The following is a 72,089-nucleotide window of genomic DNA, read 5'->3' as shown; positions in this document are numbered from 1 at the left end:
ATCAAGCATTTATTAGAATATTTATTACAAATTGTATTGGTTTTGCTTCTCATTGTACTATATTTAGTTTAACAGTTATTTTTCTAGATAGATAACAACGAATTTCTGTATTTATAAATGTTAAAACTCTTCTCTGACTCCGACATATAAAATGGTACAGCAAATACCTACAAAGAGACTGTAAGGCATGATAGAACCTCTCTCTAGGATGCTGAGTCACTGACGTCTGTTTAACCTAGAGTGTGCCACAGGTCATGTTCCTGTGCACAGAGGCCACATTCCTAGATATCTGCATCCTGAGCCCGGATTAGGCCCTTTGCCAGCATCTTTTTCTTCAGTTCCAGGCTGATGGTAGTGGCACGAGGACTTTCTCAGAGTTCACTGCAGAATGACTGAAGTATTGAAATGACTCATGACCCACATCACTACTTTCAATTTCAAGATGTTGATTTTACATAAAATCAGAAACATAATTCACATCAATTTAGTCACGAACCAAACTTTTATAGAAGCATGACTATGGGTAATCCATTTATGTGCCAATCACCAGGTATTCAGAAGAAAACAAAACAGGAAATAGGCCTTGTCCCTTGTTCTTAATGTTCAGGTTGTCATGACCACAGAGCTAGGTGATTTCTTGGAGAGACTGTGAGAGCTTTCATAGTATGCCCAAGGTTTTGAGGAGTTCCTTCTTGCCATGCCCCTGTCCATCTCAGATGTTCTAGAACATAGTTCTCTTACACACTTCTCTACCTGCATAAAGCAGGAGTTCTTGATTTCGTTGCACTGGTTACTAATGAGCGCACATGGGTTTCAGGAACCCAAGATTCCTCTTGAGAACACACCTAGGAAATGTGGTCTCTGTCTATCTGTTGAATAGGGTCTGTTGGATTCTAATTAGGGTCCTTGTTTCAGACTTGTTGCTCTACAGGCTTTACATTTGCAACACTCAAAATGAAAGACTTCTAGAATGGTGCTCACACTTTCTGAAACAGCTTTATCAGAGAAATTTGGGGGACAAGGATGGAGTGAGTCAAATTTCCTTTGGGTGACTTAGATCTTAGACTCTGGAATTGACTCTTAAAAATTGTTGAAAATCAAACATTAAATATTAAAAACATTACCCATTTTATCATTTTGAACCTAATGAGAAGAGAAAACTTGGGGAAAATATCATGAACATTGCAAGAGGCATAAAGGAAAAAGGATATGCTGACAATCATTCTAGACATTGTGGGAAAAATAAGAGGAGAAATCCTAAATGATGAATTATCAGTTTTCATTTGATAGAATTTCAAATAATATTGCCAAACATGAATCCCAGCTTCAAGTGAAGCAAATATTTGTAGAGTAATTGTGTATCCCTTCACTAAATTGAATACATAAATAAAATTTAAAAATAACCAACACATGTCCCTAACTTTCTGAAGCCTGGTTTGCAAATTTAAAAATCTTGTTTAGAAAAACAATTACAGGGCTTGCCATGCTGTGAGCACTAGTAGGTTTAAAGGTCAAGAGGCGAAGGGGCTGGGAGAGCTGTGTCCCATGTAGTAACATTGTGGCCGACAAGGAGCCACATACTCCACCATGGTCCCACAAGATGATAATAGGCCTCATTTGTTCTTAATAGTCAAAGGGAAAAAAAAAGAATAATGGAAATAATGGAAAAATTTTTGCCTTTTTTGTAATTTTGTATCCCTAAACTGATAGCCACAATGTACATTCCAACCTCATCTTAGCATTAATAATCTCCTCTCTTGGCTAATTTTTACCATTTTCTTGAGCAAAAGCAATACAGTGGGTTTAGCATATCCATCCTGGTCTAGAGAAGAAAGCACATTCACTGATTGGTTCAGACAGGACAGGTGCTTACCAAGTCCACCTGCTCTTTCTGGGCACAAGAAAAGCTAAATTTTGAAGACACTTTTATGGTTAAGTCAAAATTATGTGATTGCATCCTGTTCAATGATATACAACAAAATAAATAACAACAATTAAACAGACATCGCAAATGACAAGAATCAAAACCAAACAAAACATGATCCATATATTCAGGAAATTAATTTAGTGTTTGAAAAATACAATTTCAATGAAAAAATAATAAAATTTATTTTGTGGGTAAATGTAAAGGAAAAATGCATCTGTCAGAAGAAGGTATCTTCTGTTCTTTCAAATCAGTATTTCTTTAAATATAAATTTTCTCTAAAATGACTATACCATTTTTAAAAGAGGAGAGTTTGTAACCTAATGAGGTGACAACTGAATTTGAAGGGAGCTGGAAATGAAGGGAAGATTGAAGGAGGTTTCTATCATTATCCCCTGTATTGTTCAATGTTCTTTGTTTTGGTAATACTGATTTATTACTAACAGTGTTTTTCTTTTTTATTAGCAACAGGAATGAAATTATATACATTAGTGTAGTAAAATTAAAAAAGAATAAAATTGATTTAACCAATACTTACACATATATTAAATATAATCAGTCTCATTTTTTCTTAATAGCCAAAGGAAAAAAAGAATAATATATAAAAAACTTTTGCCTTTTTTTATAATTTTGTATCCCTAAACTGATAGCCACAATGTACATTTCAATCTCATCTTAGCATTAAAAAGTCTCCTCTCTTGGTTAATTTTTACCTTTTTCTTGAGCAAAAGCAATACAGTGGGTTTAGCCTATCCATCCTGGGCTAGAGAAGAAGCACATATGTAGTGTAATTATGGAGTCAATTATGGTGGAAAATGTGCATGCGTCTGTGTAAGTTTCCCTGTCTGGCCCTACGCCATCACCCTAATAAGGCCGAGTCAGTGTCTGTTCTATTTCCCAGTGTACATATCTCTGCTCTGGCAGGGGCTCCAGTATAGCACCTAGTAAAGGAACACTTGATAGATAAATTTGAGTTAGGTAATTAATTAATAATATCCAGATACATTATTATCACCAAAGTGCTTTTTAATTAGGAAAACAAAGCAGAGAGGAGAGTGTACAGTATCTTCCCATAGGCCTATATGTGCATATTACAGATATATTCATAGGTATTATTGCAAACAGATAAAAATGCTCTAGGAGGAAATGAAGGAACAGTTAATGATTGTTGCCGCTAGAGAGGAAAGGGGAGGGGTAGTTGGGGAGGATTGGTTGGTTCTCAATGTTCTCTCTTGCATGTCTTATTGGATCTCAGTGAGTGGACGCTACCAAACCTGAATGAAATAATTCAGCTCACTACTAAACAGTTTTAGATAAATTAATGTGGAAGGCAATTGTAAAAAGAGCCAATCAGTTGAATCCCTCCTGCACACACACACAAAAAAAAAAAAAGAAAGAAAGAAAGAAGGAAGGAAGGAAAGAAAAAGAAAAAAGACATTTTTTAAAGGAAGAAACAAAGAGGAGGGAAAAAACCCTATCCTTTTCACTCACATAATGGGAAAATCTCTGGACTCATATGCACCACAGGGTCTTCTCAGTTTCCAGGTGTTTCTGGGTCTGCTGGGCCACAAGGCAGAGTTGGAGTTGCAGCTCCTAATTCACCTCTACATACACAGATATCCCATAGTATGTTTCTCTGAAGAACCCAGACAAATACTACCATTTTTATTCTCATTCTTTAATATAACATTTAAGTCTCTGAGTTTTTTTTCATGCATAGAGGAGGTTTCCAGTAAACATTTGTATATTTTTAAATCTTTAATTTCATTATACATGGTATACATGCATCAAATTACCATGATGTACATCAAAAGTTGTGTAAGTATGTGTAATAAAAATTAAAAATATATTAAAAACTAGAAAGTTTAGTTCATGAAAACTCATTTCTAAAAGATACATCTTGGAAACCATGTGTATATTAATAATTAAACTTTATCTGTGACTTGAATAAATAAATGTTTATACTGTGGGCTGGAGATGTAGCTCAGTGGTGGAGCTCAGCCCTTTTGTTTGCAAGGTTCCATCCCAGCAACACACACACACATGCACACACACACACACACACACACACACACACACAATGTTTATAGTGCAATTTCAAATTAATGTGGATAATTCAAAGACAAAAATTGTGGATGAAGCAATTCACTACAGAGTGTGAGAGAACTTACTGCTAAGTACACACTTAATCAAACATAAAACATCTTTTAAAACATGAATGCCCCATGTATAACTACATTTTTATCATTATTTGCTTTTATATTTCCCTAGGATCATTATTAATCATACATTATCTGCTTTTTCTAGGGCTTGGGGGTATTTATCCATGACTCTAGAGTCAAGATAACTCTTTCATATAAAAAAATAAATAGAAAAAGCACTTAGCTTAGTCAAGGTTACAGTAATTGTGTATATACTGGTTCTTATTTGGTGACGGAAACTTCATTGTTTCTCCAAAGAGGATAGAATAGAGGCGTGGAGAGTGGTTGGAACCATCTCTTAGGCTAGGCATCACTGTTTAGGACACTGGGAAGTCTTGACAAAATAGTTGTCACATGGACTGTAATTTTAGTAGCGAGTGTTTCCTTCTGGAATGATTTATTTTATCATATTCACACATCAGACATAAAATAACTGATATTTTGCTACAGAAGTCAGTCAATTGGGCCTGTTAATATTCCTTAAGATAAACGTAAGTTACAGAAATTATATTATCCTTAATTGGAAAGAAAAAATATCTTTTAGAAAACCAGACACTGAGCAGGCATAGCTTTCCAAACAAAGCATCCTGGGATTGTACTGTTGGGCCCCGTTTCTAATGGTTACTGTAAATTACAGCAGCATTGATAGTCTCTCTAGGTCTCACATTCCATCTGAACACAGATGACCAGCATTGTAGATCAGTCCATTTGCTGTGTATGGAGCTTCTGTGTTTTCCAGGTCTATTTGACTAATGCTTCGCTCCTTAAAATTTCTCTTTTTATTTAAACCAATAAAATGATATATTTGTATTTTAAAAATAAAACTTACATTCATATGCACATACTATGAAAATTTACTCAAAATTAATCCACCTTTATCATGTTTACCCTTTTATTTGACCATTAACTGCATTCTTCCTGTAAAATTTTCTCTAATGAATGATGGGTGCTCAAGACTATTATTTCTCAAGTCATTTTACTTCATCGTAGTCATTTCTTGTTATAATAATTGTTTTGATGATTAGATTGTCAATAGTTAGATGCAAAAATCTTTATACATTTATCCATAGATAATAAAGTGGGGAGGAGAGAGTCCTACGGTGGGTCTCGGAAATCATCTATGGAACCTTTTCCTCAAAGAAAGAACTTATGTAAGATACATGTAGATGAGAATGATTACACTTGCTAGGAATAATGTTCACTAAACTATTGATTTGGGACCTCTGGATTTTTGTACTAAAGTTTCTCATGAAAAAAAGTACATCTACAAATGTTTAAAATAGTCTGTTAAAGGAAAGAACAGTGGCGAATGTCATCTACTTGCTATGAATATGTAAATAATTAATTCAATATTTGTGTTCCTATTTGTGTGAAATAATTATATAGCTGATACTCTGTAAGCATCTAACAAACATACTTCTGCTAGGACGAGTAGGGTCTCTGCCGCATCATGGAGTAAGAAGATAATATTGTTTTTGGCTTAAGATCGTTGTTTTTGAAATAGAGGAACATGAAATTCAATCCAAATACGTACATTTTTTTCAATTTTATCTTCTGTATTACTGTAAATTTATTATCTTAGATTCTTCACCTACCATACACCAAGGGTGGAAATCCCATAATTTGCATTGTATTATATCACAGGGGAGCACAAGGGCAGCTCTGCTTGATAGACAAATAACCTCATCAACAACTGAATCTGCTCCCTGCTCAGAAGGACAGTCATGATCATTTGAAGAGTTTGTTCAGAGCCCCTTTCACATCCTTATTCCTCAGGCTGTAGATCAAGGGGTTCAACATTGGGAACACCACAGTGTAAAAGGTAGAGACGATTTTGTCCGTGTCCAAAAAGTAGCTAGTTTGGGGACGAGAGTAGATGTAGAGGATGGAGCCATAGTACAAGGTGACAGAGACCAGGTGGGAGGAGCAGGTGGAGAAGGCCTTGAGGCGGCCCTGGGTGGAGCGGATCCTCAGGATGGTGGCGATGATGAAGAGGTAGGAGGCCAGGATGAGGGCGATGGGGGTGATGACGTTGGAGCTCAGGAGAAAGTACATCAGAGTCTGGTAGCCCTCTGTCCTGCCACAGGCCAGCTTCACCAGGGGAAGCAAGTCACAGAAAAAGTCATCAATGACATTGTCATTACAGAAATCAAAGGAGAAAGTTTTCTTGGTGAGGACAGCAGAGTTATTAAAGCCACCGAGATATGAGGCTGCTGCTAAAAATGCACCTAGTTTTATGGACATGGCCTGAGAATAAAGCAGTGGCTTTGAGATGGCCACATAGCGGTCATAAGCCATGGCAGCCAGCAGGTAACACTCAGTATAGTCCAGCCCAGCAGAAAAGAAGAACTGAGCCAGGCAGCCAGCAAAGGAGATGCTTTTATCATCGGAGATGCAGATTGCTAGGATCTTTGGAATGTAGACACAGGACAACCAGAGATCCAGAAAGGACAGGTTTCCAATGAAAAAATACATGGGCGTGTGGAGCCTGGCGTCATTACAGATCAGCACTATGAGGGTGGCGTTTCCTGCCACAGTCAAAACGTACATGATGAGGAAGGCTGCAAAGAGGACCAGCTGCATCACGGGGTCTGTTGTGAAGCCCAGCAGGATGAACTCGGTCACTGTGCGATTTCCCCTCGGCATGACTTAGAATATTTCACTTTAGAAGAGTGAAAAAGAGAGTTTAACTTGAAGCATTTTGAAGAAAAAAAGGAAAAAAATATGCTAAACGAGTATTTATATTTCTGGTAATTTAGTCTAGAAGGCAATAATCTATGTGATCCTTTAGAACATTTTTATTTTATAGTTAAACAAAAATTCCAGTGACTATAATGTTTGTTTGTACTATGTCCTTCCACTTGGCACCCAGGAAAATGCTTAGTTCATATTCAGTTCTTAATATTGGTGTTAATAAAGGTGAATTTTCATAAATTGACTTATTTCTTAGTAAAATCTGAGATCATTCCCCTTTGTAGCTATTCTTCATCCATGAGAGACGCAGTGACCTCACGTGGCTAAATCCAATAATTAGGTTTGATTCATATTTTGATCTGAACTCTCTGCAGCATTCACTGTATTCTTGCTGGAAAATGCTTTCTTACTTGATTTCCAGATCATGTACCTGTTTGGTTTTATTTTAGTTCCCTTGCTGCATTTCTCAGTATCATTATGCAAGTTTTTGAATTTTAGAATGCTTCCGGAATGAACTCTTGGAATTTCTTTTTTTACCACTGTAAACAGCCCTTTCTGATCTCATTCAGTCCGATAACTTCAAATATTCCTAAAACATGAATGAGTTTAAAAGTTTTAATTCTTCACCTTTTCTCTTCTCCATAGTCCCCAGACATTTCGATTCAATTCCGCACTGCTACAGGCTGTCCACTAGACATCACAAAAAAAAATGTTATTGAGAATTCTTCCTAACCTTCCTTCTCTTTCAGAGCTATAGCAGAAACAGGCTTTATTTCAACTCATAGAAAGTGATTTACTGTTATTCTTGACTGAACCTCACTTTCAATCTGATTGATTGACAATATCCTCTGGTCTCTACCTTCAAAATATGTCCAGAGGCTGGCCAGCTTTCCCCAGCTCCAATGATGGAGGAAGCCACCATCATCCCCACGGGCATTACTGCAGAAGCCTCCCGGCCACCTCCCTGCTCCTGTTCTTACCCCACTTGAGTCTCTCAACTTGGTGGCCACAGGTCCCATCATGATGTATCTTGTCACTCTTCCATTCCAAACACTCCAGGGACTTCTCTACTTAATCAGAGCAAAAACCTAAGTCCTTGCAAAGCCATCTAAGGTCCTGGGCTCTGGACCCCTTCTCCTCTCTGCTCCCAGTGCCCACTGTTCTCTCCTGCACTGCTCACTGCACCCCAGCCATGCTGTCCCCTCTCCTGTCCCCAGGACAGTCAGAACATGTCCAGTGCCTTCCTAGAAGCTCCTCCCCTGGTTGGGATGGTCTCCCCACTGCATCTTCACACCTGGAACTCTCACCTCCTCAGTCCTCACCTGTCTCTAACAGTACCTTCAAGAGGTTCCCAAGTCAATGCATTGCTGAGTGCAGTCCTCTCCCTCACATGTCTTTTATCTCTTTCCAACCTTAATCTCTCTGCTGCACTGCCCATTACACATATTCCGTATGTCTGTTAATGTAACTTCTTTCCTTCCCCTTCACTAGAAAATGCTTCCACCATTTGCATTTGAGACAAAGCATGTTACATTAATACTTGTCTCATGTTGACTTAACTTTATTATGAGATGATATGGGTTGTTTATTTTAATTCTATACTTAATACAAAAGAAGAACAATTTCATTGTGCCAATATATTTCAAACCATAGATCCATGAAAGTTTAAAGGGTTTGTGGTTGAAAAATTGAAGATTCCTGGATTCAACCTGACTCTTAACATCTTTTGAATTGAATACGCTCTAGTTTCATGATTCTGAAAAGCTGATGATTTATAAAAATAGTAGCTAAAGTTTTTCAACCCTTTATGCTGAATCAAGCTTTACACTTGGTCCTTTGCATGTAACATTTCATTCATTCCTTACAGCAAACTTCTCTATGTTCAAATTAAATAGATATATTTTTACAGATGATCAGAATGACTTTAGTTAGTGGCTAAAAATTGACAATTATTAAGTGGTGCTGCTTTCCCGGGAGACCAGATATTTCCCTAATAAGCCACCTTCTTTCCTCTTGATACCAGCTGAGCAGTTACAGGTGGGCTCCAATGTCACTTTCATTTAGGATTTAATACCTTTTCTCAAAACCAACAGCATAAGGCTGAGAGGTTCTGATTTTGTCACAGACAAGTTTCTCGCAAATGTGGTCAATGAAAGTTTCTAGGCTCTGCCCAAATCATCTGCTGCAATATGTGTGCCTTTGTCATAGAGCCAAGCCTGATTGTGTGTCCAGAAACATTCTTGCGTGCCCACCCAGGACCAGCACACTTACCTGACAGTCACGGTCACGACCAACATAGGACCACACCATGGATCCAGGTGACTTATTCCTGCAGAGGCTCCCCAGTGTATTTGATTTCTCAAGCACCTCAGGGGTTCATAGTTTAGAATGTCTCTGATTCAAAGCAATTAACTGAAGAGTGACTTGACATTATTAGCTTGTTTGGTGCACAAAATGAAATTTAGTTTTTAAATGAGGATTTTAATATATTTAAAGCCTACTCTACAAAATCTCTACCTAGGAAGTGATTTTTTTAAAATTTAGAATTAAACCTTTATTTTTTTTTTTATTTTTTTTTATATGGTGCTGAGGATCAAATTCAGTCTCTCACTTGTGCTATGCAAATGCTTTACCACTGAGCTACAACATAGCCCTATAGGATGTTTTAAATGAATAAAATGTCTATAAATATTGTCAAATAACTCTTCTAATATGTGTTGTAAAAATTATCATATTCTAACAAATATGTAGAGAACAATTAATTAGCCGGTACATGAACATTTAGAAGTATGTACAAATAAGATTTGAGTCTAGACAATTTGATCAAAAAATTCATGATTTTTATGCTATATTGAGGGAAGTTCATCGAAAGATAGTCTTTGAATATCTATCCATCTGTGACTCGATTGCTTCAGAGGTGAACTTCATTCATCTTAAGTGTCTATAAAGGTAGAATTTTCTAACATACATATTCATTCACGCTTCTAAAACCATTGCTTAATTTTAAGGTATAAAAGCTGTCACAGTAGTTCATGTTACAGTGGCAATGTGACCATTTTAACCAACGTATCATACTTCCTAAAAGTAACTTGTCTACTTTCTCCATTATTGATCATAATATTTTTTGAGCATATAATATGTGACAAGTAGTCTGCTGAGTCCTTTAGAAGAGTCATCTCATTTCAACAGTAAGAAACTTGTAAAGCAGAAGTCCTTACATTCCTATTTTGAAGAAGAGGTTTCTGAGATACAAGAATGGGTCTATGCACACTGCTCAAGGTCACACCGTGTGGACTCAGGTAGAGCCAGGATACAAAACCACTTCTCCCAGGGCTTCTCATCTGTCCAACGTCTGCATATCTGTCTGGCATTTACTGTGTTCTAGATTCTCTGCTGGGTACTGAGGTCAAGAGGCATTAGTGAGACCTGGGCCTGATGACGAGAAGGTTGTAGTTCAATGGAAGGAATAAAAATTTTTAAACAAATAGATGCATTAATATGACAAAATTTCATTCCTGATTGTTGGAGGATGGTCAGGGTATAGACTCTGCTGCTTCCCCTAAAGGACAATTCTAAACTCCAGAGGGAGAGATTTTCTGTGTGAGGGGACATGTTCCCCTAGAAGGAGGAAGTTTGCTGCTGTACTTGGAGGATAAGTTGACAGTTACCATGAGGTAGGAGGACATTCCTGTCAAAGGAAAATGAACTGCACCTGTGAAGACACTGAGGAAAAAACAGAATGGGGTGTAGGAAATGTCATCAGTCTGGCAGATCTGTCTGAAGATTACACATTTTATGGGAACACTAGGAACGACGTGAGAGGAGATCACAGAGGCTTTCTAATGCCCTAATCTGAGCATTCGTAGAGATCCTGGCTTAACCTGGACCAAAATTAAACACTTGAAACTCCAGGCTCCATGGCAGAAGGGCTGCTGGTGTTAGGGAAGCAACCAGCACTGTCCAGGTGAAGACTGCCTGCTGGCCTGTGTGGTCAGTGCCTCCTCTCAGTTCCCCTCCTGCTGCTGCACCAGAGGTGGAGGAAACCCAGGTGTCCAGAGAAGGAAGATGACTCCTGGGATCACAAAACACCCAGGGGCGGATCTGAGGCTAAAGCTCAGTGCTCCGAACTCTGCACTGGGTTCCCTTTGTCCACAGCCACTCCTTAAAAATTAAAAAGGATGTTTTTGGGGTCAGTGATATTTTTGGAACCTCAATTCTGTAAATTTTCTCAGTAGAAAATGCTCATAATCGTTACACAAATACAGAAAAATGTAATAGTGCAATCTTTCCATCATGTTTCTCTTAAGCCTTAAACATGAATCTAGGTCCCAGGTTGAAGTTGTGTTTTAAGAAAGGAGATCTCTTCTGGCTGACTTCGCCCAGCGGCGACCTGATGGCCATGGTAAACTGTCAACTAAGGTTCTTTGTAAATTACCTTGTGTTCTTTTGCCCTCTGAGGAAAAACTAAAATCGTTTCAACTTTTCACTTTATTTGGGCATGAATATAGAAACAGTCATGCTGTGGGATTCTTGTAACACAGTTCATAAAATTTTATCTCTTTAACAAACACCTCTCTTTGACTTCCTTATCAGCTGTGTCAGTTGTATGATTTCTTTTCCCATCTTTTTCTTTGACATAAATGGCTCCCTCTCAGCACAAACAATAGCATAAGCTCACTATCCCTTTTTACCTTTAGTAGTTTCAGGAACTTGCATTGAATGATGGTGGTGAATGAAAAAGAGGTTTATGGCTCCTGCCATATAATAGAATGTAAAAGAATGCTGGATTATTTTAAGACTAAAGCAGAGCTTCTATGCCATTAGTTATTCCTAAATCATGCAACCTAACAAACTTTCAGAATACCTTATTCTGACTTTCCAATATCCAAATCAGTTATTTCCAGAATTATTTATAGTAATTATTGGATGCAAGTGATTTGTACTCATGGAATTCCTCAAGGCTCTGTAGCTTGGTGGAATGGCAAAGAAGGCAATTTTAAAAAGTCTAATTAGATCAACCTCATTTAATAAGATTCAGAAAAGTTTGATTTAGAAAATGTGATCCTCAGTGGTGGGTATATTCAGATATAATTTTCCCTTGGCTTCTATACTCTGCTTCATTGAACCGAAACAAACATAGATAGAGGTGACAGATTTAGAGGGAGATTTAGATATAATGCACATGTCTATGCAGGCACATTTGGAGGTTTATAAGTGCATACTTTCTGTACTACAATAGGATGCTGGGTTTCTTCCCTTTTTACCTTTAGTTCAACTTCTGTTCTTTTTCATTTTGTTCTCAGATTCATAAATCAACATCCACAAACTCTACCAATGAATTTGACCAAAACTGAAAAGAGCAAAGAGACTACTGGGAGTGTCTTCATTCCCAGAGGGCTCTTTCCATCAGAGTCACAGACCCTCACACTCATCCTCGATTAGTGATCAATGCCGATGTCTCTGTGCAGTTGTCTTCACCATAGATTCAATTTCTTTCTTTGGGGATGTGTGTGTGTGTGTGTGTGTGTGTGTGTGTGTGTGTGTGCGTGTGCTGATAACTGCCATTCACCCATCTCCCCTCTCACCTTCCTGTAGTAAGAATCTATAGCCTACGTCCAGCCTGTGCTTTGGACCTGTGCTTATGCCACACTCCTGTCACATATTTCTGTAGCCTCTTTAAAAATTTTCCCTACATTGCTGGTTTGAGTGGGACATCTATTTTTGGACAAGTCTCTCAGGTACTAGTAAATGGTATTAGGAGTTGGCTATGGATCAGATACTCAGTTTTATGTGATTAGTTTGCTCATATATGTTTTGAGTAGGGATTTTTTTTAATTTTTCAATTTGTTTTAGTTTGTTGTACATTTGTTGCCAAGGAAATGGGACAGTGTTCAGTCAGGCCTTGTGGTGACATCATGAGCATTCACATGCCCACCAGTGATGGTATGGCATTATGTAAGTGTGGAAGCAAAGCACTAATAGATCAATTGATCATAGCAGTGATTACCATCATGACGATATTGTAAGATTATCTGTAATACTGTTAAGTTATCAGGCGTTTGATTTATATTTTACATAAATGATGTAAAACTTGGAAAAACCCAACTGCAGACTAAAAGTGGTTTCTTATGTATTTCTTTGGGGACGATTTGGGTGATGCACAAGTCAGGGTTTGATTATGATTATAGCAAAGCAATTTCAATTAAGTGCTAAACTTTACTAGGGTTCTCTGGTAAGTGAAAAGAATTGAGGGGGGAAGGATAGGGTGTACAGGTATTGGGTGGCCAAGGGCAGCCCTTGCCTACAGAAGTAACGCCTAATTCTCTGAAACACCCACCCCTCCAGAGGGACCAGCTTTCCTCTAAACAAAGTTTTCCAATGAGTACATTACACAGGGAGCTGCCTCACAGCCCGTGTGAATCTCCTCAGCTTCCCGCCGCCTCACTCGCCTTTGCCTCCATGGAGAATGTTAAATAGCATTAACCCAGATAAAGAAATTCAAGACTTGCTTCAGGAGGCAATGTGTGCTAAAAGAATTCTAGGATCTCACCAATATGTACTAGCAAGTGGGAGTCTTCAAAACATGTATGGTTCCGGTTTAGGGTTGTAAACAGAGAATGAAATGTGAGGATTCACAAACCAAATCTGTCAACTCTGATGCACAGACAGGAAGAGAAATCCGTTTTGCTTACTCTAGTACCAGAGAAGCCTCTAATGATCAAATCTGAGAGATTTCAATTTCAGTTCTATCAACAAAGGTAACAGAACCTTCTGGCCTTCATATAGCAGAGGCAAGAGTATACTCTGCTTTCTTTTATCAGGCTATGGTAATGGCCTATTCTGTCTCACAGTTTGGAGGGGCTTTGGTAGCCCTGACAGTTTACAAAACATTACGCTAAAAGGCCAACAGATGTGTCCATTGTGCATATGCTGAGTAAAACTCCATTGTGTGTAATGTCACATTTTTTTCATTCATTCATCTCTTGATGGACATCTGACCTGGTTCCAACTTCCTATTGTGATTCATGCTGTAAGAAACATTGATGTGCCTGTATTACTGTATGCTGATTTTAGTTCATTTGAATAAATACCAAGGAGTGAGATAGCTGAATGACATGGTGGTTCCATTCCCAGTCTTGTGAGGAATCTCCATACTGATTTACAAAATGATTCTACTAATTCACATACAATGTGTGAGTGTACCTTACTCCCCACATCCTCTCCTGCATTTATTATTATCTGTATCCTAGATAATCATCATTCTAACAAGAATGAGATGAAATGTCAAGGTAGTTTATTTATTTATTTTTTAATTTTGATTCATTGTACACAAATGGGGTACAACAGATGTTTCTCTGGTTGTACGGGAAGTACAGTCGCACCATTTGTGCAATCAAACATGTACATTGGGTAATGATATTTGTCCCATTGTTATTTTTCCTTCCCCTCCCTCCCCATCCCTCTTTTTCCTCTATACAATCCATCCTTTCTCCATTCTTACCTCCCTCCCACCCCCTGTTATGTATCATCATTCACTTATCTGAGAGATCATTCTGTGTTTTGATTTGTGTTTTTCTGATTGTCAGGGATGTTGAATATTCTTTTTCATATATTTGTTGAACTTTCATATTATTCTTTTGATAATGTCTATTTAGTTCTTTTGCCCATTAATTGAATGCTTTATCATTTTTGTGATCTGTTAAGATCTTTATATATTCTAGACAGTAATCCCCTATTTGAAGAAAAGATGGCAAAGATTTTTCACATTCTTGAGACTCTCCATGCTCTGAATTGTTTCCCTGGTCATACGAGAGCTTTTCATTTGATGCCATTCAACTTACTGAGTCTTGGTTTTATTTCTAGAATTTCAGGGGTCATGTTAAAAATGTTGGTGCTGGTTCCAATATTGTTTTTAATTTCAAATTCCACTTGCTTCTTGATGATCTAAGAGAAAGTCATTGCTTTTTCTATATTTTTATCTTGTTTTCTGTAGTTTTACTATAATTGCTTGTTATTTTAAGTAATTTTCTTTAGGGGTAATTTCAGATTTTCTCTGAAACTTGTCATCAGCAAACAGAGACACTTCCATTTCTTCCAAGATAATTAGCTCATGTTTTGATTCCCCTTTTGTCTTTTTGAATTATTAGGACTTTCAGTTCAGTGTTGGGAAGGGATGGTGACAGGGAACACCTCACCTTCGTCCCCATCTTAGCTTTTGTTTTTTAACATCTTCTCATTTTGATAACTGTTTATTTCCTTTCCCTCCCTCATTTTCCAACCCCACTGCAATTCTAAGGGCCTTTTTTTCTATTTTCTCTCTCTTTGAGTAGAGACCTCCTCCTCTGACATTTACTACTTAGCTGCTTCTCAATATTTGAGCATAAATTTATTTTAACCTCTCAGAGATTCCTTCTGACCACTCAGGACAAATATCTCCTTTTCCAGAGTGAGTCCTTCCTAACAAAGCCAGTTTGATTTGCATCAAAAAATCCAGTTTTATTCATTTAGAGTTAACTGGTTTACTTCACTTTGTTCAATGAGGATTTATGCATTTTCAGGTTTTCTTGACACTTTCTTCCTAGAAGAATGCCCAGCAGATAGTCGACCTTAAGTGAATAGTTTCTGACTGACTGACTGACTGACAGTCCTTACTCGGGGCAACTGATTACCACAGGCTGCATGGAGTGTATGGTCTCCAGATACTGAGCACAGCCTGCCATCATAGAAATGGTCCAGCTCTGCCAAAGCAGGATGTGTCACAAAACCTTAGGATTCCACACTGCTGCAAGGAACCTATAGAATTTCTAGTATGCCTTTGAGCTGACCATGCCCTGGGTAAGGGACTTTATAAAAGCTTTACTGTAATAACTGTATATCCCTATAGGATACAGTGTGGTATTTTGATACAGGAATTCATTGCCTGTTGTTCAACTCAGGATGCCTAAGTCATCTGCCCTCTCCAAAGTTTACCATTTCATTTTTAAGAAAACATTCGACAATACTTAGTATTTTAGTTTAAGACTTCATTTATATATAGGCATAGCTATAATACCAACACACATGACCTAGATAGATACTTATTAAGCGATTTTGCTGTTCATAAAAGAACATTTTCTAATAGTTCAGGAAATTGGAGACAGGGGGTTTCTTAGGAGTGGTATTTAACCTGGTCCATGAAAAAATAAAAGAGTTTGATCATCCTGAGTCAAGGAGCTGAGATAATCAAGGAATCATGATATGCAGAAAGAAGAGAATTCACAAGAACAGAGAGGCAGGAAGAGGTAACAGCCATTTCAGAAACAGTTTATAGGAGAGTCTGATGGATGATTGGGAGCAGGGAGAAGTATCAGAGACGGTTTTTAGGGAAGACAAACATGAAGGAGAAGCCAAGGACTTTGGCCATGTTAAGTTCCTGAGTTGGAAAATATGGGTAATGGTGAGATACATAAGGAATCTTAGATCCGAATGATTCCAAGAATTCTCTACAATGCATAAAGTCAGGAACTTTAGCCTAAATTCATCCCTTGGGAGAAGACCAGACCTGGAGCTAAGTGTAAGAGCTTTATGCAATTCCCCCTTAAGGAAAACACCTGATCTATACCATTAAACATGATTTGATAGCCAGAGGCTGCACAGATTTACCAGCTCAATGGCTATGTTGCTATGCTGGTTTCCCCCAAGATTGCTCTGCTGTTGGGTATGTGACAGCATTCCAGGTCTCAACGAGGGAGTTCTTCCCTGGAATCCAGAAGAGATAACACCCTTCTCTGCAAGGTAGGAATACCAGCACTTCACTCTGGTGCACGGTGTTTGAACTGCGTGCCAGCTTCACCACCAGACCCTCCCCCTGGCACCCAGCACAAATAGCCTGTGAATGTGCACCTGTTTTTGACCACTTCACCTCTGTCCACTTTATTTCCTTCCTCTGTTATGTAACCCTGCCTCATTGACTTCCCTGTTTGATTTTTTGTCCATGTTTCAAAGATAGTTCAGGTCCTCATCCTTCACAGTCCTTTCCTCACCTCCAAGAGGATGTGTTATCCTTCCAGTAGGCCACCATAACACTTTGCCTATGATTCTTTTGCCTATAAACTCTTCATATAACTATTGAAAATTATTTTAGAAAATATGATTGACAATTTGTCCTTGTTCTGTGCAAAGTTTTTAATTCATTTTAATTCACTAAAAAGAAGTAGATCATTTTAAACACAAAAGTATTGATCTCTTCTATGTGCAAACTGATATTATGGATGCTATATAAATTTTATTGAAAAAGGAACAAGTTCAGAGATATTAAGTAATTTATGTAAGACAGTTATTGCTGGGATTGGTACTAAAACTAAGATGATTGAATTCATATCCATTTTTCTCTTATCATTATAATTTTACATAAGTATTTCTACCACCAATTCTATGGGAAACAAAACAGTTAGTGTTTATTACAGCACACTGATAGAATAATTACAGATATCCAAAAATATGGATAGGTAACATACAAATGAAACAAAATACAAGGAAGTAATATTTATTCAGCATTTTATGTGGCAGATACCTTATGGGGATTTCAGTATATCTTTGAAAGAATGTTTTAAATTAAGCATTATTATTCCCACTTAGTGAAAGAAGAAACAGGGTCATCGATCAGATAACTTATCCAAGGTCACATAACTACAACCCGAATGTTTGCCAGTTGTCCACAGAAAGTATAACCTTTGTATGAGTTTTTTATTCTAATTTTTGATCAGCTTGCTGACTTGTTGCGTTTAAGAATTATCATCTTTAAAATAGGGTTATGTTTATCTTTCATGGTTGATGTAATAATTTTATGAGGTATACGTTACTTGGTTAATTGAATGATTACAGTGAACACTAAGAAAAGAGAAGTAGTTCTTCAGCAACACTTTTTCTAAAGAATTAGAAAGAGGATTAAAAGACCTTTCTAATTCCAAAACAACTGCTCTTGCAATTTTAATATACACTTGACTTATACCAATTGGATAGGGAAGCCCCATTTATTTCACATGACATGCATGATTTACATATTTGATTGCAAAAGAATCCAAAGGGTAGGTCTTAGACTGTTTCTGGATTGCAAACATCATGCCGGCCATTATCCACAGGCTGTTAGTCTACCACAGTGTAGTATCAAGGACATGATTGGAAATTCTTGATGACTGAATGTACCAAGTCTATTACCACAGGTCTACAGTGGCACCATTAGAAAGTCTGGCAATTTTTTGAATTTGTTCTTTGTAGTTATACATGGAGGTAGAATGTATTTTGAAATATCATACATAGATGGTGTATAAGTTCCCATTTTTGCAGTTGTACATGATGTGAAGTTACACTGGTCATGGAATCATGCATGGACATAGGAATGCTATGTCTGATTCATTCAAGTGTCTTTCCAATTCTCTTTCCCTCTCCCATCCCCTCACTCCTCCAGTACCAAAAATAGTAGAAAAGAAAGGGTATTGACCAAAATATTTCCCCCACATAGATGGAATACTAATATCCATGCAAAACACAAGATTTACTTTTAGTTAACAAATGCAGGAAGCCACCTACCTGCCAATATTGACTCCCCAAATTTTGTCCATAAAATGTGGGAACATTTGTAAGGTTTCTCTTTGGTATAGTCCTTAGAGTTTCTTTTAATAAATGATAACTATAAAAAATTAAAATATGTTTGATCCTCAAGGCATAAACTTAATTGATGCTTTCAGGAGCTGGATCATTCCTTGAGGTTTAATCCCTATCTAACATTCATATAAACAGTTTGATGTGAACGTTCAGGAGATTTTTAGCCCACATAGAGAAATAAGTCAAAATGTTAAATAATTTAGAAAGAAGAAAAAAGGTAGATTCATTTTGCATATTCAGTAAAGACATAACATTTCCCATGGGGAGTCTGCTGGGTTCCTCTCTAATTGCTGAGGTGAGACCGTCTAATGAAACTGAGGACAAGAAAGTATGGTAAGTGGACAGGAGATGATGAGGAGAACAGAAGAGTGCTCTCATCAGCAGCAGTGGAGGTTCTGATCAGGGCTGAGAGTCCTGTGGAGGGTGGAGCCTATGGATTTCTGCTGGAACTATTCTGACTTATTGAGTTAATACCATCAACAGGTGAGAAACCACATACATTTGTAAGAAACTGGACCACTCATGCAGTTAATGATTCAGAAAGTTTGAAAATAGCATAGAGACTAGTGGAACAGTGCTAGATGATGCATTTGTTAGAGGAGAAAGAAGTTAGAGGTATGTTTTTGCACATAGAGTACCAAGTGATTCCCAACAAATTTCTCAAAGTCGATTCTCACACCAACCCATATGAGGTAAGTCAATATTTTTACATACAAACAATATGTTATTCTGTGAGAAATTAGTCAATCAGATCAATATTGAACTGTGGATTTTTGACCCCACAAAATATAAAATGTGGCTGTCTTTTCCTAGGAGGCAAGTCTCTTGAACACATTATACTGTTGGGTATTATTTTTAACCCAATCTGCCAATCTTTGTCTTTTGCTTTATGAGTTTAGGCCACTAACATTCAGGGTAATTATTGCCATATGATTTGTATTCCCAGTCACTTTGGTTTATTTCTGATTTTTAACTTGATTTAGTTTCTTCTTTGATTGACTTTTCCTTTAGTGTAGTTCTTTCCTTTGCTGGTATTCAATTTTTAAAAAATTTTCTCCTGATGGAATATTTTGCTGAGAGTGTTCTGTTGTGCAGGATTTCTGGTTGTGAATTCTTCTAACTTTTCTTTATTAATGAAGTTTTTATTTCATTTTCAAATATGAAGCTTACTTTTGCTGGATATACACTTCTTGGTTGACATGCATTTTCCTTCAGAACTTGGTATATGTTGTTCCATGACATCCTACCTTTGAGGGTCTGGATTGAGAAATCAGCTGAGATTCAAATTCATTTCCCCCTATATGTAATCTTATACGTCTCTCTCATGGCCTTTAAAATACTAACCTTATTTTGTACAGTGGGCATTTGCTTTATCCAACAATGCACTGTCTCCAAGAGACTCAACTCATAGGAAAACACATCCACCCAATGAAGGTCAAAGGATGGGAAAAAACATATCACTCACATGTACTGTGAAAACAAGTGGGGTTTCCATCCTCATCAGATAAAGTGGACTTTAAGCCAAAGTTAATCAGACAGGACAAAGAAGGACATTGCATTCTACTTAAGGAATTATACATCAGCAAGACATAACAATTACAAATATTTATGCCCCAAACAATGGAGCATCTACATACATCAAACAAACCCTTCACAATTAAAAGAATCAGATAGACCACAACACAATAATACTGGGTGACTTTGACCCACATCTGTCTCACTACTGGATAGATCTTCCAAACAAAACTAAAAAAGACACTATAGAACAAAATAATGCAATCAATAATTTAGACCAAACACATATATATAGAATATTTCATTCATCAACAAGTGAATAGGCTTTCTTGTCAGCAGCACATAGATTCTTCTCAAAAACAGACCATGTGTTATGCAACAAAGCAACTCTTAGCAAATACAAAAAGAGAGATACTACCCTTCATTCTTTAAGATCATAATGGAGTGAAATTAGAAATCAACAATAAAATAAAATTAGAAACTCCAACACCAGGAGACTAAATTATATGCTATTGAATGATGAATGGGTAGCAGAAGAAATCAGAGATGAAATTAAAAATACTTAGTGGTAAATGAGAACACTGATACAATGTATCAAAACCTCTGGGACACTATCAAAGCCCTTCTAAGGAGAAAGTTCATTGCATTGTGCTCACTCATTAAAATAATAGAAAGTTAATGAATAAATGATCTAATATTACATCTCAAAGTCCTATAAAAAGAAGAAAAAATCAACACCCAAAGCAATAGAAGACAAGAAATAATTAAAATCAGAGCTAAAATAATGAAAGTGAAACAAAAGAAACAATCCAAAAAATTGAGAAGACAAAAAGTTGGTTCTTTGAAAAACATCAGTACAATTGATAAACCCTTAGTGAAGCTAAAAAGAGAAAGGGAGAGAAAACTCAATCTACTAAAATTCAGGAATAAAAAAGGAAATATCACAATACACCCTACTGAATTACAGAAGAAAATTAGAAACTATTTTGAAAATATATACTCCAATAAAATAGAAAATCTTGAAGACAGCAAATTACTAGAGACTTTTGACTTACCCAAAGTCACTCAGGAAGACATACATAATTTAAACCGATCAATTTCAAGGAAAGAAATAGAAGATGCCATCAAAAGTCTACCAACCAAGACAAGCCCTAGACCAGACAGAATCTCAGCTGAATTCTACAAGACCTTTGAAGAAGAATTAACACCAATAATCCTCGAATTATTCATGACATAGAAAATGAGGGAACCCTTCCAAACGCATTCTATGAGGCTAGTGTAACCCTGATACCAAAACCGTACAGACATATCAAGGAAAGAAAACTTCAGACCAATATCTCTGATGAAAATAGATGCAAAAAATTCCCAATAAAATTTTGGCAAATCACACTACAAAAACATTTAATGATCAAGTGGGGTTCATCCCAGGAATGCAAGATTGGTTCAACATATGGAAATCAGTAACATAATTCATCACATCAACAGACTAAAAGACGAGAATCATGATCACCTCAATAGATGTAGAAAAAACATTTGATAAAATATAGCACCAAAACACCAGAAAAACTAGGAATAGTAGAAACATACCTCAACATTGTAAAAGCTACATATGCTACATCCAAGCCAATATCATTCAAAAATGAGAAAAATTGTAGGCATTACCTTTAAAAACCCTCTTTCTTCACTTCTATTCAACATATTCCTAGAAAAATCTAACCGAGCAACTAAACAGATGTAAGAAATTAAAAGAATATGAACAGAAAAAGAGGAATTTAAACTATCACTATTTGCCAAGGACATGATTGTATATTTAGAAGATTCAGAAAAAATCTACCAGAAAACTAGAGCTAATAAATGAATTCAGTCATGTAGTGTGATATAAAATCAGCACCCATAAATCAAATGCATTTTTGTACATCAGTTATGCATCTTCTGAAAGAAAAATTAGAAAAACTCTCCCATTCAGAGTGGTCTCAGAAAAATAAAATAAAATACTTGGGAATTTTATTTTATTAGATTGATAACAAAAGAGGCAAAAGACTTCTAAAATGAAAACTATAGGATACTAAAGAAAGAAATTGAAGAAGACCTTAGAAGTTGGAAAAATCTGTGTTCCTGAATATGCAGAATTAATATTGTCAAAATGACCATATTACCAAAAGTATTATATAGGTTTAATGTAATTCCTGTTAAGATCTCAATGATCTTCTTCAAAGAAATAGAAAAAACAATCATGAAATTCATTTGGAAAATAAGAGACCCAGAATAGTCAAAACAATCTTTAGCAAGAAAAGTGAAGCAGTTGGCATCATAATACCAGGCCTTAAATGATACTATAGAGCCATAGTAACAAAAATTATATTGTCATTAAAACAGACATGTAGACCAATGTTACAGAACAGAAGACACAGAGAGAAGCACACATAAATAGAGTTATCTCATATTAGACAAAACTAAGCAAAATAAGCCAATTCCCAAAACACCAAAGTCCAAATGTTTTCTCTGATATGCAGAAGCTAATTCATAACAAGGGGGTGTGGCTAGAGAAGAATAGAGGTATATTGGATTAGACAGAGTGGAGTGAAGGGAGGTGATGGGGTGTGTGGATAGGAAGAACAGTAGAATGAATAGGACGTTATTAACCTATATACATATATGATTATGTGACAGATATGATTTTACATCACATGCAACAAGATCAATGAGAAGTTATACTCCATATAATTATGCTGTGTCAAAGTGCATTGTACAGTCAAGTATAACTAATTAGAACAAAGAAAGATGAAAAGTTCAAGGAAAAAAAATTGGAAAAATAAAATTTGAATATTTTCCATTTAATTGCTTTTTCATATTGAAGTGGACAGATTTATCTCAATTGTTCTCTCATTCTGATTCTTTGCATAAATAAAAATATGCAAAATATGCAAAATTTTAAAATAGAATCTTAGGTGTAATTATTTCTGTGTACTGAAAGACCAAATTGTTCATTAATGTGTCTAATTTTCAAACCCTAAAATGAACCTCACTTTTTTGGAAAACAGAATGGAAATGTAAATAGCATTTGTCTTTAAATGTATATTTACTGTTGAAGTATTGAGTTTCTATTTATTTATTTTCTGATATGTACATATTGCTATCAATCATCATAATAAATCATAAAGTTTACAAAACGTTTCTTTTAGAACCAAATATTACTGGCTCAATGTAACAGAATGGATACATAAAAATAGTTGTATATTTCAGATCTGGAAGGGCAATGCATCCATTTTTTTGTAGGCACCATGCAATCAAAGATTCTTAGTAAGAAGAAAATGTTAATTCATTTCCATAGCAAAGTCTAATTGGATATCAAATAGCAATTTGACATGACCAACCTTCATCTCCTTAAGCCTTCTAATTTCCTCCAAGTAAAGCATTTCCCATTTCAAACATTGACAACTCTTTATGTTCATTTGTATTGATGAGGTTAAATACACTAATAAATATATATCCAATGAATTGTAACTTTTCTCATTGTTAAATACCACATAAGCAATCCATAAGGTAATTCTGTTGTTCCACCTTCTAAAGATCCATCTCTTTAAACCAGCTACTTTTGATCAACTCCATTCTTTCCAAACACCTTCCTGAAGTCAGTTCTTTTCTTCTTGAATTTTCTCATGCTGGTCTACATGTACTTGTCTTGCTGTTCCTTTAAAAAAAAAAAAAAAAAAAACATGTTGCCACAGGGCCTTCAAATTTGCTATGTATGTTCCAGGAAAGGTCTCCCTTAAACACCCCTATGGTACTTTCCCTACTCATGCCTTGCTCAAAAATTAGGTCCACAGAGAGCTCTTCCTTGACTCCACTTCTCCCTAAACATTGCCTACCATGTGTTTCTTCAAAGAAAACTATATCCCTATCAAACAGACAGACACAAAATGCACTGGTATAAACAGTAAAGTCTTCCTCACTTAAATATAAGCTTCAGGATATAATAAAATTGTTTTCATACCTGCTATATACCTCCATGATATGCATATGATAGTTTTTCAATGAATAGTCTGGATGAATTGTGAATGAGGATGCACAAGATGGTATTTCCTTCCGCTAAGCACCTTACTGAAGAAATAAAGTAGAAAATTGTAATTTGCAACAATGTCAAGAAAATATTTTAAGCATACTGATTTATGATTCTAAGGTATCATCCCTCTTAGTAGTAGAAAAGGTATGGTTATTTTACTGACCTCTGAGTAATTTAAGTAGGAAAACTAAATTCTTAGTTATACCATGTCTGAGTTCCTTGCTGCCAAGATATAAAAATCCCTTGTCTGAGGTTCCTGTTGCTCAATATATTGATCTGGAACTTAGGTGAGCAGTCAGTACTAGAGATAAATTTCTTGGAATCTGCAGACTTCCTAAATCACCTAAGAATCGTGTGCAGATAGACAAACAAATATTAAGAAGGAGAAAGAGCTATGGAAGTCACCTGGGAAGAAGTAGCACAGAAGAAAAAGATGGAAAAAAACCAAGAGTTATGCAAATCTGAAGCCTAGTTACCTCATCCAGGTAACCAAAGGAATCAGTTGTGGCAAGTCCTCCTGAGGTAACAAGAAATTGAGAAATAATAAATCTCTGGATGCAGTAGGGCTGAGGAATCATGTTTCTCTGGCAGAACAGGTTTAATGGAGCAGTGTTACCAAAATTGGAAATGATATGGAGCAAGTCGACTATGAGCGAATAGGGAAAACCAGGAGTTTAATGGTGAGCTTCATCGTCAATGGGACAGGAAAGTAAGTTGACGACTGGATGATATTTCCAGTCAAGGGAATTATTAAGAAGAGTGATATTAGGTAATGTTTGCACACAATCAAGTATATTAAAATAGAATTTGAGCTATTAATGCTCAGGGAGAAAAGAGATATAATTTCAGAAATCAAGACCATGAAAGGTCCCAATGATGTGAAAGAGTTGGTTTGAGAGAGAAGAGGCACATTATCCACCATGACTGGAGGGCAGGGAGAGCAAATGTCTAAGGATTTAGAGGTGTGGGATGAAGTATGAGGTGAGAGAAGGGAGTGCTGAAGGGTTTACCCTAGCTGAAGAAAGCAGATTCAGTAGAGGACACAGGGAAAAAAAAAAAAAGAATTAGAACTTTCCTGGGCTGGTATTTATTAAGATGAGTAGAAAGGAGGGAAAGTGGAACCATGGAGCTGGGAGTGATCGAAACCAAGTCCTTCTGTGATGGACCATTGGATCTCAACTCCATGATGAAGAATTTCAGAATTAAATGTGATGATGGATAGTAATGAACTGTCAATTACCTTAGAATGGTGAACAAAAATAAGTCAAAAGATGGATGTTATGGCCTATTAGCCAGAATAGAAGAGAAAGTAAGGATTCTGAGTGAGAATCATGAGAACATTTAAGATATGTTTAAGAGAAGCCTTGGTTAAATTGTGGAGAAATGAGAGGACTGCTCATGGTGGTCAGGATGAGATGATAGCTCCTTTGTGGACTCCAACAAATGTTTCATGGGTGAATTTTCATGGGATGATTTCAAATCATTATTTGTGTCTCCTTTGACTTGCCATCTCATCTTATTATGTAGAAGATACATATTTTTATTTTTATTTTATTTGCTAATTATTTTTGCTCTTTCTGTGTTCATATAGATGACTTATTGTGGTCCCATTGCTCCAGCAATGATTCTCACCCACCCAACTAAAGTAAGTAGCAGGCCATTTAATTTTGCTGATATTTATTGAAAACTACACAAAACTTTAGAAGGAGTAGAAGCAAAAAGTTCAAGGGCATTGATATCCACCCTTCCAAATATTCCATTTAATTCACAAGTTTAGTAGTTTATTCCCTCTTCTTATTGTGGTTCTGGTATTCTGGTGATAATTATGTCATAATTATGTGTAATATGTATGATAATTATGTATCTGCATATTATTAATTAATTACCTAACTCAAATTTATCTATCAAGTGTTCCTTTATGAGGTGCTATAATGGAGGCCCTGCCAGAGCAGAGATATGTACACTGGGAAATAAAACAGGCACTGACTCAGCCTTTTTAGGGTGATGGCCAGACAGGGAAACTTACACAGATACATGCACATTTTCCACCATAATTGACTCTATATTTACACTACATATATGCTTTTTGTCTAGCTCATGATGGATACGCTAAACGCACTGTTATTGCTTTTGCTCAAGAAAATGGTTAAAAATTAGCCAAGAGAGGAGATTTTTAATGCTAAGATGAGGTTGGAGTGTACATTGTGGCTATCAGTTTAGGGATACAAAATTATAAAAAAAGGCAAAAGTTTTTTATGTACTATTCTTTTTTTTCCTTTGGCTATTAAGAAAAAATTAGATTGATTGTATTTAATATATGTGTAAGTATTGGTTAAACCAATTTTATTCTTTTTAAATTTTTCTACACAAATGTATATAATTTCATTCCTGTTGCTAATATAAAAGAAAAACACTGTTATTAATAAATCAGTATTACCAAAACAAAGAACACTGAAGAATATAGGGGATAATGATAGAAACCTTCTTCAATCTTCCCTTCATTTCCAGCTCCCTTCAAATTCAGTTGTCACCTCATTAGGTTACAAACTCTCCTCTTTTAAAAATGGTGTAATCATTTTAGAGAAAATTTATATTTATACAAATATTGATTTGAAAGAACAGAAGATACCTTCTTCTGACAGATGTATTTTTCCTTTGCATTACCCACAAGATAAATTTTATTATTTTCAATTGAAATTATATTTATAAAACTTTAAATTAATTTCCTGACTATATGGATCATGTTTTGTTTGGTTTTGATTCTTGTCATTTGTGATGTCTGTTTAATTGTTGTTATTTATTCTGTTGTATATCATTGAACAGGATGCAATCACATGATTTTCACTGAACCATGAAAGTGTCTGCAAAATTTAGCTTTTCTTGTGCCCAGAAAGAACAGGTGGACTTGGTAAGCACCTATCCTGTCTGAACCAATCAGTGAATGGTAAGCTTCAGAAAGTAGGGTTATGTGTTGGTTATTTTAAAATTTTATTTACATATTCAATTTAGAGGGAAGGGATACACAATTGCTCTACAAATATTTGCTTCCCTTGAAACTAGGATTCATATTTGGCTGACAATATGATTTGAAATTAAATCAAATGAAAACGGATAATTCATCATTTAGATTTATCCTCTTATTTTTCCTACAATGTCTAGAAGAACTGTCAGCATATTCTTTTTCCTTTATGCCCCTTGCAATCTTTCATGATATTTTCCCCAAGTTTCCTCTTCTCATTAGGTTCAAAATGATCAAATGGGTAATGTTTTTAATATTTAATGTTTGATTTTCAACATTTTTAAGGATCAATTCCAGAGTTTAAGATCTAAGTCACCCAAAGGAAATTTGACTCACTCCACCATTGTCCCCCAAATTTCTCTGATTAACACTGCTTCAGAAAGTGTAAGCACCATTTTAGAAGTCTTTCATTTTGAGTGTTGCAAATGTAAAGTCTGTAGAGCAACAAGTCTGAAACAAGGACCCTAATTAGAATCCAACAGACCCTATTCAACATATAGACACAGACCACATTTCCTAGGTGTGTTCCCAAGAGGAATCTTAGGCTCCTGAAACCCATCTGCGCTCATTAGTAACCAGTGCAACCAAATCAAGAAATCCTGCTTTATACAGGTAGAGAAGTGTGTGAGAGGACTATGTTCTAGAACATTTTAGATGGATAGGGGCATGGCAAGAAGGAACTCCTCAAGACCTTGGGCATACTATGAAAGCTCTCACAGTCTCTCCAAGAAATCACCTAGCTCTGTGGTCATGACAACCTGAACCTTAAGCACAAAGACAAGGCCTATTTCCTGTTTTGTTTTCTTCTGAATACTTAGTGATTGGCACATAAATGGATTGCCCATAGTCATACTTCTATAAATGTTTGGTTCGTGACTAAATGGATGTGAATTATGTTTCTGATTTTATGTAAAATCAATATCTTGAAATTGAAAGTAGTGATGTGGATCATGAGTTATTTCAGTACTTCAGTCATTCTGCAGTGAACTCTGAGAAAGTCCTCGTGCCACTACCATCAGCCTGGAACTGAGGAAACAGATGCTGGCAAAGGGCCTAATCAGGGCTCAGGATGCAGATATCTAGGAATGTGGCCTCTGTGCACAGGAACATGACCTGTGGCACACTCTAGGTTAAACAGACATCAGTGACTCAGAATCCTAGAGAGAGGTTCTATCATGCCTTACAGTCTATTTGTAGGTATTTGCTGTACTATTTTATAAGTCGGAGTCAGAGAAGAGTTTTAACATTCATAAATACAGAAATCCGTTATCTATCTAGAAAAATGACTATTAAAGTAAATATAGTAAAATGAGAAACAAAACCAATACAATTTCTAATAAATATTCTAATAAATGCTTGATTTGAATGGATATTCAATAAATGATTGTACAATCATATACATAAATTAATCTTGTACCAAATTTCTGAAATCCTTTAAAAATTACCTACTGTTAAGGAACATAATGTGTTTAGCACTTCTTCCTGGTTATTCCTGACTCTTTGTAAAGGGAATAATTTTCACAAACAAAAATGGAAAATTATATTAATTTTCTCATAAGTCTCTCAATTCATGCATCTCAGTTTTTTAGAGCAATTTATCATAGGAATCCTGATTGATTCTCCTTTATTTAATTGATAAAAGTTCATGCCAGCTTCTCATGGCACAGTAGATGCATCTGAAATTTAAACATCTATCAATCTGACTTTCCCTACTCTAATATCATGCAGTTTTCCACATTGATACTTTCAATGTCCTCAACTTCCATTATGTTTGAACTGTGTTGTCAGAAAATAGCATTTTAAGACATCTGGAATTCTGTCCATCTAATGCAATAAAATGACTGTTGGATTGGGAAGGTCAAAGTAGCAGAGAGCAGAGGGGACTATTCACTGTTTCCTAAGCTACTATTTATTCAACAAGTTTGTGTTCTTACTTTTCTTTCTCAAACACACATAACCTAGAATTTATAATACATACACACTCTATATGAAACCTGAATATTTTTCATCTTTCTCTAGTCCTACAGGCTTGGTGCCTCTTGCATTTGCGAATCGCATAACAGTATCTCCTTTTTCTGAACCTCAGTTGTGCGATGTGCACTGTAAATTTGTTTCCCTGCTGCCCCATCTCTCATCCTCTCCACAGAGCACAATCAGGTGGAAATTCATGCAAAACTGGAGAGCATTTAAAACTGTGTGTGAAGTTACCATAACAATCTCTGAAAGTTTAGTGTGCCCCCTTAAAATATAGAGATACAAACACTTCAGTTATGTTCAACAAGTTTTGTGTGTTTTGTTATTCTAAAATGATTTTCCCTGTTAAAGAAACACAAGCCAAGGTTCATGTTTTCTCCCATATAGTCAAGCTTCAGAGGAAAAGAAAATAGAAAGGTTGGGAGGTAACATCATTTTCAGAGGAAAAACAGAGGAAAGGAAAGGGACCCAAGGGAAGAGAGGACAGGAAGGAAAAGGGGAAGTACTGAGCAATGATATAAATCAGATTGTGCTGTTATATTGTGTGTATGTATGAATATGTGACCTCAAATCCCACCATTATATGGAAGTATAAAACACAACAAAAACATGAAAAAAAGACATGTCACTTTATACATTTCAGTGTTTTTCAATTTTTCTCTTTTTCAGAAAAATACCATTCTTCCCTAGACAGTTTTTATACTTTTAAACTGTTCAATGAAATGTTGAATAAAATAAAATCTATAAAGTGTGTAACACTGGATTTGTGTTGTGTAAGCATTTACAACGTTAACATCTCCTTTATCAAGGATGAGGACGGGGATAGAGTAAAGAAATCCAGAATTCCAGGTGTTTCACAGCAGCACTGCTTATGTAGATCACACTGGGTCTGGGTTTTGTTTGGTCCCCCTGCAGGGAGTGATTATCTTTGTCTCCTGAATGAACATGGGGAACACCAAAGATTCTAGATTCACGTTTTAAAAATTGTGTGACAAAAATAAAAATATTTTACCTGTGTGGCCCATGAAATAGTATGTAAAAATTTTCACTGATAGGAGGCAGCATGAAAAAATGAACAAGAGCAGATAGAAGTGGCAGTTTTTCAAAAGTCTCTCAAAGTCCTGAGAGCCTACCCCATTTATAAAGGTGAGTAGCTAAAGAAGAAGACTGCAATTTAACAGCCTGTGGAGGAGCTTGAACCAAATTGCCACAGTGGTCTGAGGTAGGGATGGTGGGTGGGTGATTCACAATACAGTCACAAAGAGGCAACAACAACATGTACTGTTTCTCTGAGTCAATTTGTACTGACAGAAGGAGAAACAACCCAGCTTTCATCTCTCCAGATTGTTTTCACTGGATCTCTCCCATTATGCAAAAATCACCTGTATGTAAAAGAATGGTCAGAGTGACAACCCTTGGTACTTGTTTCTGTCTTTCCCAGAAGTGTCTTCTGGCCCTCAGCCCTGACATGCTTTCTCTGAGAATTTCCGAGTTCCCTCATGGCATGTGAGGTCCTTACCAATCTCGGGGTGCTTGGTTATCTGTCGCTTTCTTTATGTTCGTCCTCCTCCGTTCTGAGCTTGTTGAGTGAATGAGGACCAGGTAACTGGATGAAGGAGGTGCCCTTTATTCTTGCATTGGTCTTGGAACAATCTAAGTCTCCATGCAGAGGAGACTCAAGGGGTTTTACAGTGATTCAAAGGTGCATTTTGTCATTCACAGTATATTTCATTCCTTCTTTCCCATAACTTGAATACAAATCCTTTAAGATTCTAATCAAAAGCATCCTTAATGGCTTAAACATTCTAGAAATCATCTCTGCATCCTTGCCCTTACAGTGAGTTTACATATTTAAATATCCTTTTCCCCAAGTTCAAGCATTCTCCCAGGAGAGTTCTTGGCACTCTGTGTAAGTGTATAGTTATGGGACCACACTTGTGACTCTCTTTATATTCCCTGAGGTAATTTAAATTGAAATAGCTACTCAGCTTAACTCACCTATAGGCATTCCTGTTTCAATTGTGCCAACAATAGGGGACCATATGCACTTAAAACAGAGAAGTGAGACTGACATTAGATAATACGTTGGGAAGCTTATCAGAAGAGTTGATTAAAGGAAGGAAAAGAAGCCGGAGAAGTCAGTGATCATAATTTTATTTCCTGTACAAGGCATTATATAATTCCACACCTAATCACGATGCTGGAAAAAATGGAAATTTAAGCTAAATAAATCCTATAACAGGTCATTATTTCTGGGAGCAAGTCATTATCGCTGCAAGGTTGAGTGAGTAAGAAGTTGTCTAATCTAATCTTTGTGCTACCCAAGTGACCCACCAGTCCTCCCAGAAAATGATGGTGTATTTCAGGCAAAGAACTGGTTTTTGTCATGGGCATTTTGAATTCCTTCCAGTGGAAGTAGCTGAATCAGCCCAGAGGATGTCAGTGTCTATGGCCATGATGTTCAGGGGTCCCTTGAGCATGAACTGGTATGTGTTGGGAAACAAGCTGATTGACATTCACAGTGCATGTCACCTCATCTACCTGGCTACTGGCAGTGAATGCAAATATACACAGAAGTTTTTATGCAGGTGTGGATATAAAACATTTAGGACTTCTTCTAAGGCAGTTCATGACTTTGAAGATTCAGTTCAGGGCAAGTCTCTCAGTAATCTAGTTTCAGTTTCTGCAAATGCAGTGATTTCAAGTGCATGCTTATCCCTGGAAGGCTACCACAGTTTAATGCTAATGTGAACTTGCTCAAATGTAAATCTTTAATGATATATATTTGCTTCTATTTAGCCTCCATTTTCTTCCCTCCATTTTCTTTCCTAAGAATAAATTTACTAATCCTGTATCCAATCTTCAGATCTTCTGAGTATAAGAATTGGTAAACACTCATAACTACTACATTGAAAACCCTCAGTTCATCCCACCACCCAAAAGAGATGAGGAGAGGGTATCCCATGGGATTCGGAAATCCATAACATTCAAGACTTTAATGAAAGTATTTGCCTGTGTATTTTTCCCAAGGATGTGGTATAGCATTTTCTTTAATGTATTAGCAGAGAGTGCCTACAGGGAGAAATTTGGGGAATTTCCATTACATTTGAACCTTTACAAAATGATAAGCCCCATGCCAAGAGTGCGGAGAAGAAAGGTAAAATGATTCTGGTTCATTCTGCATCTCTTCCCTATATGATGTGTGGTTCCAGGTAAATCATGATCTACCATATGATTACTGGAACTACTCAGACCAAAATAATCTTTCATATTGTTTACATTTTATACTACATTTCATATTACATTTAATAATCTTTCATATTGTTTAGCACCATTGGTGAGAAACCAGTAACTGCTCAGTCCAAGAAGCTGGAAGACTCAGAACAAGAGGGACCAATGACAGAGCCCCAGTTCAAGCATGAGCTCTCCCTAAAGAGTTGTTGGTAGGAACATCCTAAAGCAGAAGAATTGGACTCTAATACCAAGGGATAATAGCAGCAGCCAAAAATGCACATATTCATGAATCCATATGTACACACATGTGGACTTTGTTTATTTTCCACTTTTGGTTCCATCTGGAAGCCCACCCTATTGGTTGGTTTCCCCACATTTAGGGCTGACTTTTTGTACTCAGGTAACTGATTTACATGCAAACCATCTCTGGAAATACCCTCACAGATATACTCAGAATTGTGCTTTACTAATTTCCTAGACATCTCTCAGTCCAAGCAATTTGACAATCAAGATTAACCATTAGATTAACCAGGAGATCTGGAGATTTCCCTTTTTCCAATATTATAATACCTAGGTAAATGGCCTCAAAGCATTCAATAAAATTCTTAGAGGAAGATGTATGCATATACTTTTGCTAAGTTTGAGGTCCTTTATCCAAGGATCCAAGTTCCATTTCTAGCTATAATTTTAGTGTCTGTGAAGTAGCTTAGCATAGGCTGGAGAATCATTTAAGAGTTTATATTTTCCTCCTAGGAGAAATTGTACTGGTATGCATACACTAATAAATTCATTACAGGAAAAATATCACCTTAGTTAATTTCTTACCTATTCCCTTACTTAGAACCAGCAAGCCCAGCATACTTTGTATGGATGTGCTCCAAAGAAAATAGTTGATTACCATCTAGAGTTTGTAGTATAACTCTAAAAATCCAATTCCATTGCAGGTACTCTTATCATTGTCCCTAGCCTAAGGATAGCTCCTGGTGCAGAGTTCTGTAATTGTGCTGGTGACTTTGTCAACAAAGTATTTCTTATTGTCTTGGTAATATGGTTGTTCCTGGATTCCTATGATAAGTGAGGTGAGAGTTAGCAAGGTTGTTGGTTAGGCAGAGACAGAGGAGATGGCACACAATGGGTCACTTACAATATCCCTATCTTCCTGTATCTTCATACTTCTTCACTAGTATGTTAAATGGAAAATTTTACTTATTCTTCTCATCCAGTCTAATGTCTATTGCTAAGACACAATAAGTACTAAAATAGGATTTCTTTGAAATATCTTCACAATCTTTTTAATGCATTTTCTAAAAGTGCTTAATGTTCACAAAGAGAACTGGTATTTCTAACTACCTAACATCACAAAAGAACATTTAACTTTATGTTAAAGACATGGGAAAAAATGCAGAGAACAGAAAAAAAAAGGATCTATTAGGAGCCACTAAGAAAAGAAACATTTCTTGTTAAAATATTAAGACAAACTGAGGCAGCAGATTGAAACAGCACAAGACAGTGATGTAAAATCACCTACTCTGTGAGCCAAGAAACCATAAGAAACTTTAGTAAACATCTTTCAGTTTGATATTCTTTTAAAAATGCCACAGACACATGGTACATTTTTCAGTTTTAAATATGATGGCTTATCAAAATCACAGACATATGTAATAGTTAATTTTCGTTTGACTCACTCATTCATTAAGATGCTATTCTATGGTTTTATCCCTCTCCCTGCAAATATCTTTGTGAGAATGATCATGTTTGCATAGTATATCACCTCTATGTCCTCACATTTCATTTTTTGTAATTTATTTATTTTGATTCATTGTAAACAAATGGGGTACAACTTGTTTCTCTGGTTGTACATGAAGTAGAGTCGTACCATTTGTGTAATCATACATGTACATAGGGTAATGATGTTTGTCTCATTCTGCTATTTTCCTTCACTCCCACCCCTCCCACCCGTCTTTTTCCTCTGTAGAATCCATTCTTCCTCCATTCTTGCCTCGCTTTCACCCCTCATTATGTATCATCATCCGCTTATCAGCCAGATCATTCGTCCTTTGGATTTTTGGGAATTGGCTTATCTCAGCATGATATTCTCCAACTTCATCTATTTGCCTGCAAATGCCATAATTTTATTCATCTTTATGGCTGAGTAATATTCCTTTGTGTATAGATACCACGGTTTCTTTATGCATTCATCTATTGAAGGACATCTAGGTTGGTTCCACAATCTAGCTATTGTGATTTGAGCAGCTACAAACATTGATGTGGCTGCATCACTGTAGTATGCTGAGTTTAAGTCCTTTGGGTATAGGCCAAGGAGTGGGATAGCTGGGTCAAATAGTGGTTCCATTCCATGTTTTCTAAGGAATCTCCACACTGCTTTCCAGAGTGGGTGCACTAATTTGCAACCCCAACAGCAATGTATGAGTGTTCCTTTTTCCCCACATTCTCGCCAACACCTGTTGTTGCTAATATTCTTGATAATCACCTTTCTAATTGGGTAAGATAGAATCTTAGGGTAGTTTGATTTGCATTTCTCTTATTACTAGAGATGATGAACATTTTTTCATTTATCTGTTGATTGCTTATAGGTCTTCTTCTGTGAAGTGTCTTTTCATTTCCTTAGTGCATTTGTTGATTGGGTTGTGTTCTTGGGGTAAAATTATTTGAGTTCTTTATAGATTCTGGAGATTCGTGCTCTTTCTGAAGTATTTGTGCCGAAGATTTTCTCCCACTCTGTAGGCTTTCTCTTTACATTACTAATAGTTTCCTTTGCTGAGAAAAAGATTTTTAGTTTGCATCTATCCCAATTATTTATTCCTGCTTTTATTTCTTGTGCTTTGGGATTCCTGTTAAGGAAGTCTGATCCTAAGCCAATATGATGAAGATTTGGACCTACTTTTTTTCTATAAGGTGCAGAGTCTCTGGTCTGATTCCAAGTTCCTTGATCCATTTTGAGTTGATTTTTGGGCAGGGTGAGAGATAGGGCATTCCCCTTAAAAAATGGAATGAGCCAAGGATGCCCTCTTTCACCACTTCTATTCAACATCATCCTTGAAACTCTAGTCAGAGCAATTAAACAGACCAAAGAAATTAAAGGAATATGAATAGGAAAAGAAGAACTCAAACTATCCCTATTTGCTGATGACATGATTCTATATTTAGAGCCAGAAAATTCCACCAGAAAACTTCTAGAATTCATAAATGAATTCAGTAAAGTAGCAGGATATAAAATCAGTGCTCATAAATCTAATGCATTTTATTCATAAATGATGAATCCTCTGAAAAAGAATTTAGGAAAGCTACTCCATTCATAATAGTTTCAAAAAAAAAAATTACTTGGGAATCGATCTAACAAAAGAGGTGAAAGACCTCTACAATGAGAACTACAGAACACTAAAGAAAGAAATTAAAGAAAACCTTAGAAGATGGAAAGATCTCCCATGTTCTTGGACAGGTAGAATTAATATTGTCAAAGTGGCCATACTACCAAAAGTACTATACAGATTCAATGCAATTCCAATTAAAATCCCAATGAAGTACCTCATAGAAATAGAGAAAGCAATCATGAAATTCATTTGGAAAAATAAGAGACCCAGAATAGCTAAAGCAATCCTGAGCAGGAAGAGTGAAGCAGGGGGTATCACAATACCAGAACTCCAACTGCACTACAGAACAATAGTAACAAAAACAGTATGGTATTGTCACCAAAATAGACAGGTAGATCAGCGGTATAGAACAGACAACACAGACACAAACCCAAATAAATACAGTTTCCTCATACTTGACAAAGGTGCCAAAAACATGCAGTGGAAAAAATATAGCCTCTTCAACAAATTGTGCTGGGAAAACTGGAAATCCATACCCAGCAGAATGAAATTTTCATTTTAATGAACATTTTTACTCATGCAAAAGGAAGTGCTAAACAAAACTCTAGACAAGAGAAATTCATTTTTAAATATAAAAATTATATTTTAATAAGTTTGGGTTGAAAATTCATATTCAGATTAAAATATAAATCTATAACCTTAGCTAGGAGGACCATGTGTAAGCTGGTTGGCATACACATACAGGTTACCATAATCTTCTGATTCCAATAAACAAATTCAGAGTCAAACTCTTCAAGCCCCTCTCTGCTGGAATCCATAGGTAGGTTTCAGAAAACACATAAGGGGATGTGTGCCCTGCTGTGTTGGTGTGTACCCAAGGACGGATCCTCAGCTTTTCTACTAGAAATAAGGAGTATATAACTTTTTCAACAATATTTACAAGACTGAAAATCAACAAAAGTGAATTATGTTTTCTAAAGTAATGGAACTCTGAGAAGAAAACTAGAATAAATCAAAGGAATGGAGCCTTACACGGGCTCCATGGTGGATGGTTAGGTCATTAGAGGACTTCTGTAAAACAACAGTGGTGATGTTTGGGAGAAGGAAACACAGACAGAATAAAGGAAGTGTATGAAGGGATAGGATGGATGAAATTGAACACGTCTACCCCTTGTCATGTATTGTATAAAAAAGCAAAACTACTGCTTTAAATAGTGCCACATCATCACTTTATGATAGAGATTTTTAAGTCCCATTACTTCCATTGTATGTAAGTGGTCTATATACAATATTTCCTGTTAAATTTTCAGCCATCATATACTCAAAGTATTGGTTTCTCCATTAATAGCTGAGAAAATTGAGCTTTGAGGAATCCAAGTCAGTTCTTCAAAGTTACAACCATAGAAATTGTTGGCATCAGGATTCAAATGCAGATGCATTTATAGCTCTTATAAAGATGTGACACTATGCTGCAGTTCTTTACATGTGGTAACACCTTGAAACGTCACAACATTGTCAAGTGAGCAGGGATTCTGTAATTAATAGTGGTAAAATCATCATATATTTCTTTCAGATATAATCTACAGATAACCTGAATTATAAGCACTTGCACTAATTTAATGAATGCAGGCCCCTCAGTCCCTCCTACTACCTTAGAAACAATGAGGCAGGGTCAGGTGATTTCGATGTGCACTGAATTTGAAAAACACTGCTTACTTGATTTTGTAAGTCCTTACTTGAGTCAGTTGTTTGACAAAAAGTTATATATAACCCCTACTTATATACACAAAAAAGAGTCTGTACATGGCTCTCTAGGGATGGAGAACTTGAATTTTTGTTAATTGATTAAAAGTCAAATGCTTTTCCCATGATGCTCTAACTAGTTTGGTTTGAGATGTCAGTTCTGAAATCTAATCCATTCATCATGACAAATAGAGACAGATAACCTGTTGCTGGCATGAGAAACATTTTTTTTTCATTTTTATAACTATTAATAACACAAATGGCTACTAATAACCTCTATCAGATAATGTGGATATCAAATGATTCCATGGGGGATTTTGGGTAAATTGACATTAACATTCCACCTGGAGAATCAATTCCATTGGAGTCTTTCTCTTCCAAATCAAGGCTTCCCATTCGTTCAGCATATACTGTGTGGTCTATTTTATTCTGGGTACAATCATAGGTACTGCAAGTATTGAAATAAGCAAAGCAAACAAAAAAATTTTTCATGGGGTCTACACTTGTGGGCTCCTAGCTCTGCTTGACCCTAATGACCCTGTTCATCCCTGAAAACATTATATCACCACAAACAATTTGACCATTTACTGATATGTTGCATTTATTTTCTATTTCTTTGCACAATTCCTGGAAGAAATCTATGAAATATCAAAAAGTAAAATGGAAAGTTTTGGAGAAATTTCTTAACAGATGGTGACATACTTTAAGGAATTTAAAAATATATATATGTGGTTGAATTTTTGATTGCTGCAGTAATCAAGGGCCATTTAGTATCTAGAAGGTAAGGATCAAATGTTTTAGAGGAAGAGAGTTCTCTCAATGCAAAATGTTCCATCATCTATAGCCAATATCTTATTATCGTGATGAACCTTTATGCATTGAAATTTTTAATTATATGAACATGAAATCCTTCCACTTTATAAACATGTTCTTCAGCTTTCCATCCAGTTAACAAACACTTGACATAATCAACTTACAATGAGAAAAAGTTTGTTTCGCAGTCGTAGAGATTTTAGTCCGTGTTTGATTGGCCCTGCTGCTTTGGGCCTTTGGTGGCCAGAGCACCTGGTGAAGCAGGAGTGCTCAACTCATGGCCAGAAAGAGAAGAGAAGGAAATACCAGCACCTTGGAGGTGGGGGCCCATTCCTTCAAGGGAGCCCCACCAGGCTCGTCCCAAGTAGCACAACATCAATGAAAAAAAATCTAACACATGTGTCTTTAAAGAGCATCCCAGACCTAAATGATAGCAACAAATAAATGCAAATCATGACTAGAATAAGAGAAGCATAGAAATTTATTTAATCTTACCAGATCAATTTGGTGATTTCTTCTTGAAACTTGACCCTGCTTCTAAATGTGTTTCTCCCTGGGGGGTAAATAATAAGTGTGCCAAGTCTCCTGAATAGTGACTGAGCGGACAGTGTTCTCTGTGGTTGGGGACAACTTGCTCATCACCTTCCTTTTTTTTTTTATTTTATTGTAAACAAATAGGATACATATTGTTTCTCTGTCTGTACATGGCGTAAAGGCATACCATTTGTTTAATCATAAATTTACATAGGGTAATATTGTTTGATTCATTTTATTATTTTTGTCCCTTCCCCCCACCCCTCCCATCCCTCTTTTCCCTCCATACAGTCCTTCCTTCCTCCATTCTTGCCCCCTCCTTAACCCTAACTCCAACCCTAACATTAACCCCTCCCACCCCACATTATGTGTCATCATCCACTTATTAGCGATATCATTCGTCCATTGGTTTTTTGAGATTGGCTTATCTCACTTAGCATGATATTCTCCGGTTTCATCCACATTATCTGAAATGAGGATGGATACTCCAGCTTTTTTGCTGAGTCCATGTGCATGTTATGTTTTTCCCCATCCTTTCACCTTTAGTCTATGGGTATCTCTTTCTATGAGGTGAGTCTCTTGCAGGCAACATATTGTTGGATCTTTCTTTTTAATCCAATCTGCCAGTCTATGTCTTTTGATTGATGAATTCAGGCCATTAACATTCAGGGTTATTATTGAGATATGATTTGTATTCCCAGTCATTTGGTTCATATTTAAAATTTTTGACACATCTTGGTTCCTCCTTTATTTGACAGTTCCTTTAGGATAATTCCTCCCTTTGCTGATTTGCTTCTTTGTTTTTTGTCTCTTCCTCATGAAATATTTTGCTGAAAATGTTCTGTAATGCTGGCTTTCTTTTTGTAAATTCTTTTAGTTTTTGTTTATCATGGAATGATTTTATTTCATCGTCAAATTTGAAGGTAAGTTTTGCTGGGTATAAGATTCTTGGTTGGCATCCATTTTCTTTCAGAGCTTGAAAAATGTTGTTCCAGGCCCTTCTAGCTTTTAGGGTCTGGATTGAAAAATCTGCTGATATCCGTATTGGCTTCCCCCTGAATGTAATTTGGTTCTTTTCTCTCACAGCCTTTAAAATTCTGTCTTTATTTTGTATGTTAGGTATTTTCATTATAATGTGCCTTGGTGTGGGTCTGTTGTAATTTTGTGTATTTGGAGTCCTATAAGCCTCTTGGACTTGATTTTCCATTTCATTCTTCAGATTTGGGAAATTTACTGATATTATTTCTTCAAATAGATTGTTCATTCCTTTGGTTTGTTTCTCTAAGCCTTCCTCAATCCCAATAATTCTCAAATTTGGCCTTTTCATGATATCCCATAGTTCTTGGAGATTCTGTTCATGATTTCTCACCATCTTCTCTGTTTGTTCAACTTTGTTTTCGAGGTTAAATATTTTGTCTTCAATATCTGAAGTTCTGTCTTCCAGCTGTTCTATCCTATTGGTTATGCTTTCTATGGAGTTCTTAATTTGGTTTATAGTTTCCTTCATTTCAAGGATTTCTGTTTGGGTTTTTTTCAATATCTCTAACTCTTTATTGAAATGATCTTTTGCTTTCTGAATTTGCTCTGTTAACTGTCGATTGGTGTGATCGTTCAATGCCTGCATTTGCTCTTTCATCTCATCGTTTGCTTCCCTAATCATTTTAATTATGTGCATTCTGAACTCCCTTTCTGTTATTTCTTCGTTGTCATGCTGTCGTTGGATTTTATTGATGTAACATCTAGATTTGTTTGGGGCATTTTCTTCCCTTGTTTTCTCATATTGTTCAGGAATCAGTGGGTCATTAAGATATTGCAGATTTCCTTTATCAACTTATAATGTCCCTGAAGATTGCTAGTATATCCCCTCTTATCCTTCAGTAGCCTGAAGTCTTGGAGGAGGTTGATAATGCAGAGCTCCACGAAGAAGCTGCCTCTCTAGGGGTGGTGACCCTCAGGTGGCATATATTCCCTGCTAGTGGTCAGAGGTGCCTCCACTTGTTTACCAATGGTCATCCAATGGGGAACTAGACTGCGGGCTGAGGCAAGGCTCGTTTGTGCCTGTGTCTCTGGTTTTACCGTCCCTGTGGGAAAACCTCCCCCGGCCGGGAAGAGTCACTCAGTGGGGACGTCTCGCTGGTCAGGTGCCCTCCTAGAGGTTCCCCTCAATCTACAACTACCACCTGGGCTGGGCTGTCTTCCTCTGTAACGATCCCAGGGGCCCGGACCTACGTCCTGGGCCTGGGAGCCTCACCTTTCGCAGGCAAGTCTCCTTAGGCTGCCTCTCCCAGAGAATCTGCCCGCCACCCTGGAAACTTCGCTCCGCCCCTAGGCGCGTCTCTGTGCGGCTCCTCCAGCAAGAAGCCACCTAGCTCCTGGGACCCTGCTCTGCACCAATAGCCTGGCTATGCAGCCCCTCCCCTGAGCCACCACCTGGAGCCCCGCACAATAGCTCCGAGACCCAGAGACCCACCACACACCTCCTCCTCCGGACAGCCGCCCGGTATCCGATGCAATCACCAGGAGTCCAAACAACTCACTTTGTGTCTCCTCCTCCCGCCAACCGCCCGTAGCCCTAGGCAGTCACTCCGAGTCCAAGTGACCCACCCTGTTCCTCCTCCTCCTCCTCAGGGTAGCCCCCTGGGTGTTCAGGAGTGGTCGCTTTGAGTCTAAACAACTCACCACTCGCCTCCTTCTCTGGCAACCGCCTGTGGCTCTGATGCAGTCACTCCTAGACTAAGCGACCTGCCACGTTCCTCCTCTTCCTCCGGGCAGCCCCCCCCACAGTGTTCAGAAGTGGTCGTTCTGAGTCCAAACAGTTCACCACGCAGCTCCTCCTCTGGCAACTGCCTGTGGCTCTGATGCAGTCACTCCTAGACCAAGCGACGCGCCGTGCTTCTCCTCTTCCTCCGGGCAACCCCCCGGTGTTCAGAAGCGATCGCTCTGAGTCTAAACAGCTCCCCATGCTACTCCTCCTCAGGCAGCCGCCCGGAGACCCAGTGGTTGCTCTGAGTCCAAGCGCTGTGCTGAGCCACCACCTCTACGATGTTCCCAGTTGTCTGTGTTTACCGCTCCCGTGGGAGGAGGGGCGTCTCGCCGGGCAACTCTACTTCACAAAGTTCCCTGCGTTCCGGGGCTACCGCCCCATCTGGGACGCCTCCCCAACGGGAGAGACTCACCCGGCGGCTTTGAGTTGGTCCCAAGTCTCTCACTATCTCCTCTTTTAAATCCTGCTTCCTGGAGCAACATGAAATGCAGCCGCCTTCTAGTCCGCCATCTTGAAACCCCTCCTCACTATAATTAATATCCATCACCTTCCTTTTTATTTTTTAGTGCCAGGGATTGAAACCAAGGGTGTATAACCACTCAGTCACATTGCCAGTTTTATTTAATTTAATTTGACACAGGATCTCACTAGGTTGCTTAGGGCTTTGCTAAGATGCCAAGGCTGGCTTTGAACTTGCGATCCTGTGCCTCAGCCTCTCAAGTCACTGGGATTACAGATGTGCTGACTACACCTGGCACATCACCTTCTGAGCCATGGGGACCTGCCCACTTCTCACAGTGTCTGGAACAACTGTGCATTCCTAACCGGCTAATGGGAAAGGGATTACTCTCACTGCTCCAGTTATTCCATTTTTAATTTTATTTTAATTGACGGATGCCTGCATATATTTATGGACCACAGTGATATGTTATATAACATGGAATGATTAAATAAGGCCGATTAACATATCTATCACTCACATATTTATCATTTCTTTGCACAAGAATATTGAAAATCTATTGCTTTATCCACTTAGACACATTTAATACTTCATTATGAAAGACAATCAATGTCTGTGCAGATCATGAGAACTTATCCCTCCTGTTTAAAGGAGCATGTATCATTTAACATTGTCTTCTTTCCACGTGTACTCATCCCTCACCCTCACTCTCTAGTGATAAATGCTGTACATTCTCCTCCCGTTAATTTAGCTCTTTAAGAGTCCACATATAAGTCACATCACAGTTATTTGTTTGCCTATATGGTTTGCAGATTTGTCTATGTTGTTACAAAGGACAGAATGTCCCTGTTTTCAAGACTGAGTACTATTCCATTGTGTATACATACCACATTTTCTTTATCCATGCATTCATCCACTACTAGGCACAAAGCAGTGTAATAATTCTTTATCTCAGATACTGTGAATAATGCTATAAAGAAAATGGTACTGCACATATTTGTCTATGAAATATGTGAGAACTAATATGAATACTAACTTCAGTATCTTGGAGTATGTACCAGAAGTGGGAATACTGGTTCTTAATTCTACTTCTAACTGAGGAAATTTCATGCCATTTTCCAAAATGGCTGTAGTAACTTACACTTTCATGAATAGTGTACTAAATTTCCTTTTTCTCTACACCATCCCCAAAATGTATCTTCCATATTTTTAATAACAGTCATTAAATAGGATGTGAGAGCTCATTGTGTTTTTAAGAAGGTTTTCTCTGATGATTAGTGACATGGAACATTTTTCATATACCCATAGATCATTTGTATCTTCTTTTAAGAAATATCTAGTAAATGCTTTGCCCTATTTTTGTTAGTTATTTTCTTGTCACAATATCAAAATGCAAATAACTCATATCCAAGATCATTGTAATCTCATCCTCCAGTTTTACATTTGAAAATATTGACTGAAAATCTCTCTTTACTTACTTCTTTACTTTTTATTTTTGTCTCTCTCCTAGAAGAAAGGTTCCAATGAATAAGGGTGAACTCTACCTTTCTTGCCCCTATATCTCAGGATTCAGAATAGCAACTGGACTGTATTAGTCAGGGTTCTCTAGAGAAACAGAATCAACAGGAAGTATGACTATACAAAGGAGACTGAATAGATTGGCTTACATTGCCAGAAATAGGATTGTCCAAAAGGCCATCTGAATGCTGGAGAGCTGGAAGAACCATAACTGTACAGTCCAAGAGGCAGAAGTCCAAACAAGAAAGATGAACAGTGTTACCCTAGTCCAAGACAAAGGCTTCTGGAATCTCCCTGGAGAATCACTGGCAGAATCTGCTTTGCAAGAGTGAAAAATTGAGATGATCAAAACAGCAATCAAGAAACCACTTCTATTACTATTCTTAAATATCTTATTTTAGTAAACACTTTATATATTCTTTTCCACATTATTGAATATTAAATCTTCTTTCAGTTTTTACTATTAAAAAAAAAAAGAACCCATTCAAGAAGAGCCAGGCTTGCATCTGCATCTGCTTCCTTGTTCTCTCAACGTTTATTGCATGCAAGCCACCATCCTATTGGGCGGTGCTGCCCATGCTTAGGGAGGGGCTCCACTTCAGTTCACTATCCCACATGCCAGTCATTCCTAGACAGGTCCTCACTGACACACCCAGAAGACCCTTAATCATCTGCATCTATTAATCCAATCAAGTTGACAAATCAAATTAACCATTACTTGGACTCCAGAAGTATTTTCTAAGAAATAAAATCAGTGAAGTCTCCCAACATCATTAGGACATTTCTGTTATTAAATGAATACACTGGGGTCATAAAATTGCTATCACATGCCCAAAGTAGGCAAGATATCTGCTTAGTGATGAACATGTCCCGGGTGCTGCATACTGGTTGATACTGGTTTAAGGGATTAACCCATGTCCGATCCATCCAAAGGCTAAAGTGACATATATTTCTTAAATTGATGCTCATTGATAGCAAACAACTTCAGGAAAAAGTTAGGAAACTTTTAAAAAATAATCTGTACCCAATGAAAAGAAACTAAACAAGAAAGATTTTGTTTCTTGGTATTTTTTCATTTGTTTTCTTTTAAGGGTCAGGAAATATGGAAACTATTTGGTTTATACTGGGTGTTTATATGGTTTTTATGAACAAAAAGCAAGTTCTGTATTCTATATTTTAAAAAGAAAATAAATGTAATACTTCAAGGATCCCAAAGGCTTTAATTTAACTTAACTCTCTCCTCCATGACTGACCTAGATTCTTTTTCTGTTATATGGTGAGAATTAAGAAGTAAATATAACATCTCACAGATTGTAGAGATGGAGAGAATTTTCTTCGTCAGGTATCAATGGGATTCTGTGACAGATGAAAAGAGAGGGGAATAGATCCTAGTGAAAGCAAATATCAGGAATCCTACAATGAACACGGAGTGAGAAAATAATTATTTGCCCCAATTTCTTAATTTTATTTTAGTTGTCAATGAACATCATTTTATTTATTTACATGTGGTGCTGAGAAGCAAACCCAGTGCCTCACACATGCTAGGCAAGGCTCTACCACTAAGCTATGGCCTGAACCACTCGCCCTCATCTTTTTAAGTTCCAATTATAAATGTGCATCTTCTAAAACCAGCCATATGTTTTTGATAATAAAGTTCTAACCTCTAATCTTCTATCTCTTCCTTTGTAAAATATATTTTAATCCTTCAATTGCAACCTTATAAAAAAATCATTGGATAAAGCATACACCTGCTATGTGGTAATTTTGAGCTGTAAGTTTCTGCATGCAGTTCTCTAGTAAAGAAATTAAATGAGACTTTACAACTTAATAGGGGTATTTGTGAGTTCCATTATATTCCACTTGATTCTCTTTTTTTCTCTATGGAGTTCACATTGTGGGATCACAGAGTACTACTCTACTGATTCACTGTCAGAAATTCTTTAGGGTTTATAAGATGCCAAAGATAAATGTTTGTACATTCAGAACTATTCTCTAAACATCTCTTATTTTGTCAATGTTTAAGAGAAAACTGATAATAGCATGAGTTCAAGTCCACCTTCATAAAGAAACTTAAAAATAAATATTTATAAATTCCAGCAAACTGGCCTTTTTAAAACAAATTTACATCTTCAATGTGGTTTGCTCACCAAACTTCAAAATGAGGTTTTATATGGGAAAATCATTTGATTCATTTTGTTTTTGGTGTAAGACAGTCCAAGAGAAAAACAGGATGAAGTTTTGGAAAAATCTACAACTGCACAAAGGCATAATATCATACTACAAAACATTAGAAAAATTATATTATGGAGTTTCCAAATGTGTATATCACAAGAAAATTAAAAATTATTTGGCCAATGCTTCACTTTTCTGAGTATAGATTGTCATGTTTCATTGGACTACAGAAACTCATACAAACACGTCTACAAAACAGTACTTTGCGAACTGAAATAAAGGCATAAAATAAGCTTCCTGCATGTGGTCCTGTGGACATAATTGCCCTCCTGAAGGCCTCTTTGACGACTTTGTTTCTGAAGCTGTAGATGACAGGGTTGAGCAGAGGTTGATGACGGTGTAGAGCAGGGCAGCCACTTTGTCTCTCTCCAGGGAGTAGCTGGAACTGGGTCTTGTGTATATGAAGAGCAAGGAGCCATAGAAGAGCATGACCGAGACCAGGAAGGAAGCACAGGTGGAGAATGCCTTGCACCTTCCCAAGGCTGAGCGGATCCTCAGGATGGCCAGGAGGATGTTGAAGTAGGAGATGAGGATGGCGAGCAAGGAGGAGAGGACAGTGAAGCCCACAAAAGTGGAAAGGATTATCACGTAGACCCAAGTGTCCATGCAGGACATTTTCACTAATGGCAGCATGTCACATAAAAAGTGGTCGATGACATTTCTGCCACAGAAACTCAGGCGGAAGGTGTTAGCGGTATGGGCTATGGCATTCAGAAAGCCTCCTGTGTAGGAGCCAGCAACAAGGCCAGTGCAAACAGAAGCAGACATGGTGCCTGAATAAAGCAATGGCTTACAAATAGCTGCATGGCGGTCGTAGCCATGGCTGCTAGGAGGTAGCACTGCGTTAGGCCACAGTAGTGGAGAAGAAAAACTGAGCCCCACATCTAGCCAAGAATGTGAACCCATCATCTAAGAAACAGGTAGCCAAGAGTGTAGGGTTATATACAGAGGCAAATCAGAAATCCAAAAAGATTGCCAATCCAATAGTATATAGATGTATGCAAGTTGGAATCAATATTTTTGGGAGGTGGGTAGCAGAAATTGAACTCAGGGACACTCCATCATGAGCCACATCCCCAGTCTTATTTTATATTTTATTTAGAGACAGGGTCTCACTGAGTTGCTTAGCCCCTGCTTTTGTTGAGGCTGGCTTTGAACTCATGATCCTCCTGCATCAGCCTCCCGAGACACTGGGATTACAGACATGAACCACCACAAATGGCTGGAATCAATATTGATTAAGATAACCAGGGTCATGTTCCCTGACAATATTACCAAACAGATAATCAGAAATACTCCAAATAGAATCAGCTTCCACTGGCAGACTCCTGAGTTGCCCAATAAGATGAATTCAGTCAGGACAATAAGATTTCCCACTTCCATATCTACAAAGAGGAAAGTCTGCATATCATAATAAGGGGAAAATAACTTAGTGATAATTTCCAGTAAGAAAAATTTATGCATCAATTAATTCCACAACTACTAGAAGGCCTTTTGAATTTTCTTCCTCATTATCTAGAATGATACAACTTCTTTGTGACTTAAGAAGAGCAGTGGAATTGGAATTAGATTCCTATTTTTAAATATTAATTCCATTTTTTTAAATGTTTAATGCAAGTCCAGTCCCCTATCAAACAGGGGAGAAGAAGAAAATTCCTGAAGCTCACTAATGGCTTCCTCACAGGTGTCTGAGTGACGCAGTTGCACATCTAAACACTCATGCCCCTCTTTGGTACATAGCCCCTATTCTGAAATTTTCATATGAATCCAGTAGTTTGATGGTGTTTATATGAATACATTTCAATCTTCAACTCAACTTCATAAAGTGAGTGGTGTTATGATCCTTTTCTAACAATTGAAGTAACAGAAGCAAAAAGTGCTTAAATAGAAAGTTCAAGATCACAGAGCTGCTGAACAGCACAGTTCATGGTGGAACACAGAATTCTCTTCATTGTGTCATGTTAGAAATAAATCGGTCTTGAAGCAAGACATGGAACTTTTATTTGTCGGCGGGACCACAGGCAGCAAGCAAGTCGCCTCTGCATCCCTTAGATCCTGACCACTTAGTTCTTTTGTACACCTTAAACTTTATACTTCAAGTAAAATCTAATTATTCACAAAATTTAAGATTCTAAGACTGTTTGTTTCTGCCAGTTCAGTTTTATGTTTGAATTACAAACTCATGAATGTTACTTTGGGAGATATCACTTTTCTGGTTTTAGCATGCTGAAACATATAAAGCATGAGGTTGTGCGAACATATAAAGCTACAAACTACATGGGGGTGTGGCATTCCAGAGACCTCGCTCCTTGACTTGCAGATGCCTGCTGTCTCAGGGCATCCTCTCCTGGTCCTTTGGTTAGTGCCCACACAGAAGAGGTGTCTGACATTCTCTTCTAACAAGGACACAAAAACATTTGATTTGAGCCCACACTGAACATTTTATTTAAAAGTAATCACCTCTTTAAAGGTTCTGTCTCCAAACACAGCCACATTCTGAGGATCTGTACATTAGAATTTCAATATGAATTTGAGTAGGGGAATAATTCACCCCATAACAACAAGGAAGGATATGAATGTCCTTGTGAATGAGACAAGGAATATTAAACTGGAAACAGAGAGAAAGAATGGTGATCAAATGGCAGGGAAAATAGTTAGATATCATAGGATACATTTGAGAAATGTCTAATTAGTATAATTTGTAGAATTTCTATTAAAAGACATTGATCATAATGTGACTTGGATGTGCTGGGTCAACTTTTGAGAGAATTCTTTTCACATCATTGTACCCTAAGAAATTTATTATCCTCAAATTCTAGATGGACTCTAATTGAGCCTTTGGAGACTGGAGTGCACATTCCCTACTGCTGTGTAGAAGGAGTCTCAAAGGACAGCTGAGGAATGCATATATTGAGTCCAACAAAGGGCATGCCTAGACTCCAGAGACCAGGAAAGGTTGCTATTTCCAGGAACTGGCCTTTCTGATCAAAGGTAGGTCCTGAGAGTCAGGCTCAGCAAAGTGATTTGGCCTCTCTCTGACATCAGCTGCTGTTAGAAGGGGGATAGAGTTTCATTTGGTACCTAATGGATCATTGCTGGGACACACACAAATTCACGCACACACACACACACACACACACACATACACACATGCACAGTCACTGCTAAATCAGATTCCAGCCAATGATGTGTTAAACTTAATCTGTTAGTAGAGTCAGATCATGCATATTTACCTACTCAGTGGCAAAACAAAAAGAGCCAAATAGTGTGACATGCTGGAGACCCTAGTTGTGCTCTGCCCTGGATTCTCCAGACTTCCAAGGTACTCATTTTCATTACTTGGTACCGATTTTCAGGTGCCAGAGGGTTGCGTTATTTCCACACAGTACTGAGTGCTTCCTTGAAGAGAGCAGGGTAAGATGAATAGCTATACCCACTCCTCATAGGAGGCTTCAGTGCCATGAGCTCTGACAGTTCTGTGTCTATTACTTCATGACTTCATAGTAACTGGTAATTGTTTCATATTCCAGATGGATCTCAGGACTTGAGAATGAGTGAGTCTTCTTTCTTATTTAACTTTCCTTATATGCACTGATACCGTATAATATAACTTGCAAAGTACATTGGCTTGTAGATTTTTAACTGAAACAGTTTGAACTAGGTTATAAATCAGTTAGAGAAAGACCATAAAGACATACAGGAAATTATCCATTATTCATTACAGGAATATTTAATAAGGATTCCTTTGTTACTAGGACCTGTGCTATACACTGCATTATATTATTATTATTTTTTGATAAAAAGATATTATTATTATTATTTGATAACAAGAAAGAAAACTTTTTGACTTAGGGGTGTAGCATTGTGGTCAGCAGGAAGAGACAATTCAATAAACAATACTTAGAAGATGTATCCTGGGGGAAATAGGGAAGTGTGAACAGAGAAATAAGGATGGAGATCATTGACTGGAAGTGAGCAAGGTGCATATAACACAGTTCTTAGGATGAGCTTTAGTTAGTAAATGACATTTGAAAAAGATTCAAAAGAAGATAGGGAATGAGCCAAGCAACTATCCTGAGAATAGTGAATCAAGTAGAAGAAATGAACAGTAATCTTTGATCCCAGGGTCAAGTTGTCCTGTTGGTGGAATTGTGATAAAGTTGGCAAGGCTGAAACAGAAAGAAAGAGGAATGGCTATTGAGATATTGCCCCTTGTAGACTAAGTCATGAATGATGTCTTGACTGTGGTAATAAATTTGATTTTCACTTAGAATGAGTTGAAAATTTTATAATTTTTAAAATACAAAAGTTATGCTACCGGCTCTCTCCATGTATTTTAAGCATTATGCCCTGTTGAAGTAGATTATGGGGGAAAAAAGCTTGCACCTATTTTAGTACTCGGTGCAGAAGATGCTGGTGTTTGGAGCAGGCTGGTAGCAGTGTAGGTGGTTAGAAAGGCACAGCTCAGGACAAGTGAGGACACAGGTTTCCTGTGTTACTGAAAAGTGGATGGGAGACCAAGAGAGTAGGTGAATTCCCAATTTTTGATGAAACAAACTGAAACACTGGAACTTCAGTAATTAATCCAGTAAATAAATAGATCGTCTTTTGGAAGCAAATATTCAGAATGAAATTTAAATGTGCTAAATTAATCACTACTTACTATAAAATGTCAGCACTGAACAAAACTTAGCTATCTTTGTTCAAATTTTTAACCTGAGAAACATGTCTAGGAAATCCACGGAAATGTTTTGGAAGTTTGTAAATGCTCTAAAGCTTTGTGGGTCTATGTGTGTGCATATGCATGTGTGTTTGTATGTGTGTAGGAAGAATCATCATCATTTGCATCATGTCCATGGAAACTGCATAATTCCCAAAATTTCAGAGCCACTAATTATTTGCAGATAGAGAAATGAAGGACTATAATGATTAGAGAATGTGCACAAGCTTACAGTATGTTTTAGGGAAACAAGAATGAAATTGCAAATCTTTAGATTTACATGGTGTCACATGCCTGTAATACCAGTGGCTCTGGAGGCTGAAGTAGGAGGATGGCAAATTTAAAGTCAGTCTCAGCAACGTAGTAAGGTCATAAGCAACCTAGTGAGACCCTACCTCAAAATTTTAAAACATGAAATAATAAGGGCTGCAATGTGCCTCCGTGGTTAAGCACCCTAGGTTTCAATCCTGATACCAAAAATGAATAAATTAATAAAAAAGAACTCCATCATTTTCCTGCTTCCCATAATTCACTTCAATTAAAATTAGGACAGTGTCCCATTATGCAAAGATATGTTTATAGAAGGGTACCTACTCTACTGTGCTGCACTGTATTATAATATAAAATTGTCTATTTTTTTTTGAGGGATTATATAGGAGATGTTAACAATTTGGAATCATATAAGACTGGTGCTTGCAAGTCTCAGAAACTTTCCGTGTGAATTATGCTCCTGAAAGGAGATGGCTCCCCTAAGATCACATGAATGATCAGGACTAGGAAAGTGTCCCAATTACTTTGCACTTTAAAGTCAATCACTCTTTTCAAATTATGAGATTTGATGAAGTCACATCTGTTTATTTTGGTACCTGCTTTCTATTAGTGTTTTTAAAAAGAGTTATATCCAAACATCAATGCTGAAGTAGAACCAAGAAGTTTCCTCGTATGCTTTTCTCTGAGGGTTTATATTTCAGTTTTTCTGCTTATGCTTTTAATTCTCTTCAGGTAAATTTTTCTGAGTCCTATGAGATGGGTTGGAGGGCAATTTCACTCTTTGGCAAGTGCTTTCCAGTTTCTCCAGAAACAGACTCCCGTTTCCAAATAGTGTGTTTATTCTTGGTGACCTTTCAAAGATTATTTGAAATTATTGCTTTCTGGGAGTTTGAATTTGCTACACTGGTCTGTGTGTCTGGTTTTATGCAGTGTGATACACTGTTTTGATTACTGCAGCTTTGTATTAGAGGTGTTTTTTTTTTTTTTCTGGCTCATTATTTCTGTTTTAAATTTTTTATTTATTTTTATTTTTACAGACTGCATTTTGATTCATTGTACACAAATGGGGTGCAACGTTTTGTTTCTATAGTTTGATAACAGGAAGTATGCTGCCTCCAGCTTAGCTCTTCTTTGTTATGATGGCCTGAGTTACTCGGGACATTTTGTGCATTCAAATAAACTATAAGGTATTATTTTTCTACTTTTGTTAAAAATTCATTACAACATGAATGTACATGTGGGGCATTTTAAGTGAAACAGGTCAGAGAGAAAAACAAGAACTGACTGTTCTCTCTGAACTCTGGAATCATAGACACAGACTAAAATGCTGGCCCACAAGAAGTTGGGGAGTTGGGAAATGGGGAGATGGTCAAGGGCACAACCTCTCAGTTGAAGATGAGCAAGTCCTGTGGGTCCAATCATTATACATCATGCAAACACACAACCCGCAACATGATGGCTGCAGGTAACAATACCACATGGAATACTTGTAATATGCTAATATAGATTCTCATCATAAAAAGGATGTCAAAAACATGTGAACGTTAAAAACATTGTATGAAAGCAGATGAGAAAATTTTCAGCATTTAGCAAAATTCCAAATGGCACTACAACGTGGCTCATATTGCCTCTTTGTACAACTTGACCTTATTTATTTTCTCAGGATGCTCAACTTGCATAAATTAGTTCAATTATTATTCTCCCCCATGGAATAGAAACATTTACCATTTGTTAGGTGCATTTTCTTTCCAGGCTTTGTCTCTTCTTATTATTTATATAATATTGAAAATGCTTTATGTTTTCAGAGGTTAATATTATAGTTATGATTAAAAGACTTTCCTACGATTACAGAGCTATCAGGAAATGGGATCATAATTAGAACCCAGACAGCATTTCAGTAACTCAGCGCTTCCTGTGCTAGACCTGTCCACCTTCAGCTGGATTTTCTGATATTTGTGGTTTTATCTTAGCTCATTTGAATGCTGGATCAATCGAGTAGCCCCACCCCATGTCTGTGGGCCAGCTTCATATCAGTTTAGGTGACAGAGAGCGTGGCCAGATGCCTCAATCTCCTGCAAGCTAGCCCAGGATGATTTACATGGCGTTTACAGGATTCCAAAGGTTAGGAAGATTACAGAAAACTTCCTGAGACCTAGACTTGTAATATCCATGGGTTTGTTTACCTCAACCTACTCATGAAAATGAACCACCTAACTGAATCCACAATGTAAAAGAAAAAAATCACTCTAGAAATCAATAAGAAATTATGTTTTTAAAACTATAACACATAGAATATTGGATCAGTCATTAATTCATTTTCTCTTATAAAATTAGAACTTTGATACTAAGTAGAATATGATCTAATTATGATGCACAAGGAAGTCAGAACAAGACTAAAATACTGCATATTTTAGCAGAGAGTCCTCATGCTTTCAACTAATTTCTATATTCACCATATCGGAGACCAAAATGATTTCGTGTAAAAACGTAGATAGGAAAACTTATTACCAAACACATATTTTGAAAAGTTCTTATCTCTCCAGCCTTTCCAAGAAGTTTGAAGATGAAGTTATGTAAATAGAAAATTCCCTATAGGGGAGAGACTGGGACTAATGGCCTTATTCCTGTCCTCCAGGATAAGGCTGCATTTTGAACAATCTGTCCTAACTCTATCTGGGATTTTTTATTTTTTAATACTAGGAATTGATTCAAGGGGCTCTTCATCACTGAGCCACATGCTCAGTACTTTTTATATTTTATTTTGAGACAGGATCTTGCTAAGTTGCTTGGGGCATTGCTGAATTGTTGAGGCTGTCTTTGAACTTGCAATCCTCTTGCCCCAGCCTCCTGAGTTGCTGGGATTACAGGCATGCACCACCGTCCGTGATTCTACCTGGAATTTTGAATGCTTCCCTTTTCTGTCTTTACTGGAATCCAGGTCTCAACAGGTGACAAGAATGAGTTTTCCTCATTCATTCTGTGGTTACATTAATTCTCATAATAGCTCTAGTCTCTGTGGGATTAAAGACTAAAATCAATGTATCTTCAACAAATTGTGACCAGATGACACTCCAGGCAAGTCTAAGGCACTTCCCTCCACCCATCCTCACTTAGTCTCTCTTAGGTCCTTTATCCCACCAAGTTCTCCGTGTATACTTATTATGGTGTGAGTGCTCTCCACTTGGTCCTTACCCCAAACTGGGAGGTCATTTTCGTAAATGTTTGTCATATTTATGACTCATTTAAATTCCTGAATTTTCAAATATTTCAAAATTTTCTGGAAAGATTTGAATAAAAGACTAGAGAATATACTCTATGATTCATTTACTGACTTTCAGTCAATCCAAAAAGTGAGGTAATTCTCTCTGAGAATTTATTTCCACTTTTTCTCAACTTTTCTTTTAAAGTGAGCTTAATAAACCCTAGATTGATGTGCATAGACAAGTGATAACAAAGTAGAGAAAAACCATAGTAACCATTGTGGCTATCACCAAATGTTTGTAGGTTATTGCACAAAAACCATAATCTGAGATAATTGTACTCAAGTTTGAGCAGATTCAGAAATAAAAATCATACTATGCACATGCTTGACAGCAAAGCACTATGTAATCTAAGTTCTGTATGATTATTATGAGGTGGTCCATCATGTGGATAATAGGATCTCACTGAAATCATAAACAGAGGAAAAGTGGTAAGAGAGAGGATTGCAGTTTCTGGAACCTCACGGGTAGGACCAAAAGTCTGTGCTGCATTTGCTAATGAGAACATATCCATTATGTAACAATAAAGAAATGCAGGAGTCTTCATTTTACTACAACATCATCAATTAAATTATGACCTCTCTGACAAGCATCCGCCGCACATGGAAGGCAAGGATACCATGACCTCACTTCCTCATGGGAATGGTACAAGGGGATATTGAGGTGCTAGGTGCCACCCACGGCCTGCAGTAAAACCAAGCTTGGTTGAACTAAGAGGCAAATCTGGCTCTGGAACTGACTGATTTGGAAAATTGTCAGGAACTGACAATTATGGAAAATTGCTCCAGATTGCCTAAAGCATGTGGTTACTCTGCCGTTGGTTCACCACTGGAGTTTGCATGCACAGCCTGGTGTGACCCGTGAGAGTCAGAAGGCTTGCTTACCTCCACCCCAAATCCTGTTTTGTTTTGTTTTGTTTGTAAACAAAAGGGATACATGTTGTGTCTCTGTTCGTACATGGAGTAAAGACATACCTTTTGTGTAATCATAAATTTACATATGGTAATGTTGTTTGATTCATTCTGTTATTTTTTCCTTCCTCCCACCCCTCCCACCCCTCTTTTCCCTCTATACAGTCCTTCCTTCCTCCATTCTTGCCCCCCTCCCACCTCCCATTATGTGTCATCATCCACTTATCAGCAATATCATTAAAATTATGGCTTTTGCAGGCAAATGGATGAAATTGGAGAATATCATACTAAGTGAGATAAGCCAATCTCAGAAAACCAAATCCTGGTTTTTACCGAAGCTCCTACCAGTCCCCTTTTTATCCGCACTGCTAAAACTAAAACAAGCACAGGCTCCTTCAGTTCTTAGAGCCTGGCTCTACTGAATGGCTCAACCTGTCACCCCCTATTCTAAAGATGATTCTGACTACTGTGGTTTTTTTCAGTTAAATAAATCTCTTCACTATTATTTCACAGTCAGCCCATCCCTCTGACAGGAAACCTTTTCCCTTGACCATGTAGAAAGCACAGTGATATTGAGGTTTGTGGGTACAATCCGTGCTCTGCATAGCTCCAAGGGAAATAAACATTTCTAACATTGAGATACAGAGTAGGCAGGTCTTAGTTTTTTTTTTTTAATGATTTTTAAATTTGTTCTAATTAGTTGTACAAGGCAGTAGAAAGCATTTTGACACATCATACATAAATGGAATACACCTTCTCACTCTTTGGGTGTTACACAGTTAAGAATCATGCTGTCATGTTATCATATATGCACATAGGGTAATAAATTCTGATTAATTCTACTTTCCTTCCTAGTGCTACATCCCCTCCCCTCCCTTCACTGCCCTCTATCTAACCCCAAGGACATCTATTCTCCCTAACCTTATCATGAATTAGCATTCACATAGCAGAGAAAACATTTGCCCTTTGGTTTTGGGGGATCAGTTTATTTTGATTAGCATGATATTCTCCAGCTCCATTCATTTACCTGAAAATGTCATAATTTTATTCTTTAAGACTGAATAATACTCTATTGTGCATGTATACCATGTTTTCTTTATCAATTCATCTGTTGAAGGGCATCTAGTTTGGTTCTATAGTTTGACTCTTGGAATTGAGCTGCTGTAAACATTGATATGACTGCATCACTCTAGTATGCTGATTTTAAATCCTTTGGGTATAAACCAAGAAGTGCGATAGCTAGGTCAGATAGTGATTCCATTCCAAGTTTTCTGAGGATTCCCTATACTGCTTTCTGTAGTGGTTTCAACAACTTGCAGTCCCACCAGCAATGCATGACTGTACATTTTCCCCACATCCTCACCAACATTTATTATTGTTTGTGTTCTTGATAACTGCCATTCTGACCAGAGTGAGATGAAATCTTAGAGTAGTTTTGATTTTCATTTCTCTAATTGCTAGAGACCAAAGGTACAGAATAGAGGACACAGAGTAAACCCACAAAAATACAGTCCTCTCATACTAGAAAAAGGCACCATAACTATTCATTAAAGAAATGATAGCTTCTTTAACAAATGGTATTGGGAAAACTGGAAATCTGTAGGTGGCAAAATAAAATTAAGCTCAAAGTTGATCAAATCAAAACTCAAATCAAAGTGGATTAGGCACTAGAACAGAGACTCTGTGCCTAATAGAAGAAAATAGTAGGCCCAAATCTTCATCATGTCAGCTTAGGATCTGACCTCCTTAACAAGACTCCTAAAGCACAATAAATAAATGGGATGGATTCAAACTAAAAAACTTCTCAGCAAAGGAAACAATAAGTAATGTGAAGAAAGAGGATACAGAATGGGAGAAAAATCAGATTCTGACTCAAACCCACATGCTCTTAAGTCACAAATGAAGTCCTACAATTCCAGATCATAAGCAATAAAACACCACAGGCATTCTAAGAGTTCAGGACTTAATTGATACACTGTTTATTTCTCTTAATAGTCATTATCACTAAGTTATTTTCCCCTCATTATGATATACAGACTTTCCCCTTTGTGGCCATGGAAATAGGAAATCGCACTGTCCTGACTGAATTCATCTTGTTGGGCATCTCCACAGATCCCCGGTTGCAGTCGATTCTCTTTGGAATATTTCTGATAATCTATTTGCTAACCTTGTCAGGGAACATGACCCTGGTTATTTTAATCAAGATTGATTCCCGCCTTCATACACCTATGTACTATTTGATTGGCAGTCTCTCTTTTTTGGATTTCTGGTACACTTCGGTATATACCCCTCAACTTTTGGCTCTGTGTGTCTCAGAAGATAAGCGCATTTCCTTGGCTGGATGTGGGGCTCAGTTTTTCATGTCTGCTATTGTGGCCTACACCGAGTGCTACCTCCTGGCAGCCATGTCCTACGACCGCCATGCAGCTATTTGTAAGCCGTTACTTTATTCAGGCACCATGTCTGCTTCTGTTTGCACTGGGCTTGTTGCTGGCTCCTACACAGGAGGCTTTCTGAATGCCATAGCCCATACCGCTAACACCTTCCGCCTGAGTTTCTGTGGTAGAAATGTCATCGATCACTTTTTATGTGATGTGCTGCCGTTGGTGAAAATGTCCTGCACAGACACTCGGGTCTACGTGATAATCCTTTCCACTATTGTGGGCTTCACTGTCCTCTCCTGCTTGCTCGCCATCCTCATCTCCTACTTCAACATCCTCCTGGCCATCCTGAGGATCCGCTCAGCCTCGGGAAGGCGCAAGGCATTCTCCACCTGTGCTTCCCACCTGGTCTCGGTCATGCTCTTCTATGGCTCCTTGCTCTTCGTATACGCAAGACCCAGTTCCAGCTACTCACTGGAGAGAGACAAATTGGCCGCCCTGCTCTACACCGTCATCAACCCTCTGCTCAACCCTGTTATCTACAGCTTCAGAAACAAAGACGTCAAAGAGGCCTTCAGGAAAGCAATTCTGTCCATAAGACCACATGCATGAAGCTCATTTGATGCCTTTATTGCAGTTCACAAATTACTGTTTTGTAGACATGTTTGTATGAGTTTCTGTAGTCCATTTAAACATGATAATTTATAAGTGTGAAATATTGGTCAAAATACTCTTTTATTATCAGGAATGGTGGTTCTTCCCTTTTCTCTTTCTCTTTCGGGCCACGAGATGGATAGTTCTGCTCCAGCAGGTTTTTCTGCATGATGTTACCATAGGCCCAAAGTGACAGGACCAATCAACCATGGACCAAAATATCCAAAACTATGAGTCAAAATAAACCTTTATTTGTTATAAGTTGATTATGTCAGAAACTTATTACAGTGATGGAAGCTGACTACCACATTTATAAAGTGAAAGGATTTCAGGCTCATACAATTACTACTTTATTTTTCATTTCATGAATACCAAGATACCGAATATTGATGCCGAAGCAGTTTTTCTTAGAGAGGACATTTGAACTTACTTAACATTTATTCAATGCCAGTCTCATAAGTATACATGGGAAAGTGTTATGATTCTTTTTTCCAGGAAAAAAATGGCAAAAGTTCACCCTTGGTTACACACACAGGACACAGCAGGCTCACATACCTTCTGACTTCTCTGAAATCCACTTACACAACTGCACAGACATACTTGAAGTGTTGGACTCTGAATTTATCAGACCCAGGAGACCATGGTAACCTGTAAGCATATTCCAATCAGCTAACACATTAACCTCCTAGCTAAGGTGAAATCTTCATATTTCAATCTAAAAACTGGTTTTGATTCAAAATTATTAAAGTTTGTGTTTTTGTATTTAGAGATAAACTTATTTGCCTGGACCTTTTTTCAACATTTCCTTTTTCACGATTAGATAGAAACAAAACAATGAAGTAATAAGGCATTTAAGTGATATATTTCCCAAATATGTGTTTTCCCCCCAAAGAAAATCTTGCAGAGTGGGGTTAACCTGCAGAATAATATCTTAATAAATAAGGGAGTCAAGTGGGAATGAACTATCAATATGTCTGTGATATCTTAAAAAATATGAATTACAACTTAGAAAAAGAAGCTCTGAACAAGGGTAGAAAATGTAATTTCAAGAAATGCAGAGAACTTCTGACTAGTTTTAGTGTAAGTCAGTGGAAGTCACTACTGTTTGGTTTTCCCCATCATATATATATATATATATATATATATATATATATATATATATTTTTTTTTTAAATAATATCAAATTCAAACTGGTTAAAATCCTCCAACAGTGAAGGAAAGAGAACAGAAAATTACTGGGGAATGCGTGAGTTTGAACAAATAATGGTATGTACTTACAGGAATAAGGCATAATGAACCCCACTCTTATTTATAATGATAGTACACCAATAAACAATCTCAACATTTACCTAAAATATAAAACTGAAAGAAATCTAAATGTTTCTATGATATTTTTATTATTGTTTTTCATTATACTTCATTCTGCTACTTTAGAATGCATTAAGATTTTAATAAGAAATGTTTATTTTCTTTGTGGTTCCTGATTGTTACTTGTTTTTATAACAGCATTTAGTGTCTGCTTTTTTCTTACCATAAATGGAGTCACAATATTAAATGTTCGGTTTTGGTTTCCAGTAGTGAGAAATACTAATTCACTTTGTGAACATTCACCATTTTCAGAAAATGCAGTGGGAAGGTTGTGAAGACATTTCAAAGAAATCCTTTCTTTAGTACTTATCATATCTTAGTATGAAATGGCTGTGAGATTGGATGTTTGGATATAAACTGGAACAATTGGTCCTAGGAGGGAAATGCAAACTCTTGTAAGATTCTCCCACCTATGATGAGCTACCTCACATGTTGCAAGGGAGGCTTGGGTCCTTGGAGAAAGGGCATCACTCTTAGTCAAAGTATATGCATACATCTTCTTCCAAGCCTTACTTGAATGGCTTGCAGCCATTTCCCTACATATTATAGATCTCCTGGGGATGTGATGGTTAATCTTGATTGTCAACTAGTTTGGACTAAGAGATGTCTAGGAATTTAGGAAAGCACATATCTGAGTGTATCTGTGAGTGTTTTCAGAGATGATGGGCAAGTCAGCCATCAAACTGAGTAAGGAAGGCCTGCTCTGAATGTGGGGCAAACATCCAATAGGGTGGGTGACCAGAGGGAACCAGAAATGGAAGAGGGAGGACGTTCACAAGTGTGTACAAGCTGGATTCTCCTTGGGTACGTTTTTTGTTTGTCTGTTTTTGCTGTGGCCTTTGTCCCTGAGCATTAAACTGCAATTTCTTCAGACTTGGACTGTGAATTCACACCAAGGAATCTCCAGAGAAATTACAGCTTTCAGCCTTGGACTGGGATTGCATCACTGGTACCTCTTGTTCTGATCTTCCAACTTCTTGGACTGAGCAGCTACTGATTTCTCAACTGGGCTAGAGAAAACAACAAAATACTATTTTGGCCTGAGTGCATGCCTCAGTTGTTTCCAACTTACAGCAAATCATTATTTACCCAGAACCACATTTCATACTGGGTAGAGATACAAATAAAACTGAATCATTTTAACTTTCTTTCCTTCATTCTTGGCACAGGAATTCATTCATGTTTAAATGTTCATATGCAATGGGAGTTCCCCAAATTTCTCCCAGTGGACACTCTCTGCTAAAACAGCAAAGAAAATGTGATACCACATCCTTAGGAGAAATAGAGAGATAAAAATTTTCATTTAAGTCTTGAATGTTGCAGAGGTCAGGGTCTCTTGTATCATATTCTACTAATCTCTTTTGGGTGGCAGGATGAATGGAGGGTCTTCAGATAGAAGTTATGATTGAACAGTACTTATATGTAGACAGTTCAAAGCAAGTTTGCATAAATAGTAAGTTTTTTCCTTGGGAAATAAAATGGAGAGAATAAAATGAAGGGTAAAGTAGAAACAAATATTTATCTTCAAATACTACAATTGAAAGGGGTTCTCGCTGGTACTCAACAGTTGAGCCTTGGAGGGATAATTAAAGACCTTCGAGTTCAGTATGTTTGCAGAACCTGAGATTGAGGTAGGCTGGGGCTGTCACACTGTACTAAATCCTCAAAGTCATAGACTGTCATAGAAGAAGTTCTAAATTCTTTATGTCCACACTTATATGCACACTTCGGACTATACTTGCATTCACAGATTGCCACTAGTTAAGTAGATGCTGTGGCATGCACTGTGAATGTCATCAGCCTGTTTCCCCACACATCCCAGTTGATGCCCAAGAGGTTTTTGTACATCTTGGTCATAGCAGCTGACATTAAATCTATATCTCTATCTATACCATTTTCTTCCCCTCATCTGAGCTGATTTGGCTGCTTCTACTCTTTAGGGTCCACATGCTAAAGACTAAAATCATTGTCGTGCCTGTGATATACCATCACTTTCTGGAAGGATTGGTGGATCACTTGGGTAGCAATATGTGATTAGATAACTTCTTGCTCAAACTTGCAGAGACAATGTTTGCTTTGTAGAATAATGACCTTTTTATGATTTATTTAGTTGACCCATTTTTCCTGCCAGCATCCCTAGATATTGAATTATCTAATCCCTTATGCATGAATTATTAGTGTGGTCACTGATTTATCCTGTTTATAATCCATTCTCCATGAAACTGTTCTGATAATTCTCCAAGCATTTTATCTAGTGTCGTCACACTTGTCTTTTTTAAATGTACTGAGGTCCTCTATTGTCTTTACAATTGGAACAGGAATGCTTATAGGTGCTGTTCTAATCAGAAACTATAACAGGGAATTTGGAAGAGAGTCACTAGTGTGCTCCGATGTCTGTACACATACACTCAGTGTCAAGAGACTCTTGGGGGAGCACTTAACCCGGGGAAAAGGGGAATTTAATCATGTAGACTTGCTGCAAGGGCAAGGATTCAGAGGTGCTTTCTAGAATGTTTAAGTCATTAAAGTTGCTTTTGATTGGAATCCTAAAGGATTTGTATTCAAGTTATGGGAAAGAAGGAATAAAATATACTGTGAATGACAAAAGGTACCTTTTGAATCTCTGTAAAACCCCTTGAGTCTCCTCTGCATGGTGACTTGGAAAGATGGTTCACAACCAATGCAGAATTAAAGGGCACTCATTCCATCCATTTACCTGTTGCTCATCCACCCAAGCAAGCTCAGAATGGGGGAGGATGAACATGAAGAAAGAGCCCGCAGAGCACCCTGGGATTGCTAAGGACCACATAGGAAAGGAAGGAAATTGGAGATGCTCAGAGAAAGCGTGTCAGGACCAGGGACAGAAGACACTTCTGAGAAAGACAGAAACAAGGACCAAGGGTTGTCACTCTGACTATTCTTTTAGATACGGGTGACTTTTGCATAATGGGAGAAATCCAGTGAAAACAATATGGAGAGATGAAAGCTGGGTTGTTTCTCCTTCTGTCAGTACAAATTGACTCAGAAAAAGAGTACATGTTGTTCTTGCCTCATTGTGACTATATTGTAAGTCACCCATCCACCAACCCTACCTCAGACCAAAGTGGCAATTTGGTTCAAGCTCCTCCATAGACTGTTAAATTGCAGCCTTCTTCTTTAGCTACTCACCTTTATAAATGGGGTAGACTCTCAGGACTTTGAGAGGCTTTTGAAAAACTCCCACGTCTGTCTGCTCTTGTTCATTCTTTCATGCTGTCTCCTATCAGTGAAAATTCTTACATACTATCTCACGGGTCACACAGGTAAAATATTTTCACTCATGCCACAAAATTTTTAAAAAGTCAGTCTAGAATCTTTTGTGTTTCCCATGTTCATTCAGGAGACAAAGTGAATCACTCCCTGCAGGGGGACTAAACAAAACCCAGAGCTCCCACACGGAGCTCTGTGAAACACCTGGAATTCTAGAAATCTTTCAGTCTATCTCCATCCTCAGCCTTGATCAGAGTGGTGGTAAAGTTGTAAGTTCTTATACAAGACAAGCCCAAAGTTACAGGTTTTATAGGTTTTATTGCATTCAGGACTTGAAGAGTTCAAAATATAAAAGCCTTCTGGAAAAGTACAGTTCTTTTCTTAAGAGGGAAAAGTTGAGATAAAATGAAGTTGTATAGAGGTGACATTCCTTTAAGAAGGAAAATCATTTTGAAATAACAAAATGCACATCAACCATTTAAACATAACTATTGCATTTTATATTTCTACATTTTATGAGATGGTGCTAAATTTTGGAAATTGTTCTTGGTACTCCTTCTGGAATTTGAAAATGCTACTTAATGGTGCATGAATTTCCACCTAGTCATGCTCTGAGGAGATGATCAAAGATGTGGGTATGGTCACATTTAGAGTCAGGGAAGGTCAAGTTTATAAATGTTTAAATTGCAGGTTCATCTACTAGACCATGAGAATCTGAAATGTGGTCACTTAGTAATTAAATAAAGATAAACCAATCAGGATGTTCCTGTGATAGTTGCTTGGGAAAACAGATGAAAAATGAAGAGAGATTTTTGACAAACTCCATTTTTCACTTTTGTTTGTGAAAATAATTACCTTAATAAGAAGACATGAATAACCAGGAAAAAGTGCTGAAAATGATATGTTTCTTTACAATAGTTAATTTTTAAGCATTTCTGAGTTGGTACAAGGTTAATTTATTTATGTAATGTCACAATCTTTTTTCGAATATCCATTCAAATCAAGCTTTTATTATTTTAGGAAATCTTTTGGTAGTTTTTTTTTTTTTCATGTTGCCTTATCTACTTTAAGTACATTTGTTGACGTCTGTTTTCAATTGATAACAAAGAATTTCTGTATTTACACATGTCAAAACTATTTCTATGACTCCTACTTATAGAAAGGGAAGGTGTGAGCCAGGAGGATTGGTTGGTTCTCAATGTTCTCCCTTGCATATCTTATTGGACCTCAGTGAGTGGCCAGTAGCAAACATGAACAAAATTATTCCACTCACTTCTAAAAAGTGTCAGTGAAATTAATGTGGAAGGTGATTATAAATAAGAGTCAAGCAACAGAGAGAAAGGAAGAAAGGAAGGAAGGAGGGAGGGAAAGAAGGAAGGAAGGAAGGAGAGAGGGAGAGAGGAAGGGAGCGTGGGAAGGAAGGAAGCAGGGAAGGAAAGAAAGAAGGAAGGAGTGAGGGAGGGAGGGAAGGAAGGAAGGAAGGACAAAAAAATCTCTCTTCTCCATCCATAAAACAGGAAATTATCTGATTATCTGGAATTCATACGCACTGTGTTCTCTCCACAATTCCCATGTGCTTCTAGATCAGCTGGGCCATAAGGCAGAGGTGGAATTGCAGCTCCAGAATTCATCATTTCTTTTCTTTTTTCTTTCTTTATCTTTTTCTCTGAGCGGGGATTGAACCTAGAGGTGCTTTTCCACTCAACCACATCCCCACAGCGTTTTAATATTTTATTTAAAGACAGGGTTGTACTAAGTTTCTTAGGGCTTTGCTAAGTTGCTGAGGCTGGCTTTGAACTCACAATCTTCTTGCCTGAGTCTCCTGAGTCGTAGGGATTACAGACATACACCACCAATCTCAGCCCATAATTCACCTTTTCATACACAAGAATACACTCACAAATATACCATTGGTTTTATTTCTCTGAAGAACCCAAGCAAATACAACCATCGAGTTTCTGATTTTCTAATAGAACATTTAAGTTCAAAAATTTTTCTTGCATAGAGAAGCCTCCTTTTAGACATTTCTTCTTTTTAGAATGTTTAATTTTCTTGACATTGCATACATGCATCAAATATCATAACTCATAAAGATGTATAAATATAATATCTCAATAAAATGTAAAATACACTTAAAAATAAAATTCTAGTTTATTAAAACCCATACATCTGAAAGACATATCTTAGAAACCTTATAAATATTAAGAATCTAAACTTCTTCTATGATTTGAATAAAGATACTACTTCAATGTGTTTATATTGCAACTTCAAGTTATTTGGGAAAATTATTAGTAATTTTAAACCAAAATTGCAGATGAATCAATTCCCTATCATAAATGAGAAAACTTACTAATTAGTACACATTTAATCAAATCTAAAACATGAATTCCAAAATGCTGTAATTTCATCATTATTTTTTATATTTTCCTGCGATCACTATTAGCTGTACTTAATCATTTTTATAGGGTCTTGGAATATTGTTTATACATAATTATGGTGTCAACATTATTCTTAAAATCGATAAAATAAATTTAAAATACACTTAGATCAGTCAAGTTTATACTAACTGTATATATGTATACATTGATTCTTCTTTGGAGAATGGAACTTGATTGCTTCTCCTAAATGGATACAATGGAGACCTGGACAGTGGTAGAACTGGCCTCTCTGTAGTTAGATGTCACTGTTTAGGACACTGGGAAGTCTTGACAAGACGCTTGTCACATACATTGCACTTTTAGTAGCCAGTGTTCCCCTTGATTTTCCATATTCACAACTGACATAAAAAGAGTGATGTTCTACCACTGAAATGGGTGAATTGGGCCTGCTGATATTCCTCAAAAAGAAGGTAGGTTATAGGAATTTTATTATCATTAGCTGGAAATAAAACATACCTTTTAGAAAACCAGAGACTGAGCTGGAGTAATGTTCCAAACCCAGCATCCTGGAATTCCACTGTTAGCCCGTTTCTGTTGGTTACTGTGAATGACAACTGGCACTGAGAGTCTCCCTGGACCTCACATTCCATGGGCACATGCCTGACAAGCCAAGAACATTCCTGTCTATTCTGTGGGGAGCTCATGCGTTTTCCAACTTCATGTGACTGCTTTATGGTTTCTTAGAATTATTCTTAAAAAATTTAAACCAATACGAACAAGATGTATTTTTGGTTTAAACACTTAATTTACAGGTTGGCACAGTGGCACACACCTGTCATCCCACCAACTCCAGAGGCTCAGGCAGGGGGATCGAATGTTCAAGTCCAACCTTGGCAAATTAATGAGGCCCTAAGCAACTTAGTGAGAGCCTGTCACAAAATAAAAAACAAAAAGGGCTGGGAATGTGGCTCAGTCGTGAAATGATGCTGGGTTAAAGCCCAGGTATGAAAAATAAATAAAAAATTTAAATAACACATTAATATTATCTTACTTTAAAAATATAATCAAGATTAAGTGTAACATTATCATGTTTACCCTATTATTTAATCATTAACTCTTTATATTATTTCTGAAAATTTTTCTCTGTTGAGTCCTGGAGGCTCTTAGACTTCTATTCCTCATGTTGTTCTGCTTAACTCTAGTTATTATTATAACAACTTTCTTCTGATGATCAGAATGGTGTTATTTATCTTCATATGTTCATGCATATATAAGAAAGTGGGGTTGAGCGATTTGTGAGGTGAACCTCAGAAATCATCTATGGAACCTTGACTAGCTTTCCTTGTAGGGATATATAGATGAGAAGGATCACACCTGCTAGAAATACTGTCCACTACACTATTTATTAGGTGCCTCTGGATCATTGTACTAAAGTTTCTGAGTGAAAGAAAGTGCCTCTAAAAATGATTAAGAATCTATTAAGGAAAAGTAAAGGGATGAATGTCATCTGTTACTAGGAAAATATAACTAACTCACTCAATATACTTATTCCTTAGAGTAGGAAATAACTATATAAATAATATTCTAATCAGGGAATGAATAAGCGCAGATTATAATAATTATGCTTATATAATGAAGTCAAATACTATGGATAACAATGGTGAAATAATAAAAAGTAAAAAAAAAAAATCGTATGTACCAAATGTGTCTTCTCTTAAGGGGAGCAGGGTCAAATGTTAGAATTTCAAGATACACAATTTTTTGGCTTAGGTTTTTTGTTTTTAATATAGAGTACCATAAAACTCAATCCAAATTCTTAACATTTCATGTTAAATTCACCTCTGTGTTACCAGCTCTCATATAAGATTCTTAATCCACCATGTGCTGAGGGTTGAAATCCTATAATTTGCGTTGAGTCACATGGGAGCACAAGGGCGGCTCTGCTTGATAGACAAATAACCTCATCAACAACTGAATCTGCTCCCTGCTCAGAAGGACAGCCATGATCATTTGAAGAGTTTGTTCAGAGCCCCTTTCACATCCTTATTCCTCAGGCTGTAGATCAAGGGATTCAACATGGGGAAGACCACAGTGTAAAAGGTAGAGACGATTTTGTCCGTGTCCAAAGAGTAGCTAGTTTGGGGGCGAGAGTAGATGTAGAGGATGGAGCCATAGTACAAGGTGACAGAGACCAGGTGGGAGGAGCAGGTGGAGAAGGCCTTGAGGCGGCCCTGGGTGGAGCGGATCCTCAGGATGGTGGCGATGATGAAGAGGTAGGAGGCCAGGATGAGGGCGATGGGGGTGATGACGTTGGAGCTCAGGAGAAAGTACATCAGAGCCTGGTAGCCCTCTGTCCTGCCACAGGCCAGCTTCACCAGGGGAAGCAAGTCACAGAAAAAGTCATCAATGACGTTGTCATTACAGAAATCAAAGGAGAAAGTTTTCTTGGTGATGATAGAAGAGTTAATAAAGCCACCAAGATATGAGGCTATGACAAAAAACACACCTAGTTTTATGGACATGGCCTGAGAATAAAGCAGTGGCTTTGAGATGGCCACATAGCGGTCATAAGCCATGGCAGCCAGCAGGTAACACTCAGTATAGTCCAGCCCAGCAGAAAAGAAGAACTGAGCCAGGCAACCAGCAAAGGAGATGCTTTTATCATCGGAGATGCAGATTGCTAGGATCTTTGGAATGTAGACACAGGACAACCAGAGATCCAGAAAGGACAGGTTTCCAATGAAAAAATACATGGGCGTGTGGAGCCTGGCGTCATTACAGATCAGCAGTATGAGGGTGGCGTTTCCTGCCACAGTCAAAACGTACATGATGAGGAAGGCTGCAAAGAGGACCAGCTGCATCACGGGGTCTGTTGTGAAGCCCAGCAGGATGAACTTGGTCACTGTGCGATTTCCCCTCGGCATGACTTAGAATATTCAACTTTACAAGAGTGAATACGAGAGTCCCAATGGAATCATTTTACTAAAAAATAATATAGTAAATATGATAAACATGTAACAGTACAGTTCTGGTCATTTAAGTCTAGGAAGCAATAATCTAAGTGCTCATTTGGAAATAAGCTTATGTGTTGTAACTAGTTAAAGAATAATTCCAGTGATTATGATGTTTGCTTGTACTCTGCCCTTCCTCCTGGCCCCTAGGAAAATACTCAGGTCACGTTTAACTTTTAGTGTTGGTGTTAATTAATATCAATATTAATAAACCGACTTATTTCTGAGTAAATTAAAAAAATAAGATTGGCCCACTTTCCTTTTGGTACTCTTCCTGCGTGAGAGACTCAATGACCTCACATAAATAAATCCAATAATTACGTTTGTGTTGTCATCCAATTTGATCTATCTCCAGTATTTGCCATGTTCTTCTTTCTAGGAAATGCTCCTTCTCTTGGTGTTTCTTTGTGTTATTTTGATAGATTTTGAATATTAGAATGCTTTCAGAATCTAATCTGGGCCCTTCTTAGTTTAACTACTGTAAACAGCCCCTGCTGATCTCATCCAGTCCAATGGTTTTAAATTTTCTTAATATGTGAATATGTCTGAGTGTTATGTATCTTAACCATGAGACTTTTCCACATTCTCCAGACATTTTGATACAAATAACCATTTAGTGTCTGCTACAGTAAGTCTACTGGGCTTTGCAGAAAATAAATGTTATTCTTCCTAACCCTCTTACTCTTTCAGTCTGCAGAGCAGAAAATGGCTTTATTTCAGCTCAGGGAAAGTGGTTTAATAATGTTGTTGCGTGAGGTTAGCCTCACTCTCTCTGACTGATTGGAATATCCTCTGGTCTCTACCTTCAAAATATGTCCAGAAGCTGGCCAGCTTTCCCCAGCTCCAATGATGGAGAAAGCCACCATCATCCCACGGGCATTACTGCAGAAGACTGCTGGCCATCTCCCTGCTCCTGTTCTTACCCCACTTGACTCGCTCAAGTGACTCTCAAGTCTCTCAAGTGGGCCACAGGTCCCATCATGATGTATCTTGTCACTCTTCCATTCCAAACACTCCAGGGACTTCTCTACTTAATCAGAGCAAAAGCCTAAGTCCTTGCAAAGCCATCTAAGGTCCTGGGCTCTGGGCCCCTTCTCCTCTCTGCTCCCAGTGCCCACTGTTCTCTCTTGCACTGCTCACTCCACCCCAGCCATGCTGTCCCCTCTCCTGTCCCCAGGACAGTCAGAACATTTCCAGTGCCTTCCTGGAAGCTCCTCCCCTGGTTGGGATGGTCTCCCCACTGCATCTTCACACCTGGAACTCTCACCTCCTCAGTCCTCACCTGTCTCTAACAGTGCCTTCAAGGGTTTCCCACGTCAATGCATTGCTGAGTGCAGTCCTCTCCCTCACATGTCTTTTATCTCTTTCCTGCCTGAGTCTCACCACTGCACTGCCCATTACCCATATTTCATATGTCCACTAATGTAACTTCTTTCCTTCCCCTTCACTAGAGAATGCTTCCTCCATTTGCATTTCAGAGAAAGCATATGTTACTTTAAAACATATCTCATGTTGATTTTTACTTTTATCATGAGATTATATGAGTTGCTTATTTTATTCTAATTCTTAATACAACAAAGAACAAGTTCATGGTGACACAAAACATTTGAAATCATGAATTCATGAAAAGTCAAAGGGTTTGTGGTAGAAAAGTTGAAGACTCCTGGATTCAGCCTGACTTTTAGCATGTCTTGACTTGAATATGCTCTTAGTCTCAAGATCTTAGAAATCTGACCATTTATAAAAATAGTAGCCCAAAATTTTGAACTCTTTACTCTGAGTCAAGCCTTATTCTTGGTGCTTCACATGTGATATTTCATTTATTCCTCACAGCTCTCCTCCCTATATGTTCAAATATCAATGGCAATCATTTTACAGATCATCAGATTGAGATTTAGTAAGTAGTTAACAATTATACAATTATTAAGTGGTGCTTCTTTCTCTGGAGACCAGATACCTCCCTAGTAAGTCACCTTCTTTCCTTTTGATATCAGCTGAACAGTTACAAGTGGGCTCCATGGTCCCTCACATTTAGGATTTGACACCTTAACACAAAACAAGGTTCAGATGTTCACAGGCAAGTTCTTCACACATGTGGTCAATGAAAGTTTCCAGGCAATGCCCAAATCATCTGCTGGAAGATCCTTATTTCTTTGTCTTAGAGCCAAAGCTAATTTGGAGTTCAGAAACAATCCCTTGTCCCCACCCAGTACAAGCACACTTACCTGACACTAATAGTCACAACCAACATAGGACCACACTAGGAACCCAGTTGACTTATTTCTGCTCAATTCCCCCAGTGTATTTGATTTGTGAAGCACCTCAGGGGTTCAGAGTTTAGAAAGTCTCTGAAAAAGCAATTAACTGAGTGCATTGACATTATTAGCTTGTTGAATGCAAAAGAAGAAAATGATTTTTAAAATGATGATGATGATGATTATAATATATTGAAAACCTGTTTTTTTTAAATCTCTAGGAAATTTTAAACAAATAAAAGCTAAAATAAATATTGTCAAATAACTCCTCTAATGTCTGTTGCAATAATATCATAGCCTATCAAATATATACAGAATAATTAATTGGCCTGCCCATGAAAATTTAGAAGTATGTGCAAATAGGATTTGAATCTAAGGCAATTAGATCATAACATGCATGTTTGTTAGCCTATAGTAAGGGAAGCTCAGAGAAGGATAATTTTCAAATATCTATCCATTTGTGACCAAGTTGCTACAGAGGTGAACTTGACTTATCCTAAGTGTCTATAAAGATAGCTTTTTGCAACAATTAATCACTATCACTTCTGAAAATCATTACTTCATTTTGAGGTATAAAATGATAGCATTAATTTCTGTAATAGTTTAGGGAAAATGTGGCAATTTTAACCAAGGTGTCACACTTGCTAAAGTAACTTGTCAACTTTCTCTCTTACTTATCATAATAATATTTGTTGAGCACATAATATGGGCCAGGTAGACTGCTGAGTCCTTTAGAAGAGTCGTCTCATTTCAACAGGAATAAGCTTGTAAAGCAGAAGTCCTTACATTCCTATTTTACAGAAGAAGTTTCTGAGATACAAGAATGGGTCCATACGCACTGCTCAAGGTCACACCGTGTGGACTCTGGTGGAGCCAGGATTCAAAACCATTTCTCCCAGTGCTTCATGTCTGTCCAGAGTCTGCATACCTGTCTGGCATTTACTGTGTTCTAGATTCTCTGCTGGGCACTGAGGTCAAGAGATATGAGGCCTAGGGCCTGACTGCAGAAAGTCTGTAGTTTAATACAGGAAATCAAATTTTGTAAATATATAAATGCAGTAGACTAATAAAATATTCTTTCCTGATTGTGGGAGGCTGGCCAGGACATAGACTCTGCCCCACACCACCTACTAGAGGATTCTCTGTTCTAGAGGGAGGGATTTTGTGTGTGGTGGGAAGAATGAATACAGAAGGAGGAAGTTTGCTTCTGTGCTTGAAATAGACGGTTACCATGAGGTAGGAGGACATCCCTGCCAAGGGAAAATAAGCTGCACCTGCGAAGACACAGAAGAAGCAAAACTGGGTCTAGGAAATGTGCACATTTGGCAGATCTGTCTGTGGAAGACAACATATTTATGGGAACTCTAGGAACCATTCTTGGTGATAGTGGCTTAACTCGAACCAATAAACACTTGGAACTCCATGGTCCGTGGCAGAAGGGCTGCTGGTGTTAGGGAAGCAACTATCACTGTCCAAGTGAAGACCCACTCTACAGAACACCTCCTCTCAGCTCCCCTCCTGGTGCTGTACCAGAGACAGAGGAAACCCAGGAAAATGACTCCTGGGATCACAAAACAATCAGGTGTGAAACCTGAGGCTAAAGCTCAGTGCTCCAAACTCTGCACTGGGTTCTTTGTCCAATAACTAAATAGGTGCCTCCTAAGCCACCTCCTGTCATGACATGAATCCTCCTTCCTAGGAAGGGTTTTGCATTTTGGGTCACATCTGCAGGAGACACGAATAACCCTTGACTTTCTGACCCTCACATGTTAACTCGCTCCCCTCTGTAAGAGGCTGTTTTGCCGAGTGAGGGGCTGGGGGGCACAGGTAAAAATGGGGCAGCTCTGGGATGAAGCACCCTTTTATTTCTCATGGAACAGCTTGACTAAAAATATTGCTATTTCTCCCCAAGAACTTACACACACGTGTGCACACACACTTGCCTCCTATGTCGCTCAAAGGCTTTCAC

General features: G+C 37.5%; 3 protein-coding genes and 1 pseudogene across 3 annotated transcripts; 1 reads left to right on the top strand and 3 right to left on the bottom strand.

The window, feature by feature from the left end:
* Window positions 1–5,853: 5,853 nt before the first annotated feature.
* Window positions 5,854–6,771, bottom strand: LOC124960265 (olfactory receptor 1013-like). The gene has a single exon (XM_047518972.1). The coding sequence runs from the start codon at window positions 6,769–6,771 to the stop codon at window positions 5,854–5,856; it is 918 nt and encodes a 305-aa protein (XP_047374928.1).
* A 39,019-nt stretch (window positions 6,772–45,790) lies between these two features.
* Window positions 45,791–47,046, bottom strand: LOC124959093 (olfactory receptor 9G4-like; annotated as a pseudogene).
* A 9,832-nt stretch (window positions 47,047–56,878) lies between these two features.
* On the top strand, window positions 56,879–57,817 carry LOC124959092 (olfactory receptor 9G4-like). Its single transcript, XM_047517735.1, has one exon. It carries the CDS (start codon window positions 56,879–56,881, stop codon window positions 57,815–57,817), a length of 939 nt encoding a protein of 312 aa, XP_047373691.1.
* A 9,043-nt stretch (window positions 57,818–66,860) lies between these two features.
* LOC124960321 (olfactory receptor 1013-like) lies at window positions 66,861–67,778 on the bottom strand. Its single transcript, XM_047519044.1, has one exon. The coding sequence runs from the start codon at window positions 67,776–67,778 to the stop codon at window positions 66,861–66,863; it is 918 nt and encodes a 305-aa protein (XP_047375000.1).
* Between the last annotated feature and the right edge of the window lie 4,311 nt (window positions 67,779–72,089).

Source organism: Sciurus carolinensis, chromosome 11 (genome assembly GCF_902686445.1).
Source record: "Sciurus carolinensis chromosome 11, mSciCar1.2, whole genome shotgun sequence".
Taxonomy (NCBI): Eukaryota; Metazoa; Chordata; class Mammalia; order Rodentia; family Sciuridae; genus Sciurus; species Sciurus carolinensis.
This window is presented reverse-complemented; position numbering and strand designations above follow the sequence as displayed.

Coding starts and splice junctions, on each gene's coding strand:
- LOC124959092 (XM_047517735.1), top strand. CDS start 56,879: ATGGAAATAGGAAATCGCACTGTCCTGACTGAATTCATCTTGTTGGGC.
- LOC124960321 (XM_047519044.1), bottom strand. CDS start 67,778: ATGCCGAGGGGAAATCGCACAGTGACCAAGTTCATCCTGCTGGGCTTC.
- LOC124960265 (XM_047518972.1), bottom strand. CDS start 6,771: ATGCCGAGGGGAAATCGCACAGTGACCGAGTTCATCCTGCTGGGCTTC.